The 72,089-nt window shown below is 36.1% G+C and overlaps 1 protein-coding gene across 4 annotated transcripts; it reads left to right on the top strand.

Moving 5' to 3' along the window:
* The first annotated feature begins 22,321 nt into the window (after positions 1-22,321).
* Positions 22,322-28,122, top strand: LOC113061606 (lysM and putative peptidoglycan-binding domain-containing protein 4). Of its 4 annotated transcripts, none has more exons than XM_026230877.1 (3): positions 22,322-22,498; positions 24,895-25,178; positions 26,781-28,122. In XM_026230877.1, the coding sequence occupies exons 2-3, from the start codon at positions 24,915-24,917 to the stop codon at positions 27,297-27,299; spliced, it is 783 nt and encodes a 260-aa protein (XP_026086662.1). In that variant the 5' UTR covers positions 22,322-22,498; positions 24,895-24,914; the 3' UTR covers positions 27,300-28,122. The 4 variants fall into 4 exon arrangements, with proteins under 4 accessions (XP_026086662.1, XP_026086661.1, XP_026086660.1 ...); XM_026230876.1 differs by having other exon boundaries at positions 22,333-22,565; XM_026230875.1 differs by having other exon boundaries at positions 22,339-22,631.
* The last annotated feature ends 43,967 nt before the right edge of the window (positions 28,123-72,089 follow it).

The following is a 72,089-nucleotide window of genomic DNA, read 5'->3' on the forward strand; positions in this document are numbered from 1 at the left end:
CACAGCCGACTCTTCCTCCAGAAAACCAATTATTTCCTCATCCTGAGATTACCCCTCGTCATGGCTGCCATCTCAGATCCAGAGGCAGGGGTCCTGTTGACCCCAATTGAAAGTGTCTTTTTTCAGCACTGCCAAACTGCAGAGATGTTCATCCCACCCTAGACAGGGGGCAGAGAGAACAGCACTTTTCAGCACCAACTGCACAGATTTACGTGCAGCTCCCTGTCCTTATACACACACCCTCACATTTGTGAAGGTGGGGTGGCATTGAGAAGGGCGGTCATGTGCTTGAGTGTTAGGAGCCTCTCAACAGCAGTCCAGAAATCGAAGTCACAGCACTACAGCGGACCAAGTGGAACAGATTGTTGCAGAACCTTTAGTCTTTTGCAGACACGTGTTGATCCCGGTACAGTGTGCCCTGCTTTTTTAGTCCACACACTTCCCGTCTCCTCAGTCAATTCCCTTAGCTCCGGCTTTATAGAATATGTGGAAAATCTAAACTCTTCAACCGTGGCAGTGCCCCTTAAATATCTGGTCTACAAGCACTCAAAATTGCCCTCCCTGGAGGCCACAAGAAGGATCTGCCATGCCAGCTCTTAGTCTACATCATCAGTCTTATATGTTACCTTTTAAAACACTTGCTCCATTAATGTCTGTGATGCTCAAAGCTTGCTGAAAGCTAAAGATGCTACTCATCCCTATGAGACAGAATGTATATGGTATACAAGGCACACTTGAACACTTGAGGTAATATAGTTTTTTTTTCTCTATATACTTGCAAAAGTATGCAGACCTGCAGCAAACCCGATAATGTTTTATTTCATAATCCTTCATTAATATTGAATTTTCTGTGACATTTTTCTGATAATTTATTATTCACAGTGAAGACAAATGTTAAGCAGGACTAAGAGTAAAAATGCCACCACAAATGAGATAAATTTCCCCACAATGCAGGGCCCAAAATTACATTTTAAGTTTATTAAAAAGTTAAACAGCTAGTTTAAATTGTAAAATTTCAATATTATTGTTTTTTTTTTTTTTTTTTTTTTTTATTCAAATAAATGCAGCCTTGGTAAGAATAAAATAATACTTTCAAAAACAAGCATCAAAAAAAAAAAAAAAAACTTACAGTGCAGTACATTTAAAATATCAAACCCTAGTAATATTTATTCATACAAACTATTTTGGTTTGTTATATGGAAATATTTATAAAATGACCCAAAGGAACACAAGAACTGAAAAACATGAAAAATTGTCACAATGTATTTAATTTATTTTTCCAGTATTTCAGTTCTTGGCATGCGTGACTTTCCTGCTCCTAATCAATCCACATTTTCTGGAATAAGCTACATCAGCACAGCTGTCACTTTGGCTCGGGTCAGGGCTTTGTCAAAGCCATAGGTTTCAAAAGTGTTTGTCTCACTAGATCATTGTCAGTAAAACCTCTTTAAATAGATATTAAAGTCATATCTACATAAGTCCCATCTGTCACGTTCGTAGCTGTACAGTAGATCGGCGATGTTTAGAGGCACAATTGATCTTTTAATAATGTCATGACCATCTCATGACCTGCCGAAGAGGCTATATTTGTCATCACAGAGAAAAGAGGACCTTCAGGTCTTGTGAAAATGTGGCACGCGGTCAGGTGAAGCAAGATGGACACAAGTTCTACTCTTTCTTCTATTATTTACCTTTAAAAAGGTTATTAGATGTGATATCACTTGTGGCATTTTGTCATTATTGTCATTTTGCATGAGTGCCATAGTGGTGAGTTGTGAATGCTGTGACAGCAGATTGACCCAGGTTGCTGTTCACTTGATTGATATCTGTGCAGACAATGATCGTTCGGAGCTTTTTTATTCCCCCTTTGTGCTGTGCTAGTTGGTCGGAGAGGGAATTGTGGGTAGGGGGAGGGCAGATGTGGGGGAAAATGTCACACCAGGAAAGTCAGCGAGGCGTAAACTCCTGCATAGGCAAGTGGGGGTCAGTGGCTTCTTTTTGCCCTTTCTGTGCCCTAGGTAAAATGATCTAAGTGATTCTGGAGCTCTGCCACTGAGAAGCTGAGCGAGAGACATGCATCTTGAGGCCAAACTCATGGAGAGAGAGAGACAGAGATTAGCATGAATAACAAACAATTACCTTTAAATATTCAGCGTTCAATACAAGTTAAGCTCGAACCACAGCACTTGTGGTGTGATGTTGATTGCCACAAAAAAATAAAAATAAAAATAAATAAAAAATCTGTGTTACAGTGAGGCAATTAAAATTAAAGTATCACGCTAGGAAACAGAAAGACAGAAATGTATTGAGCCAATCTGTATACATTAAATATGCCATGCAATAAAACAGTGTTAATTTTAACAGCAAATTTTGATTTAGTATTAGTCATAGACTTTTGACCAAAATACCATTTAGTTTTAGTCATATTTTAGTCATCTGAGTTGTTTTGGTCCAGTTTTAGTCCACTAAATATCATAAGATTTTAGTCTACTAAATCTACAGTTAATTTAGTTGGCTAAAATCTGATGGGTTTAGTTACAGTGCATTTATTAAGCATTTCTCAAAAAAAAAAAAAATTATTATTATATTGGTTTGATATTACAGTTTTATCATGATAGATAAAACTGTTATCCCTAACATTTTCGTCACATTTTTATTCGTTGACGAAAATGTCAATAGATTTACATCATAATTTTTTTCATTCAAAAAAAGTTTTAGTTTGCTATCGTCTCCGTCATCAGTGAAAAAATATGTTGACAAAAAACGAAAATTATTCAATTATTCATGACCAATATATTTTTTGTAAATGCATGTTATAGATCTTTTCTTTGAACGATTCATCCATGTAAGTTCTTTTTTTTTTTATTGATCAGCGTGCACATTTTGAGAAATATTAATTTTCACTGATTTCCACAATCTGATTTGCATCAGCTGTTTCCAGTGCTGTCTACCTGTTTTCTCTTCCGTGATCACTGTATTGATCCATTACCATTCTGTGTTCTTCTGTTCTATAAGAAGCCCAGAAAAATGTTTCTATGCATGAAACATGAAGCTAATGAGCACACGATTTCAATAGTATACGATTTATATGAGATTTCAGACTCTTTTTTTTATAATACATGGTGTTTACATGAGAAATGATAAGCAGGTGTGGCAATTAGTTTGATATAAATGGCTACAAATAACATATTTCGTAAATTATAATTGAACTGTCAAATATTTATATTTATTACTATAAAGTATTTTACAAGAGGATGGTCTGCATAGGTTTAGAATAGAATGTTTTAACAGAAAAATAATGTAAGTGCTCTTAAAAAAATGATCTTCAAAGGATCTCTTATCTTCACATTTCATAATTCCAATGAATTCTAAATTCCAATAGCAACAGTTTAAATGCTCAATCCATACGGAAATGCATTCAAACATAGCTTTCAGGATGATTAACATTTAGCTCACACAACACGGCACGCACAATTGGGATTCATTCTGATGAAGAGGATCCTTTTTAACAGAACCATTCGGCTTTCATGGTGTCTCCTCTGCCGTAAAAGACACAGGTGTGTTACTTCATTTCCAGTGAAATTACTTTAAGTCCCTGATGATGAGGCAGGGGGAAAGGTTAAAATTACATTGTTCTGGTAAATTACACTCTGAGAAATGGCTGCAAGGCAAGAGATATATCAGAGTATGGAGCCAAATGCAGATGGAGGTCCTGCATGTTATGGAGGTTTAGCCTGGCTGCTGGATGCGTTTGAGCTGCATGTGTTTGATGATTGAGATTGGCGATAGTTAAATGTGCTAATATTGCCCTTACTCTGTGTTTGTCTCCCCTCATTTAGAGCAACAGGGTTTGAAAAATGCTTTTCTTTGCAGTCTTACCTTCCACTCCTTGTTCTATCTGCTCGGTGAGGCTTCTTAAACAATTCAATAAATCTACTTTTTTTGTTTGTTTGTTTTATTTTACAAGAACCAGAAGCAGAGAGTATAGTCTACTACACGGATGATTTTATATAACCACTGCTGCTCATTGGATGTAATGAAGGTAAAATTCAATTAATGTAGACCAAAAACTTCCAAGGCACTCACGTGTTAAGATAAAAGGCCTTTAATGAACTGGGATTAAATCATTACAACTGGTTAAAAGTAGATCTACACGTTCCATCAAAACTGAAGGGCGGAGTCCTGAAGAAAGCTGTTTTGCCAGAATGCATAGATCTACTGTATGACACTATGGCTGCCGTCGCATCATCCAGGTGGATGCTGCACACTGGTGGTGGTTGAGGAGATACCCCCTGTCTATGTAAAGCGCTTTGAGTGCTAGAAAAGCGCTATATAAATGTAAGGAATTATTATTATTATTATTATTATTACCAGTTATAATGATTTAAGCCCAGTTCATTAATGGCTTTTTATCTTACCATTTGAGCACATTGGTTATTATAAGTATTTTATCTACATTAAATGTAAATTCTTTGTTTGACATTTTAATTATTATTTTTATTGTTGGATGTGATCTTGAGGTGGAGAGATGGAGAAAAACAACCTAAAAGAGAGAGAGGGAGGGTGTGTGTGTGTGAGAGAGATAGCAAGTTCTGTGGCAAGCTCGTCACAGTGCAGGGTAATAAGGTCAATGCGAAAAACAACCCAGGGGCACATTTCCCAGTAAATGTGTGGAGCAGAAGCACATACACACAAACACACACACACACACACACATACACAAAACATCATACCAGCCTTATGCTGCAGAATCCAAACCCATTGAGTCAATTGCCAGAAAACATGACATGACCTTTCAGATTCACTGAGCATCAAGTGTGAGCGGGACTGGCGTGCTTTCCATCTCACTGCACCCCATGCCTTCTCCACCCACCCTGCAACCCCCAGGGCCCTCGACTCACCACAAATAATTACTCTACTTCCAGTTCACTCTCTGCAAGGCATGGACAAAAAAACTTGACTCAACATTTGACCCATCCATTTGTGCATATACTATAGACAAATTAGAACATATTCAGTATGTATTTATAACTCTTGTAGAACATAACCTTAGGACATTTAAAGAAGAATCTTGTAAAAGTCCATAGCGATATTCTGCAATTGAAATGCAATTGCAATACAAATTACTTTACTTTACTTTTAATTTTTAATTATTTTTAATTAATTATTGTGATGGTTTTAGTCTTTATATTGTTGTGCAAATGTAACCCCACAATATTTTTTTTACTATCATATATATATATATATATATATATAACAAAATGATAAATGCAACACTTTTGTTTTTTGCCCCCATTTTTCATTAGCTAAACTAAAAGTTCTAAGGCTTTTTCTATGTACACAAAAGGCCTATTTATCTTAAATATCGTTCACAAATCTGTCTAAATCTATGCTAGTGAGAACTTCTCACGAAGATAATCTATCCACCTCACAGTTGTGGCATATCAAGATGCTGATTAGACAGCATGATTATTGCACAGGTGTGCCTTAGGCTGGCCACAATAAATGTCCACTCTAAAATGTGCAGTTTTATCACACAGCACAATGCCACAGATGTTGCAAGTTTTTAGGGAGCGTGCAATTAGCATGCTGACGGCAGGAATGTCCACCAGAGCAGTTGGCCATGATTTTAATGCTCATTTCTCTACCATAAGCCATCTCCAAAGGTGTTTCAGAGAATTTGGCAGTACATCCAACCAGCCTCACAACCACAGATCACGTGTAACCTCACCAGCCCAGGACCTCCACATCCAACATCTTCACCTTCAAGATCGTCTGAGACCAGCCACCTGGACAGCTGCTGCAACAATCGGTTTGCATAACCAAATAATTTCTGCACAAACTGTTAGAAACTATCTCAGGGAAACTCATCTGAATGCTCGTCATCCTCATCAGGGTCTCCACCTGAGTGAAGTTCATCATTGTAACTGACTTGAGTGGGCAAATGCTCACATTCAAAGGCATCTGGAACTTTGGAGAGGCGTTCTCTTCACAGATGAATCCCGGTATTCACTGTACAGGGAAGATGGCAGACAGCATGTATGGGGTTGTGTGGGTGAGCAGTTTGCTGATGTCAATGTTGTGGATTGAGTGGCCCATGGTGGCGGTGGGGTTATGGTATGGGCAGGCGTATGTTATGGACCAATGAACACTTGTATTTTATTGATGGCATTTTAAATGCACAGAGATACCGTGATGAGATCCTGAGGCCCATTGTTGTGTCATTCATCCACGACCATCACCTCATGTTGCAGCATGATAATGCACGGCCCTATGTTGCAAGGATCTGAAAACAATTCCTGGAAGCTGAAATCATCCCAGTTTTTGCATGACCAGCATACTCACCGGACATGTCAATGGTTGAGCATGTTTGGGATGCTCTGGATCGGCGTATATGACAGTGTGTTCCAGTTCCTGGCAATATCCAGCAACTTTGCACAGCCATTGAAGAGGAGTGGGCCAACATTCCACAGGCCACAATCAACAACCTGATCAACTCTATGCGAAGGAGATGTGTTGCACTGGTGTGAGGCAAATGGTGTTCACACCAGATACTGACTGGTTTCTGGACCCCCCAATACAGTAAAACTACACATTTTAGAGTGGCCTTTTATTGTAGCCTGCCTAAGGCATACCTGTGCAATAATCATGCTGCTTAATCAGCATCTTGATATGCCACACCTGTGAGGTGGATGGATTATCTCGGCAAAGAAGAAGTGCTCACTAACACAGATTTAGACAGATTTGTGAACAATATTTGAGAGAACCAGGCTTTTTGTGTACATAGAAAAAAACTTAGATCTTTGTATATATATCATGTTTAGATATATTTAGTTTATATATTTTAAAATAATACATCTTTTTTTTTTTTTACTTAATTTATAGTGCAAGTATACAATTACCACATTTTATTTGTGTATACAACTTAAATTATTCATAAAATTAATGATATTGTTCATATACTTTTTAGGGACTTTTAGTGTTATTTATGCAGGGAGTTTGTTGACCTTTAAGTCTCTGAGTCATGACAAACCTCATGTGCTGATGTAATGCTACCACCTATTGGTGAAAAAAACTATTCCCCAATGTTACTGTGCCCATTTCATTAAAGGTGCATCTTGGTAGGGGCTCATTTTGCTTTAATTACTGCCTCAATTTGTCGTGGCATGGAGGTGATCAGTTTGCAGTAGTGCTGAGGTGGTATGGAAGCCCATGTTTCTTTGACAGTGGCCTTCAGCTCATCTGCATTTTTTTTTTTCCTCTTGACAATACCCAATAGATTTTCTATGGGGTTCAGATCTGGTGATCTGGTAAGTCAAGCACACCAACACCGTGGTCATTTAACCAACTTTTGGTGCCTTAGGCAGTGTGGGGAGGTGCCAAATCCTGCTGAAAAATGAAATCAACATCTTCAAAAAAGCTGGTCAGCAGAAGGAAGCATGAAGTGCTCCAAAATGTCCTGGTAAATGGGTGCGTTTTGGTTTTCAAAAAACACAATGGACCAACACCAGCAGATGACATTGCACCAAAAATCAATCACAGACTGTGGAAACTTAACACTGGACTTCAAGCAACTTGGGCTATGATCTTCTCCATCCTTCCTCCAGACTCTAGGACCTTGGTTTCCAAAAAAAAATAACTCTCATCTGAAAAGAGGACTTTGGACCACTGGGCAACAGGTCCAGTGTCTTTAGATTAAAGTGACATGACATACAGCCAAGTATGTTGACCTATACTCGGAATTTGTGCTCTGCGTTAAACCCATCCAAAGTGCACACACACCCGGAGCAGTGGATTTTATATGTAAAAAGGTTGTTATAAAGTCAAAAGCTTTTTCGATCTGCAGCAGTGCTTTTAGTGTAATTTTCTATAACATACAGTCCAAAAGCAGACATTAAGCTCTTTAGAGGACTGACCAATGTTATCAATCTAATGAGGGAGGGGAGCTCGGTCAAGCAGCTTTTCACAAGGCTACACTTGCAAAGCCTGAAAACATGGATCACTGACTCTGCTTGTATGAGAGTTTACCTCTGTCCACTGTTGTAGACAAAGTCAGGTTTGCCTTGGGGATTTTGAAACGTGGACCAATGACTCGCAAAGTAACAAGTGCTTCTGCTGTAGCCTGCTTATGGGAAGCTTCTGGAAGCAGGGATCACTGAAAGACGTGTGTTTTGTTGTTAGAGGTCCTGATAAGAGGTCTTATCACACTGATGTATGTGCAAGTGCTTGTTTTTCTCATTGTAGTTTGATTGCAGTGTGTCATTTGATACTAAAAAATGGGGTGTGGTGTCATGATTGTGTGTTTGCAATTGAGTATATGGGAGTTTGTGTGGGACCTTGATATTGCAGGTCCAGCTCATGATCACTACTGTGAAGACACTGGCTCCAAATAACATCAATACATGATGACAAGTGGCCATTTGTGGGATATTTTGGCTTCCTTTTTACAGAGGAAATTGAGATGCGTCTTCCGTCTTTTTTTACAGTCTGTCCTCCAGACTCAGGAGATGAACTTGTCATTGTTTCCAAAAACACAGAAATCACGAAAACTGGAGAGGGTTCTGCCATCTACTTAGGCTTAGTATAATTTTGTAAAACAGACAGTTTCTGTTTATAGTACAGAACAGAAGGATGTTGGGCAATGTGAATGTGTGGCCAGATGAACAAATCACTCTCTAATGCAGCTTGTTATTCTCGAGTCATATAAATGATTCCTTTAAAAAAAGAAAGAATCATTCACGAACAGTCTGTTTGAGTTTATTTAATCTGAGGAACACAAAAGAATATTGGTTACATATTGGATTGTATGGCCAAACCCCAGAAAATTTAACAAAATATCTTCTTTTACGTTCCAAAGAGTGTAAATAATGGCAGAATGTTTATTTTTGTTTGAAATATCAATTTAACATAGCCACATGCAGTCAATGCAGTCATCAAAATGTCTAGACGTGCATGTGTATTTCTGATAAACGTTTCTTTTGATGACATTCTTGCATACTGTATTGTTTTTATAATCTTCTATTGATGTACTCACTTTTGATCCCTTTCTGATGGAATGACCTCTGCTAAGCACATGTTTTATATGACCAAACAAACCATGTGAAGCACATTTATTCCTCTATTCATCCTGCTTGCTCCATCCTAACATTCATCCACCACCCCCAAATCCTAAAACCGAGTGCAACATATTGTTTTGAATATACTCTTTGGTACTCAGTGGGAGGGATTCGACAAGTTTCTTTTTATTTAGCAAAATAATTGATTGGATCTTGTGGGTGTAAGCTGCAGACCATGGCAAACCTATTTTATAGGAAATTTCCCCTTTTTCCCCATCCTCCTGTAAATCTGATTTGAAGTCATAGCTAGATCACTCTCTTTGAGTCTGTGTCGGAACAACTTACCACCTGGGGAGGAGGGTAGGTTTGGGGTTGTCTGTTTTTAATTGGGGGGCTCACTTGGTACCTCGACGCCACATCCTTTGGGCACTATGTCTGTCTTTGTGCTGGGCTCCATCCACAGGAAATCCCTCACCTCATTAAGGAAGAAGAAAGATTAATTGACCAGTTCACTAACTTCCAGCCCCAGGACTTGATCAGCTTTGTAAAGGAACTTACCAATTAGACCTTAGCTCAGCGTGATGCCTTCCTTAGGCCAGGAGTAATCCTTTTTATTATCATTATTGTGGCCAATCATCTAAGGGGCTAAATATTTGTTCTCCCTTCTTTGCAGATACTACAGAGACCTTGAATTACAGCCAAGTTTTATATTTCTTTTTAATAATGTCAAAGAAAATGAAATATATACACTGGGGAAACCAATCACATTAGCAAGAAAAAGTTGATGCAATAAATTCAAAATAGGAAGCAATACGGACCACCAACCTCTTTGATGGCCACTGTCCAAAACTCTTTTTCTCAAAGACTTTTATTTTGACCTGGAAACATGTGAACTACTGTGTTCAAATCTTCATGTGAAGAAACTGAAGGGCAAGATGTGCCAGCAACTTCATACAGGAGAGTTGTTATTGCACCCCAGGTGGCCTGAAATATGAATTTAATACAAGTTGTGAAGGTGGCTGGGTCCTGTCTACACCACAGACAGTTATACATCAGACCAGACCAGGTCAGCAACACAGTAAGTCCATTACAAATTTAACAACCCAGTGTCTATGGAAAAACCCCATGTGGTGATCTCCGCCATTTCTCAACAAAAGGCCAGGCCAATTTCCTCTGGTAAACTACTAGATTGATGTGACACTTTTGGCTCCAATTAACCTTAAAAGTGAACGTTCTTCTCTAGCCTCCATTGCTTAAGAAATTTGCTTTATTTATTTATTTACTTCTCAAGGCATACTCCATTCACAGGATAACAAAAAAGTATAGAGAAAGCATTTTTCTTACATACCTAACAATTTTTTTTTTTTTTTGAATCCCAGCCGACCTAAAACACCAGCATGAAAAACATTGATTACAGTATAGCAATAACAATAAATTATAGTGTTACTGCTGTTGACACTATAATGCTTTCTATGGTTAAGCAAAGAGATTCCAGATATCTACAGCCAGTATAATATACTGTATACTTTCATAGAGCATGTTTTGTGCAGCTTATCCGTGAACAACAGCTTTGTGTAGTTAATTATTATTTTTTATATTTTTTTTGTGTAGACTGTTTATCGCAAATGGTATTTTATGTCGTTGTTTATATAGTTTTATAAAATGAATAAGACACTTATCACATGACAGTGATTTTATCACGGTAAATGGAGCATTAATAAAAAAATCAAGCATAATAACGAAATCATGCATAACATGCTAAAATAACCAAAAGTTTTTTTACAAAAATGTGTTTACTACCACAATTTTTCCTCATCTTCCTCAGCCATATGTGCTGTGGTAAAGAGGCGTCAGTCATCCAGCAATGTGCGATGGCTTTTAAACTTGAGGCAATGGAGATGTCACATGCAGCAAGGTGCCAGGAATATGGTGCTGCCAACACCTGTCGTTTCTGAAGAAGGTAATGTCACTAATAGCAGCTCTGCTTCTAATAGACTGCATCTGCAGCACACGCAAACGTGTGTATGTGCTTGACACAAGAACACACACACACACACCGTGTGCCTATAAGGGAACAGAAGACTGCATATGTCGACCTCACTTACTTCCAGAGTTCATTAAACTGCTCTTAGGTAGGCCGCTGTATTTTGCCTCTTTCTCTTATAATTTTGGAAGGTCCATATGGGTCAACTAGCACAACTGGTAGATATTTCTGGTTGCAATTAACCTTCAAATTGTCTTCCAGAGAGTATTTTGGATTGTTATTTTAAGGTTAAAGTAACTTTGTATGTATTATTTAAAACAGCTACATGCAGGCCATTCGCAAATTCAGTTTTACAAATGGAAAAAAAAAATAGGCTGAAAGACATGTTGGATTGTCATACCAATCTAGATCAGATCGCAACTACTCAAAGATCAGTTTTCATCAGCAGTGTTGCAATTTATTTATTGTATATATATGGTATATATATATAAGGTCCACAATTTCAAAAGTCCAAAATATGGCCACCCTAATACAGATCTTTGAAAAATTGCGATCTGATCTAATCTCATCTGATCTGATCGTGATGACAATCTGACAGCTTCAGTAGAAAAGTTCTTGCAGACATACTATAGAAGCAGAGTGTTAAAAAGTGAAATTACTACAAGAAAGTTAACTTGGAACAAAACTGAGATCTAATCTAGATATTTATGTTATGATATTTATTTATGTTAGTTATGATGAATCAACAAGCCCTTCAATTATAGTACTCTTGCAGGTACCTGGAAATAGATTTCATCGCTTTCTGACAATTTGCATAATGAACTGTGTTTGTTCTTCAGTCTTTGAGGAGTCTGTTGCACTAATGGATAAGCCCAACACCTCTTTCTAGCATTTGCATTGTTTGCCCAGGTACCAGCATATTCATTTAGGAAGTCCTGATGGAAATCAAGAATAACAAAGATATGCACACACAGTGGAGATCAAACTTAGAGAACAACCTACAATTTCCTAAAGGTCACTGATTTGTCTTATTTGAACTTATCCTAACAGGAGTGGAAGGGCATTTTTAAGATTTTTTATTTCATGACTTAATTGTATTCTGAATCACAGTATAAAAACTTATTGGAAAAAGAACTCTGGTCACAATAAGAGAACACTTCCAGATACCTCCAAGTTATTGGTGTTAATTTTGCATCTGGTGCCCCAAAAATGCTGGTCATCCTTGGAAGACAAATGCACAAGAAGACAGGATAATGCGGAGACTTTCAATGGGGAATCGGTTCAACACTGCAGCTGGAATTGCTCCCCGGTTCAGTGATGAACAGTGTAAGGATCTGCCTCGGCACATTTGAAATATGAAACAAAGAAATACATTCTCCTCTAATTTGGATGTCCTCTCCATATTTTATATACTCCATACTTTGCCATCTATGCTCATGGATCCTCAGTTCTGCAGTAGCTGTTTATTGCTAAAACTAAATACAGTGTGACTGTGTAAGAATCTTCTGTGAATGTTTTTTTTTTTGTTTTGTTTTTTATTCTACGAAAGCGCCACATGTATTGTTATCATTCACCGCAGTAGTTGAGATTATTTGACTTCTTATACATTGTTTTTTTCAATCCATTTTATTCACGTAATCATGAGATGATTTACCTTGCCGTTGAGCTTTTTGTCAGTTTAATCAACAGACTTAATGTGAGAATTAAAGATGTTTCATGGTGGATTACAAGTATTGCAATCATCTATTCCAAAGCAACATCCTCCTGTTTCATCGCTCCCTCCCGTTTTCCACTGGTTCATTCAAAGGGCACCCGTGCCAAGTGTCTTCATGCAAGAATTTTCCTCATTTCAACTGATTCTGACAATCCAGGGCTCTGGGCACTTTCCCTTTCTCTCTCTCACTCTATTATGTCCCTCCCCCCACATCCCTGACCATTATTTTATCCTTTCCTGGACAGTGTGAAAGGTCTTCTATCCATTACCTGCACTTTCATTTGAGGCTGTGCTAAAAGTGGAATGACAGATGTTTAGGGTAGAGGTTTATTTAGGGAAAAGCAGAGGTGGCTAAAATTAGTGAAAATATTTTGCCTGCCTTCTGCCAGAAAAATGCTGGCTAAACATGAAGAATGATGCCACAAGTTCAGGGTTTATTTTTAAGCTGATTATATTTGTGTCAACGAATTAAACCAAGATTACAAAAAAAGAGCCTTCAATAAAGGCAAATGCTTTGGGAAGCTATTATCTTATGACCCGTTACAATACACAAAATTACCTTGAAGTGAATTTTTTAGATAAAAAGATTGGAGACACAGGCCAAATGTCCTTGTATTGTAAGGTTACAGCTCAACATGGATTATAGCTGTGTGTCTGAACATAATTATACATTATCTGTTTTGTATGGTTAGCAATTCACAGATGGAATGACACAGAATGTGAAACATGACCAAAGAGGTTGTTTGTTAGTTTAGAAGTTGGCTGATGTTGTGGTAAAGAAGTGACCGAAAAAGGACCCCGGTACAGACAAGATGAATATTTTAAGGTATATGTTTTTCTTTGGTCTGAACTATAATGTACAGTTAGAAGTGCTGAGGTTATCTAGTGGTTAAACTGAGACGGAAGCCTTCACTGTGGGATCGGTATACATTATTAAATTCCCCAGGTCAGAGCAAACTCTCATCCTGTCATATGAAGGAAGACAGTGAGGCCTGTGGCTCTGGTTTGAACTCTCACAGAGGGAACAAACCATCACAGGTTCAAACGTCATGTTGTATGTTACAAGCAACCTTTAAACTGCAACTCTTGAGTTGGCCTGAACTCTGTGTGAATTAGTGCATTCAGAATGAAGGAGAGAACTCACCTCATCATGCATAATTCTCTCTGTTTCATTATTAATCGCCTTAACACAGAGGGTTAAAACTGAGCACATTACTCCACTCTTAGGAGTTTGTATGTCTTATTCATAAATGCAATCTGATTTAAACCTTACCACTGATGGCATCTAATGCCTAAATGCATATATGTGACACGTAAGGCTGTGATGAAGTTAACAAGTGCAACAAAGAGTCTATCAAAGGTGAAACCATTCAAAAGATTGGTATTGGGGTTTCTAAATGAAGTCTCTTATGTAATGTTCAACAAGGCTACATTTATTTGCTCAAAAATACAGTTAAAAAAGAAAAAAATATTTTGAGATATTCTCAAAAGTTTTCTATTTGAATTATTTTAAAATGCTATTCAATCCTGTGACGGAAAAGCCATTAATCCAGTCTTCAGTGTCACATGATTCTTCTGACACCAAGACGAATTCCTTTTTTTTTTTTTTTTTGCCTGTAGAACATAAAATAAGAAATTTTCAAGAAAGTCTCAGCATTTCGGTCCATACAATGAGGTCCAGATAACGTTTTCCAAAGTTTATTTTTTTGTGTTCTTAAGAACACTTAAATTAGTGATTCTCATTCAAATGTGCAATACAATAAGTTGTTTGTGATGTCAGTAAAGCAATGCATTCTATACGCTTTTGCAAGCAATTTACATAAACAGCGGTATGAAATCTCATGGGCTATATGAGCTCCAGCCTCCCTTTTAATTATGTTTTACACTATAGTCTCATGACATCTAACCACATATAATCAATTTATTTAACAACAATATCAGCAAATTTAAGTAATGACAGTCTTTTTTGTTGCTCAGCAACATGCTGTAAATCATGTTTTATATATATACGTACATACATATACTAAAATGTCCTCTAGCTACAGTATGTCATGACATTCACTTAGACACAATAAAACACATGGTGTGTCAATCCTTTCTTTACACTTCTTAGCACACTGCCTGTCACTATACCTTTTGTACAAGCAAGATCAGTGTCACATCAGAGCTTTAAACCTATTGAGAGTCACTATTTTAATTAGAGTATTTACTTCAGGGCATGAACTTCACAGTCTACAGAAACACTGGCAGTGTGCTGTAAAAGCAGAAGGAATCCCCACAGGAAAGCGGAAAGAGGATGTACTGTAGCATATTAAAAGCATGCTCTTAGTGCACTGTCAGCCTGGTGCACCCAGCAGAGCACACAACATTAACTAGGGAAGTTAATGTTCATGATATCATTTTTGTATGCAGTGTGGGTCACTGCACATTTTAATGGCAGACAGACTTAGATATCATTGGAAATGACATTTTACCTCTCCCTACTGTCATCAATGTTTAATTCACCTCTGCCTTGTGTTACCAAGTCAACCCACTTGTTTAGATTTTATTTTCAAGTTTAGAATGGGACCATGGGAGGACTTGATTTGTGATCTTGTTAAAAATGTATCATATTCTTAAGTAATTCACCATTAATCAACTTCGTGTCATTTCAATCCCATATGCTTTTTTATATAGAACAAAAAATTTCACAAAAATACACCTTTTACATGCACTGTTTGTTGATTATGTTAGGTTAAACACAAAAAGGACAACAACAACAACAACAACAAAAATCTCCATAAAGTAGTCCCAGATGACTATTTTCCATGTTTTCTGAAGTCTGATAGCTTTGTCTGATGAACAGGCTAAAACAGAAATCAACAGGTCTCAAATCAAACATGGCCTTAGTGAGACAGGTTGGACATCAGTAACGTCAAACGTCACTGTTTGTCTTGTGTCGACCTACTTTTACACTATCATAAAAAAGTGAAGTATTATTACAACTTAAAATAACAGTCACATAAACAAAGCAAACTTAAAAAAAAAATAATAATAATAATAATCAGACAACAAAAATAATATGCTCATGTGATCTGATAATGTGCATGCCCAAAAAATCTACAAATCAAACTGGGCATATGTAATTCTTATAACATGACAGAAGCGCGCAGCCTTGTCTAGGAGTAGGACGCAGCTGAGGATGCCCTGCTTCCAAAGACCTCAGCCTGGTGAACAGTCAAGGCGAGGTTATATGGCGCCGCTAAACCCTCAGAGCCTGAGTGGCGGGTCAACGTCAGTCAGTCTAATATCAGCTGACACACTGGTGAGGGTGGTGACAGGGCAAGGTTATGTGTCACCCAGCGCTCTGAGCTACTGAACAGTCCAGAGTGGCCCGAGAACCTACCCCTAGGGTAAAGAGACCGTCCAACTGGGGCTCCATGGGTGCTGTGAGGCCAAATACGACTTTGTGATCCCTTGTGGCACATCCTCTGGGTTGCTGGAGTCAGTGGATAACTTGCCACAACCCTGAGGACACCCATGCTGCTGACAGCTCTGCTCCACATGTTCAACAGCGACCAAATGCAGAGAGTTTAATTTGACAAAGAGAGCATGATCTTCAGAGCTCTCATTCTAGCCCTTGACCCGTTGAACAGTTTAGATGTCAACACCATTAACCTTGGGCCTTGAAGTATACTTGTCAATCAAATTTGCTTATGATGGTGCGCACCCCCCTTGGGAGGCTGTCTGTGGGATTACGGTTTCTGACATTAACCCTCATGTTGTGTTGGGGTCAGTTTGGCCTTGAAACACTTGATTCTGAGCAAACTGCTTGAAATACTGGTTAACATGTTTATTTCTTCATGCAATTTTGTGAATATTTGTGATTTGCGGTCATGCAAAGGTTCAACTCAAAAGATTACTTTTTGAAAGGTTGTACAAACATCCATTGTTTTTTTTATGCAATTTGCCAGAAGCCAACACTTTGAAAAACACTAGAGTCAGGTAAAAACAGAAAACCTTTACTGTAGCTCGTCAAACACAAAAATATGAACTACAGGAGAACATAAGAAATTTAAGATTTAGAGTTTACTCACAACTGAAACTAGTCTTTTAAAATCATCCAAGGAAATGTAACTTTTCTTTATCCACTGTAGATGAGATTCACAGCCCAAAAATATTTCAATGTTTAATATTATTATTGTTTTTGTTTTTTTGGGATCTCAATTACTTTACAGTTATTGCATTGAAAAAAAAATGAGAAACCCATTTTTAAACCTTACAAGGGTTTGAGAAGTACAAATACCAATAAGTGCAAGTTCATGTACAAATAACATTAGATACTTTTTATACTTGTAGTTATTTGCACTTCAGTGTGCAAATAGTCACTACAAGTAGTCGTGACACACAAAAAAAAAAAAAAAAAGGAAAATTTTAAACACAAAAAAATATATCTCAAATCAACCCCTAACACAACAGAAAATAACAATAAACTTGATGGGAATTATTACATTTCTAACATATTTTATTTATTTATTTTATAGTTTCTGACAAGCTACAACAGAGTTCTTGTTTTCCGTGAATCTTTAGGGTTTATCATGGTGTACATTTTTGGCAAATTGCATGGAAACCAATGTGGTTTTACCAACACAAGACTTGTACCTAGTTTTTGAACACAACAGGAGGTTTAAAGACTTGAGATTGAAGTCTGAAACAGACGGATGGACAAAAGAATGAACGGACGAATGGCAGAACCTTCATCCCTCCTGAAAGTCTGTTTTTTTAAGTCTGTCATACGGTCTTTGTTCTTCCTTTGGATATCATGTGACCATGCACTGGGGCCTCCTCAGAGTTACGAATCACATTCACCTGGGTATCTGACATTTAATCAATAAGCTCCTGACCTGTTGCCATAACCTAGAGCCACGCGGATTAATTTTGTTTCCCCGACACTGCCTTCACTGACCCCCGCAGATATAATGACTGGCCTCACGCTGATCGGCAAATCACCTGTGCCAGAAACATGGACATGGACATGCAGCGAGCATAAACAAACAACAACCGTTTCCCCCTCTTAAATACATCAGGTTTAGAAAAGTGTTTCTTTAATCAGCTGAAGTCTCTATTTGGTGTTTTAAAATTAGGTTAATGAAGCTTTACGCTCAGTAGAAATAAGGCTGGGTACAGACATTAATATTTGCAATATGTATTACACGAAAAAATTGATTATTATTATTTTTTTTTTTATCTTTAAACTTTTTGTTTATACTGTAGTATGCTGGAAAGATGTCTGACAACGTCTAGTCTACAATAGCTTTAAAATACAAAGGACTATGCTGCCATCTAGAGGTGGATTCAGATCAGATGAACATTTAAAAACAGACACTTAAATACATCTTACATTGAATAATAAGATGAGGATATCATTCAAATTGTTGTAGTCTGTCGTGTATTTTAACCTTGCTCTGGGATAAAAATTAATGGGAATTCATAATGGTATATTTACAATTACAATTATTATATTATATTATATTATATTATATTATATTATATTATATTATATTATATTATATTATATTATATTATATTATATTATATTATATGTATTTTCTTAATTGCCTTAAACTGGATAATTGTATCAAATTAAATCAATTTAAAAATCAATGTTTATACATAACAAGCTACCTAACCTATTATTATTTATAATAATACTTAAATGACAATGACACTTAAATTACAATTAAATTAATTTCGTCATTTAAGTGTAATTGTCATTTAGGTTTTGTAATTATGATCATAATGAATGTTTATTATTTTAATATTATTAATACATTATTATTAATAATAATATATGTGTGTGCCTATGTAGTTAGATAAATAGACACAATTTGTATATAACATGATTGCAATTATGCTGCTCTTCTGTTGAACTTTCCGCAAATGATACATTGCATCTGACCTCTCTCTCTCTCTGCGTCTCTCTCCATCTTTTTGTTCTCTCTCTGTCAGTTTGACATGCTGCTCAGTGGCCCAGAAACACAGCATGTTATGCCACTCTGTTGCACCGTGTTCAGAGTTGCACCCTGCATCTGAATGTGATGTAAATGATATGATGTGCTGCTTCCTGCTAATTTTTGTTTTGTCACATTTGCTCCTGCTCCCCCTTCAGGGAGGTTTTTGCATTGGATGGTGTTGTCAGCTGCTATCTGTTGCTTTGAATCAGTGACAATTCAAAAATAAATAGAAATACAAATGCAAAGCATCTACTAAGCAACACACTAGTATGTAAGCAAATGTTTATTTTTGTTGTTGTTTGTTTTTTTTTTTTCAGGTCAGAAGGAAGTGTTGAAATTCTCACTGCGCATTTATGTAAAAATAGGTCAGCTATAGTTAAGTGCTGTGCTTACAGTTTATTTGAGGTACTACATTGGGTCAGCTGAAGGGTCAGTTGATTGCCCTTTTCAGAAAGGCATTTGGTCTTAAGTGTGCATGGATGGTAAAATGTTAAATACATCTGGCATACTGTCTATAAAAATAATTTGTCTTATTTTTAAAAGCTAAAGTGGTTTACAAGAGCTACATATAAATCATGGGGTCAGTTAAATGTCAACAGTTCATAAGAGTGGAAAGCACTTAAATATGCAACACTTCAATTTGCTCAGGTCCCACTCTCCATTAGCATGCTACACACTTCAAATCACTTGCTAAACACACATGCTAACTTAACAAAAAAGGCAAAGACAAATTGGTGACAGATTGCTTTTGCCAAGAAACGAAAGTCAGTATACACCATGTAGAGGAACAATATTGTACAGATACGATGGATGTTTCAGGGCGGGAAATTGTAGACTAGCGCTGACCCAGATAATCGCTTGTATGCTCATCAGATCGTGTCATCTGTGTAATCTGCCACTGAGAATGCACATATGCCCAGTTCTTGGAAGGATTGTACTGGGAAGGTTCACTGTACTGTCATGCATGAATGGCATATTCGCCTTTCATTGACTTTCAGCAGTGAGCAATTAGATATTCACTAAAAGACCTGGAGATATTTAAATAGTTTCTTTGGCATAGTTTAATTTTTGCAGATAGAATCAAAAGGATGTGAAGTATACGTGTGCTCCCAGGAGCCTCTCACATAAAATTAATGCTTTCAGTGACTGAGCCATTATCTACTGTAATGTAAATGTGTAATGCAAAAATAAATAAATAATAGGAATAATTAAACCAAAAATGCTAAATTGCTAGAAATGTATTAGCAAGGCAATCCAAGATGTAAATAAATTTGTTTCTTCAATAAGACAAGTTTGCAGAATTTAGTATAAGACTGTGTCTATTGCTCACCAGTGGATTCTCTACAGTGAAAGGTTGCTGTTACAATGTCCAAAACAGCTGGTAAAAACACAATACACATAAACAATGATAAAAAATAAATAAAATAAAAAACACAATTCCCAATAATCCCCAAGTAATCTACACGACTCCAGTCTATATTGTGAAGCAAAAAGTTGCTATGAGTCCTCTATCCATAGTATTGCTTTCTCAGTGAAAAAGTAACTTGGTCTGAATCAGGAGAGAAATATGTACAGATCAAGCCTTGTTCACAAGTGAAACAGTTCTAATAAATATTTTGATAGATTTTGATATGAGATGCTAATTGCTAAAGTTTTTCAAATCTTTTCCATTGTATAAACAAACTCATCTACTCATCTTTGACAGGGATGAGTACATTTTCTGCAAAATTTTTGTTTTAGGTGAAACTATTCCTTTAAACCAAAGCATTGCTGTCCTCTGAGACTGTTAATCAGATTGCATGATTTATTAATTTTATTTTATTAAAGTTAAAACTTTATTAATTTTATTATATCTCATTAAATAATACATTTCCTGGCACTTTTTATGCTTACTTCTGATTATCTGATAGTTTTGTAATGACTGTAATACTTTGTAATACACTGCTGCTGCTCTTTGACCTTTCATGACCTGCATATTTACAAAAATGTCATGTGCATTATTACCCACATGAATGCAAACAACAACAACAACAACAAAAATAATAATAATACCAGGAAAAGAAAGAAAGAAAAGTCACATATGTGCACTTGCCAGTTGTGTAATAAATGGAATTGCAAATGACAAGATTATCAGATTTACTTGACTACAATGCATTCCTGTTTTCTCAGCTGAAGCTTCTTTTCAAAATCAATTACATTAGTTATTCCACAGTTTTCTGTTGCTTCATTGATTCATTATCATTTTGTCTGGTATGCACAGTGTGCATTGAACGGTGACAAGCATTTGCTCATAATGTGTGATGTTAATTAACACAACATTTTAAAAATAAATTCAGATTTCACAGTTGTATGGCCATGCACTAGATCCTGAACCATATATGACCATGGCCCAAATTGGATTCGAAAAGATCACACTTTTTCCACACAACTACTGTGACATGTAGGCAAAACTTGTGTGTGTCTTGCTGTTATATTTGACCAGAGGGCATACACTGTCATGCTTAAACAAAGCCTGCTAGTCAAGCTTAGAGGACTGACACATGTCCCAGGGCTCCCAAAATCGATGTCCAAATGTGGATCGACTATGGCAGGCGCGTGTCCTCCATCATGAACTGTTGAGCCTGAGTGCTGACCTGTGCTTAAGCAGGAATGTATAAGGCGACCTGAAGTACCTCAATTGCACTGTGTGCTCTGACGCAGCCCTGCCATGTTAATTGACTCCTGACTGGACAAGTTTCTCTATTGCTGACAAAGAATATTCTGACAAAGGAGGTGAATGAAGGAGATGGACCAAACAGAGGTTTAAAACACTTTACTGCAAACCTTCTTGAGTAAATTTGGTTGAAACTACTGCAGATATATGGCGACATCTTGAGGTCAAACTGACAAGTCCTGGTAAGCGGACTGACTGAAAAGATACACTGCCAGATTTATCCCATAGTAATCTGTATTTATATTATGCATATATATTGTTCTTATTTAGCCTATTAAAATGACAGGCCTATTCAAATAATATATTCTGCCATTATTTAGTCACCCTCATATCATTCCAAGCCTGTATGACCCTTTTCGAAATAATTCAGATTTTTTTAAAACCACGCGTTCATCTCCTGCCACAATGCCTTACCCGTGTAATATATATATATATATATATATATATATATATATATATATATATATATATATATATATATATATATATATATATATATATATATATATATATATATATATATTCCAGATTAAAAACTGAAATCTTTGTAGTCTACATCCAAAAATTCCTGTGACTATATAGTAACAATTGTTGATAAAATGAAAAAATAGGCACACCTACACATAAATTATAATAGGCACGAGTGTTTCAAATATATGAGACCTTCCAAATGGAACGCAGGGAATGGATAGACTACACCTACAGGTCTCACCTTCTGAGAATTATTACATCATGTCTTGACACGTAAGACGAGCCCGTGTTCTCAACCATACTTAGGCTAAGAGAGTGAAACACTTTGGAAAACATAAACCACGGGTAAACCACCATGGCACCATTCTAATTGAACGCCTGACACCATTTTTTTTTTTTTTTTTTTTTTCAAAGATTATTATTTACAATAAGTATCGCGCACATCTGTGACAGCACAATCTACAGCAGATCTACAGTAGAGGACTCGCCTTCTTCAACGAGCTGATTGGCTGGAGGACCTGTCAATCTACAGTGGCTTTCTCGCCAGCACTAGCAAACTCGGTTGCAGTAAGAAGTTTCTAAAAAGACACTTGGGATTAGTTTTGTTACGATGTAGCTGTTTCTCTCTAGAAATGTGAGTAGTATTCGGATTCAGACAGCTTGGAAAGTAATGAAAAATCGGATTTAAACTGAGCTGATAGTAAGTTAACGAATGTAGGCTAACTTTCTGTAACCTTTCTAAGTGTTTACTGTACACATACTCCATTTTTATTCTTAACAAATCTAAAGTAACTATATTTTGTTGAGTTTTGCCTTTTGCAGTTTGGGGGGAGTAATTTCTGTTCACCTAACGGTGTTCTGGGCAGATCCGTTGTTTTTTTCAGTTAACATTACAGACAATAATCACTTTCCAGCTCTACTACTATGTCCTACAGTTGTGTCACAATCCAGTAACGTTAGATGTATACATGAACAATGATGCATGGACGGTTGCGTGTTGTTTACATTCTGCAGTATGTTTCTTGCTGTAGTTACAAACTCTTTATTACAATAAGGTTGATATCTACCTGCTATAACACTGACAATAATGCTGATTTCCTAATTCAAGCAATGTTCTGGAGTTTGGTTTTTCAACTATGGGCACCTTTGGTCCTGTAAAAAACTAATTATTTTAAAAGACAAGTTTCACACCCTAAATCAGTTATTTTGGTCAATATCAATTTATATTAAAGTAATTTTAATATAAATTGATATTAATGTATATTAATATCAATGTATACATTAATATACAGTATACATTAATGTATTAATGAATATACATTAATATACAGTGTATATTAATGTATATACACTATATATATATATATATATATATATATATATATATATATATATATATATATATATATATAGTGTATATTAATGTAATATATTATATGTATATTAATTAGGGCCGGGACTTTAACGCGTTAATTGAGATTAATTAATTACACAAAAATAACGCGTTAACTAAGATTAATTAATTACAGGAAAAAAATTCCCGCATTTTTAATAACTTATTTTTGCACCGCGGAACGTTTGTCACTGGATGAGTTTCGGCGGACCGATTATACTGAAACACCAACTAGCGTTCGCATATCACCACAGCACATGATAGAACCTCAAGTATCACCTCAACGCAAAACACATAGCAGCTAGCGTGGACTTTACACTTTATGTTGAACTATGTATTATTTTGTTGGTGCAACAGTTTATGTTGAACTCTTTATTGTTTTGGCCAAGGTTATTGAGAATTGGACTTAGTATATTATGCCCTCTGAAGCAACAGAGAGATGTTTTCTAATAGTCAGTGTTTCCAATGTTCTGAATGTAATTGACAGTATTGTGTTTTACTTAAAAAAAACACTTTACAGAAGGTTCCAGCACCTATAAGCTTCCTGAATTTCTGAAATGTACTATTTCTAAATTGTTTCTAAATATGCTATTGCTACACTTCATGGCAAAAATTGCACTGGTCTGCTAGACTTGGTTGAACAAAAATAAACAATATTTTGTTGCTTAAGCTTATGTATTCAGTCATTATTCAATGGTATACTATAAATCCATGTGAAAAAAAATACTTCTCACTGTTCTCAGGTCAAATATTTATCTGCGATTAAAATGCGATTAATTTCGATTAATTAATTACAAAGCCTCTAATTAATTAGATTAATTTTTTTAATCGAGTCCCGGCCCTAATATTAATGTATATTAATGTAATTTTCTATAAATCATAAATTGTGTTACAGCATTTTTATTGGAAATAATAACACATTTTAAACATTGATAAGATGCAGCTCCTTCTCATCTTTATAAGGCATTTCTTTTCCCGCTAGCATTTTATGTATCATAAATATACAGAATTAAGTTATATTTTTATACCGATACCGATTTGTTTTAAAGCAAACTGGACGATTCCGATACCGATTTCCGATTTTTTTTTTTTTTTTACCTCTAAGCAACAAACAAGAAAGAAGGAAAGTGTGCATAAACAAGATGTTTATTTGGTATTTAATAGGCCAAACTGGCTTTTGGCTATTGAAAACAATAACCATAACCATCTGAAATTAACAGCAGTAACTGCACAGTAAGTAGCCTACATTCAATACAAATCTGGTGGTTAACCGTGTCAAAAGCAGCGGACAGATCAAGCATGATAAGTTTTGAAGATTTGGATTCCGCTCTTGCCAGTCTTAGGGCTTCAACAACTGACAGCAAGGCAGTCTCAGTTGAATGTCCACTTCTGAAGCCAGATTGGTTGCTGTAAACAAGGTTGTTCTGTGATTTCTGTCACATTTGAATTTTTCTTCTCTGAGTAAATGTTTTAATTTATTTAAATGCAAAAATAAAAGAAAATGCTGACCCCCATACTTTTGAACATACTTTCAGCTGAACTGAACTGGCCTTATTAATTATTCTTCTAGATATTGGTCAAGTTGCAGTGATGAGACGAGGGGATCCTCTCCCTCGAGCCTTTCAGGCTCCTGTGGATGTACATGCCAGTGCGGATGGCCAAGTGTACATGTTCGGATACAGACGAGAAGAAGAGTCATCTGAGGATGAGGAACTCAATGTCATGGAGCTACGGCCGCGGAGCAGAGAGTTGTACTCACAGGAGAGAGAAAGAGTGGAGGAAATACTCTTGTTGGAACGGGACATCTCACATGAGGACAATCTCAACAAACTGGCCCTGCAATACGGATGCAAGGTATCTTGTTTGATTGCGTATATATCATTCTCATTTAGGCACTTAAATAAATAGATGACCCAAAAATGAAAGTTTTATGCAAATGTATTCACCCTCGGGCCATCCAAGATATAGATGAGTTTGTTTTCTTCATCAGAACAGATTTGGAGAAATTTCGTATAACATAATTTGCTTACCAACAGTGTTGGGAAGGTTACTTTGGAAATGTAATAGGTTACAGATTACAAGTTACCTTATTCAAAATGTAATAAGTAGTGTAACTATTTTAATTACTTTATTAAAGTAAAGTAACTGATCACATTTGATTACTTTTTAAAATTTCAAAAAAAAATGTTTTTATATGTTAATCATTTTGAAACATTTAAAGCAGGCAGGTTTTACATTACAGTTGGACTCTACACTGATTACTGTCAGACTTTCAGAATCCTTCATCACTTGAATTAAGATTATAATAATTTAATTTTAAAGCACAGCCACCACAAAAGCACCTCTTTTTACTTTGAGGTTAAATACAGATTTAAAATCATAACAAGATATAGTTTAATGGCTATGATTCTGTTTTTGAAATCAAATCTTTGCATAGCTATGACAGGAAACTCTGGCATCTAACAGTTAATCTTAAAAAAAATAATAATAATATTCATATCTCATAGTTTAGAGCAGTCAATGTAATTTGGGGAAGACATCAATGAAATCTGTAAGTGGATGTGTGTATGAAAATATTCAGGTGTAACCCCCTTTGTATTACCCTATGTAGTCTTTAACATTTTCAAGTAACTGTAATTTAATTACACATTTTTTTCTCAGTAACTGTAAATGATTACAGTTATTTTTATTTTGTAATTAAATTACGTAGCTCTGATAAATGTAACTAGTTACTCCCCAACACTGATTACCAATGTATCTTTTGCAGATAATGGATGCCCTTAGAAAGAGTCCAAACAGTTGATAAAAACATCAGTAATCCACAAGTAATTGACACTGACTCAAGTCCATCAGTTAATGTCTTCTGAAGTGAAAAGCCATCATTAAGGTGTTTTTAACTTCAAACCACTTCTTCTGGCTAACATACGAGTCCTCTATCCATAATACTGGAAAAAAATTAAACTCATCTACAGTCTTGGATGGCCTGAGTGAAGTGAAGTGAAGTGAAGTGAAGTGAAGTGAAGTGAAGTGACATTCAGCCAAGTATGGTGACCCATACTCAGAATTTGTGCTCTGCATTTAACCCATCCGAAATGCACACACACAGAGCAGTGAACACACACACACACACTGTGAGCACACACCCGGAGCAGTGGGCAGCCATTTATGCTGCGGCGCCCGGGGAGCAGTTGGGGGTTCGATGCCTTGCTCAAGGGCACCTAAGTCATGGTATTGAAGGTGGAGAGAGAGCTTTTTCATGCACTCCCCCCACCCACAATTCCGTCTGGCCCGAGACTAGAACTCACAACCCTTCGATTGGGAGTCCAACCCTCTAACCATTAGGCCACGACTTCCCTTAAAGGGAAAGTCGTGAGTACACTTGCTGCAATTCATTTGCAATTTCATTTTTGGGGTGAACTTTTCCTATAAAAAATAATCCTTTTCTATGGCTTCCAGGTGGCTGACATAAAAAGGGTAAACAACCTTTTTCAAGAGCAGGACATGTATGCACTGAAGTCAATCAGAATCCCTGTAAAGAAGCATGGCTTGCTAACCAAGGCCATCTCTGAGCTCAAGAACCCCCAGCAAAGAACCTGCAATGACGTAGCGTCATCAAACAGTGCCGAAGCAAACATCTCGGGAACACCTCAGGTGCAGGAGTACACCAATTACCTTAAAGAGGTGGACAGTGACATTGAGCGTCTGATCCAAAGCACAGTCCCCTCAGAAGACGTCCTTTCCAGTGATTCCTGGATATCCAGGCAACAGGGGTGGAAAAGCCGGTATTTGGGCAGCTATGGTGCAGACTGGGGGATCCAGTGGTGGAATGCTGTAATTGCAATGTTACTCATTGGCATTGTCCTGCCAATATTCTATGTGGTATATTTTAAAACTCAACATAATAGTGTATCAGTAGTGTACAATATAGTAGGCAACATCACGGGTAACTTCAATACCTCAAAGAGTAAGGGGTGAGCGTCAGCACAGTAATATAAAAAAGTAAGTATAACATTTGAAAATTTGAAATTTGGTTTCATGCCTACATTTTTCTTTGCTAATTGGCAGAAAAAAACTTTGTATTACAAGTTCACATTATTATGGTACAATCATTTAAGTGAACAGATCACCCAAAATAAAAAAGGTAACATTTGGGTTTCAAATATAACAGCACGTTATTCAAAATATATGTACCATAGAAAAAAAAAACATTATTTAAAGACATAAATATGGAGAGACATGAGGGGTAAATGATGACATAACTGTCACTGTAAATTTTATTTGCGTATAGTGAAGGTACATAATGAAACAATTTGACAAATGAGATTATGAGTTTGCATTGCACAAAACTGAGTGTTGCATCTGCTTACACTTTACACTCAGACTGCTGGAACTGTTGTTAATGGTTTCATGGGTGCTATTTAGCTGAATTATGAAATGGTTATAAAAAAATTTCTTTGTGAAGAAAAAAAGTAATTATGAAACACTGCCTTTCTCATCAAATTGATCATATGTGTTGTGGTCCTGTCTTTGTATATCAATGCTTGATGAAATTCATGCAAAAAAAAAGGTTTGATGTTTTGCAACTTTATACCTGTTTGTCGGAATGGTATTTTGTGCTAGCTCACAATTGTATTAATTTCTTTGTTTTGATTTTACCAGAAAACTACTGCCAAACAGTTTCAATGTGCTAACAGTGCCAAATAATTAACTTGTATTAAATAACTGTTTGTTCAGTTTGAAGTGCAATAAAAAATCATGTGCAGATGGACACATTCTGACCTTTGGATATTAAAAGATATCTTTTGAGTTGTAGAAGTTTTTTTTTCTCTCTCTATCTCTCCCTCTCTTACACTTGTATTGCACTGGGATGGCCAGTGAGTGAATACATTAAAACTCCTTTTCACACAAAAATAATAGGAAGAGGTGTCTGGTATTGGGTTCTAATGGCCTGAGAGCTTCAGATAATGTATTGATGTTACGGTGTTGAATAGTGTAAAAAAAAAAAAAATCAAAATAGCATCTTGTAAATCAACAGTGCAGCTTTTCAGTAACTGACCAATAAGAAAACAATTTAAAATGTTTTCTGATTAAGGTCCTATGTAGTTGCTCAGGATCAGGGTTGTAAATAGAGGAAAAGCTGGACCCATGTTGATTTCTAATCGTTATTATCTATAGTAAGATGACATATTTAGGAACTGTGTAATAAAAGCAGCATTTAATATTTCATGTAAAATATCTGATGAATGTTTAAAGTCTATTTAATAGTCAACTCTACAAACTCAATATACCCTTTGTTTAAACTTATCAGTTATTTCTTATAATTGACAACATCTGGCAAAAAGCACTTATGATGGTGAATTTAGGAAAAGCAGTACAAACGGCTTGTGCAAGTACCTTTATTTGGAGGGGTACATATTTACAGTTTATACTGAGGATAATAATGTTGTAGTGAAACAAGAAGTTTTATGAGAAGAATCACAGGTAGTTTTGTGACAGGTTGGATTCATTTTACACATTAATTTCTATGGTATTCGTAAATAGTGATGGACTGTAGAAAAACTCAGCATGATCAGCCATTCAAATACTGGACGTTAATATAGGAATGCACAATACAAACACCAACTAGTGCAATATTTGTTTTTTAGTATTTATATACTATTATTATTATTATTATTATTACATTTTTACTTATTTTAGAGGAAGTAGCTTTCAAAAACTTTTTGAAATGCCATGAAATTGTTTCTGCCCATTAACTTGCAGTCTATACCATGCATTTGCAAACTTTTATTTGCAATCTTCAGTTTTAGTAACAGTGTTGTAGGTATTTTAGTACTTCAAGTGAACTAAATGACAAAAGAGAAATGTTGCTTTGGCAACTAGCTGAAATACAATACATTTCCAGTTAGCAACAGCTTTATTATTAAGTAACACATTTTTTTATATATTTTTTTTAATGATTTTAATTGTAGTTAAGTAATAACCATTTGTTTGTTTTTGGTCTAGATCAACGTCTTGCTCAAATTTGCTTAGTTGAATGGTATGGCAGAGTAATAGGTTATGGATAAAACAAAAGCATTTTATTCATATAAAAAGAAGACTTCAGGCAGGTAAAATATTATAATTAATAATAATAATAAAAAATGTTTTTGATATTTTAATTTGTTTAAATGTCCATATGTCCATAGTGAAAGTGTCAAGATGGGTTTGAATTTATTGAGTTAAAAAATCTTTTGAGTAGCCTACTTTAAAGAACTTAAAGTAGAGAGAGAGAGAGAGAGAGAGAGAGGTATTGTCAGTGTTTGTTCAACAGCTGCTTAGACTCCCAGTCCCATGTGATCTAGCAACCTGAAAGCTTCATCTCACAGACTCTGCTCACAGAAACAGGCGCTGCTGTGATCCTGCTCCAGGCCCCACAGCTTTGGCCCTGTGCCTTCCCTCCGTCTGTGTCTCAGTGAGAGGACCACCCCTTTCTTTGTCTGCAAACCCAAACTGCAGTTATTGAGCAAACCTTAACGCTCCCAGAGCAAGTTCTGATGTGATCTGTGTGATAATGCTTTCTGCTCTCTGCATGATCCAAGATTTAGGACCATCAGATTTGGAAAGTTGTTAAGGCAGTACACAGACAGAATTGTTAGCGCAGATTGGAAAGGCTGAGCACCTCCCTTAGTGTGTATTCAGAGGGTTTTGCAAACTATAAATCTATTAAAAACATGCACACACCTTTAAAATCGATGGTTCCAAGAAGAACCTTTAACATACTCGGAATCTCTCCAAATTCTTTAAAAAAAAGAGGTTCTTCATTGGCATTGATGGCTCCTTGAAGAACCTTTACCATCCATGGAAACCTTCCATTGCACAAAAGGGTATTTATAGTGGAAAAAGGTTCTTTAGATTCTTATAATGTTCTAGAAAAAAAAAAAAAAAAAAAACTGTACGCTGAATGGTTCTTTGTGAAATGTAAAATGGTTCTTCTATGGCATTGCTTTGATAACACCTTTTGAAACCAATTTTAAACGTTTATAATATATATTCACATCAATATGAGAGGAATCATGTTTTGTAGGGTCAGAAATGGGAGCAAGTAGCCATTTGTGTGTTTGTAGAGAAGTGCTTTGTTTTCTTAGGCTTAAGCTTGTGTACTTGTGGGACAAATCTGTCAATCTGAAGCATCTGTGCTTAGTTAAAAAACTAAGGATATTCGGGCAATGTGACTTTCCTCACTTGTGTGGTTGGCAGAATGCCATGTGGCCACAAAACAGCTCTAATCCTTTTTCCAAGGAGCTTTCAACACTCATCTTCCTAGCAGTTTTGCCCCATTCATCTCATTCATCTGTATACGTAACCCGGTTTGATGGTTTTATGAACAAAATCCATTAGAGGGCAGTCTTATCCTAAAGTTGCAGAAAAAAAGAAAAGAAAAATGAAAGTATTCCATGTAGAAGATTGTTATTTACAGTAGGCCTTACAGGTTGCTTTCAGTTGTCCCTTGAAACTTTCTTGCACATAGCAATTGCAGGCTTGGTTTATGGGAATATATATATATATATATATATATATATATATATATATATATATATATATATATATATATATATATATATATATATATATATATATATATATATGTTTTATAAACATATACAAAAATAAATATGTATAGCACCCAAAGCTCAAAGTTCATGTACAGTTGCTTTAATCCAGGTGCTGATGTATTGTTAAAGGGTTAGTTCACCCAATAATCAAAATTATGTCATTAATAACTCAACCTTATGTCGTTCCAAACCCGTAAGACCTCCGTTTATCTTTGGAACACAGTTTAAGATATTTTAGATTTAGTCCGAGAGCTCTCAGTCTCTCCATTGAAGGGGTACACTGTGTGTACGGTATACTGTCCATGTCCAGAAAGGTAAGAAAAACATAATCAAAGTAGTCCATGTGACATCAGAGGGTCAGTTAAAAAAAAATTGTAGAATCGAAAATACATTTCAGTCCAAAAAATAGCAAAAATCGAAGATAAACGGAGGTCTCACTGGTTTGGAACGACATGAGGGTGAGTTATTAATTACATAATTTTGATTATTGGGTGAACTAAGCCTTTAATATGTGTGTTTGATGAGCAGTTACTGTGGGCTCTGGAGAGAATATGGGTTTTTCTTCTCCCAGGGGGATTGAGCAGACACAGGGTAATTTGTAGTGAAATTTCCAGCAGGGTTCATTTTGCAGGTGGCTGAATGAAGAATTAGGTGAAGAATGAGAGAAGCAATTTGCTGTCTGAAGGCTGTGAATATGAGCATTGTTGCATCGCAGCAGGTTAGGTCATGAGGTGATGGGCTTCAAGATCAGGGCCAGTTTGATAGCAAGAAAGGTGGCGGGGTGAGAGAGACAAAACAAGAGGGTGATGCTTTGAGGTATGATGTAAGTTTGAGGTAAGATGTGCAAATACTAATAAAAATGATTGAAATAGTTTTGAAATGATGTGTGACTGAACATGGAAATTATATTATGAATTATATGATAAATTCTGAAATGATATTATGTTTGAGATTCTTTGTTTATGTGATGTTCTTATAGGGAGATTTGAGACTGCATTAAATACTGACATACTGTTAGAAAATAACAAGACATTCCACTTGTATTTTGAGCATCTTTTAAAAATGCTTAAAGAATAGACAGTTTAATCGAAGTGCAGATTTCGTTTATTTACATTTTGAATTCATTTTTATTAAATTTATGATGATTTTTAATTGTAATACTTAACCTAAAAATAAAACATGTCGTCTTTTACTCACTCCAAACTGATTTAAAGCATGTACATGTAATCTGGATTATGTAATCAGATTCCAAGATTTGATAAAATGTTAAAATAATCATATTCAGACTACAGTTACTTTTTTATTTATTACATGATTACATTTTATTCACACAATAGCAATAAATTAATAGTAATTTACTCCCTAATTCTTCTTTTTCATCTTTTAAATGTTTGTTTCTAAAATAGCCTACCACTTATATATGGTACACTCAGAAAGTCCTCCAGTTTTGTGGACCTTTCACTAGTCAGGGGGCTAAAAAGCATTTGACCACATGGATTTAGAAAAATCATTTCAACATTGCATAAAAAACAATATTATTTTTTTATTTGAATTATCACACAGATCATGTATTACTTTGTCTTTGGCAGGTAATCTGTCTTTCAAACACATAAAAATGCACAAGGGCATGTTACTTCTTATTTACACATAATGCAGAGACTCGTCAGCTGAACATCTTACACCTAATATATTTACTTTACGTACCCCTGAGATTTTAAAATAAATATTTTTATAATTAAGTGTCACATTTGCATGTTCACGGTTCTCTGGTGTTGGTTAATGGTCACATGACATGCAGGCACACACAGGTAATATTTCTATATTAGCCTATATTATATTTTTTATATATGTGGTTTATTTTGATTCATGATATTCTAAAATAGTTTATTTTAATTTGCCATTTTTATGATTTTATTAATTATTAGCTTTTCATTCTCCTAAACACCTGCAGTTCCTTTTATCAACCCCAGTTTGGGAAACCTTGACATAATGTTTAATGCACTTCATGATGTTAAATACAATCAATTAAATCTATTTTCTTATTTTTTTTGTATTTTTCATCAATATGGTGCATAAACAGGTTATATGTGATACATATGTGATAAATGAGTTTGGTCAAAAGTAATCATAAAGAAGTCTGACTACAAAACCTAAAATGTGTAATGTAATGGATTACATTACTAACTACAATTTTTGTCATGTGATTTGGAATCAGTAAAGCACTACAAGTAATTTACCCAGCTCTGCCTATAGGATTTTTCCCCCAGTGAAACACAAAGGGATTTACAGTATATATCCAAATGTCGAAGCTGCAATCTTCCACACAAGAAATGGTGATCATAACTGTAAATGCAAGATTTTCTGTTAATAGTCTTAAAGTTCTTTTAAGACTTTTATGGACACAAATTTATTCCATGACTTTAAAATCGTTACAAGCTGTATGGATTATTTTTATGGTGCCCATATTCATTTATTTATTGTGTGGTTGATAGATTGATTAAGCACCAAGCAGTCATAAATGCAACAGAAATTACAAAAATAGCTTCTATGCAGGGGCCTTATAGACATATAGTGTTGAACATGGGCACCACATGGACTTCAAGTCAAAAAGGTTGAGAACCACTAATTTAAATCCAAATCAGCTTTTTCTGTAGAAATATGTGCACACGCTCACACACAATAAATCCACAACACACAATTTGTTTTGGGGCTTTGTACGAAGGTCATATCATCAGACACACAAGCGTGCAGTTGGCAGTTTTATTCCAAGTGGAATTATGGTAATCTCTGAGGCTTTGGTGTTGATTTAAATAACAGTTCAACTTTTTAAATCCCCTGCCAAAAGTCTCCTATGGCTTAGGTCATAGTAGAGGAAGGAGAACTGTGAGAAATACATAGGGATCAATGAGTAATAGGGTGGTTTGATTTCTTTAGCGAATATGCATTCTTGGATTCTTCTTACTGCCAGTAATAGAATGGTGCATTGCAATATGTCTGAAGAAAAAGACCTGGATAAGCTTTAAAGTGCAATAAGTAAGGTGTGAAGTAAAGAAAACCACAGCAAAGCTTGCAGTCGCGTGTGTGGTCAGACGTGTTATTCTTTTGCTGTGATGGTGAGCCTCTTCTTCCCTGTGTCTCTTGGGATTTTTGTTTTAATGGAAAATCTGCAGAAGACAGATGGCAGAAGAATGTGATGTGTTGTCAGTCATGTCCTGCCTCCCATGTGGGTGGGAGTTTTTCTTAGTCCACTGTGGGGGGAACCAATGGCATGGCACCTGTGTTACATTCCATCAAGAGGCCTTGGGTTCTGGAAAGCTGGGGCTGATTCCAGCAAAAGCTGCTCAGGCATGGCATATGGAATAAAGTGGTCATTCTGTGCAGCAAATTTCTTTGCAATCTTGTCTCCTGTGTATTCTTTGAGACAAATGCAGACAATGCTCTGGTTAATTAAACAATATATATTCTGTATATATATATATACACCTTCTTCTGCTGGAATTTCTCTTTTGGTGCGAGGACGCACTGTTCCGGGAGGGGGCAGCTGTTACGTTCATGGAGTTTCTGTTTCACTATTTTGGTCATGTCCCGTTTCTTGTTTGGTTAATTGATTAATCCCCACCTGTTCTCCATTCCCCAGATTACCTCCCTTGTGTTTAAAACCCTGTCTGTTTGGTTCCTTCTTGTGCCCTATTGTCTGTGTTACTTCTGATTATGTTGTTGATGTTAATTAAACTCCTCTTTTGATTTACATATTCCTCATTCGCTTGATCTCCATGCCAGCATACACACCATTTGTAACACTATTATTATTATTATCATTTTATTAAACTCACACAAATTTTACAACTGACTAATTTTAGCCTATGAAAATAGCATTTGATTTAATGAAATTGAATCAAAACTAAATGAAATATTTGTATTATTACTACTACTATTGTTATTCAAATATTATTGAAACACAAAAAAATATATATTTATTATAATGAGTACACTAAGGCCACATAGACACTGCAAGTTTCAGGACTGACAACTACATTTAAAATCTGGAGTTAGTTCTCGTAAATTATCATTCCATGTGTGTACGGAACATGGTAACCATAGCAACATTGTGGCATATCGGAGAGAATGGAGGCTGCTGTTGACAAAACAAATATTAGACTGCGAAGACATGCAAAAATCTGCAAAACTTTAAATATGAAATTACTGTCAGGAGAGGCGACATGATCTAGTTTTGTTCTTTAAAATGTTGTTATTGAACAGCCTACACTCTCTTGACCACAATGTCTGGGTTGCTCAACACAAATGCTGGGTGGCTGCTGGGGTTTTCCCGCAGAATCCTATCCATATCCTCAAAAAACCTGAAAGTTTTCCTCTCCCTCCCAGAATGATTGTTATGATCAATCATTTTTTTTTATATACTCTGTCTTCGGTGCCTTCAATTTAGCCCTGTTTAGCACTTCTATATACTGTACACCATTCACTGACATTTTTTGGGGCTATTTCTTCAAAACACAATATCCTGACCAGCCAATGGTTGTAAAAATCACCGGGATTTAAATTCCCAAAGAATTACATTTCAGAGGTGAGAGTGGGTTGGTTTGTGTTTTTGAATGTATTAACTCAATATTACAAGTTTGAAAACATTGGTAATTTATGTTACTGTTATGGAGAATGACGTCAAGTTGACCCTTCAAATATGGCAGACGGATTATGCATAGCAGCGCATAGAAAGAGTCGCTAATGAGGCCTCTACGTATACATATCTATGGACGTGCTTCTTGTGACATCATTAACAACTAGTTGTTTAGTTTGGTTCTGTGCACACTACATAGAATTTCTGTAAATGGGGTTGTCACTACCTGTATTTTTGGGGAGCTAATGCAGTTGCCAGTCCTGTATTTTATTGATTTATGTATGTACATGTGGGATTACAAATGTATAAAATGTTAAATCTAGGTTCTAATGTAATAGAATATGAACCGAAAACGTTTTGATATACATTTTGAGGTAAATCAGGAATATCAAGTGTCTGAGATAATGTCCTTTTGTCTTTGTGCTCTTCCTTGCCATTTGGGTTTTTAAGCTCAAGGCACAGCTGTGCCTTTTGTCTCTATGATAATGTGAAGGTACCAGCGATACTGTCAGGCACCTCTGTATTTAAATGACACTGTTATGCTGATGAGATCAAGGTTGGGAAGATGCCAGTGTCTGGCACTTTCCTGATTACATTTGGATGCTTGTTTAAATTGTCTCCACCTCTACTTTATGGATCCCTCCCATTTGAATGTATATAATCTACAATGTCTTAAGGACAAGTTAGACTTAGAGGGAAGAGATTTTTTTTTAATGTTGTCAGACAGCAGATGTTGTTGTTGGGGCAGGGGAAGTTCATGTTTTTGATTAAAGATTACCGGTGCACATGAATTATAAACAAACAATGATGTGCACTGTTAAATCATATAAAATAAACACTGCGATACTCATTTAAAAAAGAAGGTACATTTATAACGCATTGATAATGACTTTTATGCTGACCCACCCAACATGTTTACTTTATTAGGAGCCATTTAAGACATTTGAGCAGAGGTGATGCTCACAGAGTCAATCCACAGGTGTAGAGACAGACATCAGACACTCCCGCTGTAAGAAGAGGATTTAAACTGCGAGAGTATTTTTCTACAACAGGCTAATTTTGAGACTTAGATTTAAATGAACTCAGCTTACTTGCAAATCCTCCCCAATGGCACTACACAACTTTGCATTGTTGTAGAAGTAGGTCTTTAATTATTGCTAAAATGATGACCGTAACATGTGCATGGTTGTCTCATCCAAACAAATTGTGTTGAGCTCATATGTTGTGTACACAGGCCCATTCAAGGAATAAAACTCCTGGTGGCTTTTACATACTGTAATTTTAAGTAGTATATACTGTAACGTCATTATAGTACAATCCCTTAAGAACATACAGAATGGAAAACAAAGTATAATCATGACCAGAGAACTAGTAAAAGCTGTTTAGCTGGTTTGTATGAAGCCAGAATGGGATAATTTGTTTTATTTTCTAACATAGAACTTACATGACAAATTGCATTAGTGGAGTTCAGCTATTTCACTCATGCTTCATGGGTTTTGTGCTGAAACTTTTAATTTGTAATTTATTCAGTTTTGGTATATTTTCTTTTACCATAACGGGCCCCATTTTGTAATGTGCTCACATCCTCAAAGCTCTGCAGCTGTGTGCAAGACCGTCAGGATGTAACTAAGCCAGGATTGGAAATATTACAAGCTGCTCATGGAATGTCTGACACTGGAAGAGCTCCATCTGCATGTGAGGCGGTAGCCGTCTTTCTGCTCTGCAGGAAAAACCTCCACAAAACCTTACTTTCCCATGTAAAGCCTGACGTATGAAATATTAAAAAAAAAAAAAAAAAAAAATATATATATATATATATATATATATATATATTTTTTTTTTTTTTTTTTTTTTTTTTTTTTTTTTTTTCTGAGAAAATGTATAAAACCTTCTAATTAATCTAATAATAAAAAAATCAATATAAATTGGATTTTATCTTTTTTTTTTTTTTTTTTTTTTGAGTATATTATAAGATACATCAGGCTTTTATGGCTCATATATGATATATGAGAATATGGGCTTATCCTTGAAGGGGAAATATTAACATGGCCGAAAAGAATGATGAAATTCCTCTGGCTTGTAATCTTAACCAATTAGATCTTTATAACAGTATAGCACTACTTCTTCCAGAAATATGTCTCAGAAAGATGATATTCAAATGCTTAGTTTTATATTCAAAGCACAGTACTATTTATTGTGGCGGCAAAATATGCAATGAAATTGAAATCAATGATGACTGACAGATGTACAAATCAATCCTCAAAAGCATGTTGTATCATATTTGATAATTTTTTGATTCTTTGATTATATTTGATGTTTTAACATTCTTCTATAAAAATGATGCCTAATTAAGTAAATCTTGCTTCAGTGTTCATTCTGAAATCTCACTAACAATATAAAAGTTATTCTTATATTATATTTTTAATCTGTAAATGTTTTCACATCAATCAATCAATCAATAATGTACCATAACATGAAAAAGGAAGAATAAGAATTATACTAAACAACCTTTTACTTTCTAAAACATATGAACTATTCAATATAGATCTATCTTCTTCCCCTTTTGATTCTAACAGACTCACATGTATTTGCTCTCAAGAGCTTTTTTCAGGGTGATGAACAATTTGATGTCCATTGATCCTTGTGCTATGTGCAAAACAGCTGTGTCTGGCCAGGTGTAGTCAGTTCTTTTCTTCTGTCTAAGGAACAATTTATATCATAATTCCTGCTGGACAAATCTTAGTTCTCGGCTGCCAAGGAAAACCAGATGAAAGCTGTTAATGCAGGGTGGCTTTGGAAACAAAAACGCCTCTCCATAAAGGTGTGGATTTCTTTCTCTGGATTTTTTCCCCCTCAGTTTTAGTTCTCTTTCATGCTTATTTTCCTCACAGCTGGACAGATGCTTTAAGTCACATCTCACGCTTCAGACACAGAAAATACATATTCTCTGTAATATTTTCCAGATTTCACTTTTGAAGAACAATAATTACACTGAAAGGTAAGCAGAGAAAATAATATTCAATTTCAAAGACAGCTAAGATTTAAGTTAAAGAATTCACAAGGAGAAAACTGAATTTTTTGAATCCATATTTTTTCATCTTAATCAGTTTTATTATAAGTAATAAAGACTAGGCTAACACTACAACTATAAAGTAATATTTGGACTTGAAGTAAAATTATTTTTTATTGAAATAATGTATATTAGATAGGGTTTTAATTGCATTGTTAGTTTATGATATGCAATGAATATAAAATAAATAAATGCATTAAAACAAAAATGACAAAATGTTTATTTTAACTTTCCAAGAACATTTCTGTAACAGTTTAGATTGGCATGCACATAAAAGTGTTCCCATAGTACAGACAAATAAACAATCATGTAGAAGGTGAAATAAACTTTCAGAAACAGTTTAACCTTTTCAAATTCAGCCAAAACTGAGCACGATATGGGGTAAATAACATAATAAGTCCCCATAAGCACAGCCCCAGCTGTGAGAGCAACACTGCAATTTGTTAAAAAGATGATGACATAGTTAATGAGAACCACTTGCTGCTGGACTCCATAAATTCTGGAGGGGGGGAGGAGGTTTGTAGTTTAGCTCATCCTCTGAAGTGCTTGGAAAACATTCATTGCACGTCACACTGACAGGCACTGAATTTCCTGCCATCGCAGATGTGCCCACACAGCTGGGAAGCAAATGTTACCCAGAGCCTGTTGTCTTAGTGGCAGCTTGAGAAAAAGATCTGTGTGTGTGTTAAAGAAATGTGCGTATTGTCCAGAATTTGTTTGGGGAAATGTTTATTTGTGTATCATGTTGCATGTAGAAGCTTTGTGTTTGTGAAGAGACACATCTTTGGCTCGCTGGCCATGATGGAAAAGGCACAAAAGGCATCTGTCAAATATCAGCAAACTCAATCTTAATCAGTGTGGTTAACAAAAGCTTTCATACACACTGTAATTTCTCTGTTTCACTCACTTTTCTATGTCTTATTATGTCTTTTCTGTTTACGTGTAAGACAGCCACATACTGAATACACAGACATGCAGCTCTGCATCTCATACACAGGTTTTCCCACTCAGCACAGCACCACACTTTTCCCACAGTGGACATCAAGGCAGATGCACACATGGGAATCAGATCTTTTAAACAGAACAGTTTTAAACAGTTGCACAAACAGATCTTTTTAACTTTTAAAACACACGTGTCAAGTTCTTAGAAATCTACTCTTTGTATTAATTTTGCACATTTTTCAAAAAGGCGGGTTTTAAATATATTTATAAGTCATTACATATTTATATTTTTATTGTTATCTGATATTTTAAGATATTGACCTTGACATGCAGTGTTTTTCAAGAATTTCATTAATTTATTTAGTTTTTTTTTTCTTCATTATGATAAAATTGATCTTATTGTATTATTATTTATGCACTTTTATATTATCTATTGTTATTTTTTATCAACGTTATGTATATATATATATATATATATATATATATATATATATATATATATATATATATATATATATATATATATATTTATGTTAATTTTTAATTATTTATTTATTTGAAAACAACACCGGATAACAGAACAGCTAGCACCATGATTTTATGGCCACATCCATTTTATGCCCCAAAAAATATTATTATTATACAAAAATTTATAACATGCTCATCCTTGGAGAGGTGTATTCTAGTCATTGTACAGTATGTGTGCTTTTTTATGTTTTTGAACAGAAAAAATTGATAGTACAAAATGTGAACATCATGCTGGTTATACTCTAGGATATCTTGGAAAATGCTGACTTTAGCCTGATAGCACTAAAAGCATACATCGCACCTTCCCTGCAAATCGCCATCCAAAGCCACGCCTCCTGAACAAATGAACCAGACAACCACAGTTAGTAACAGTACTACAATACCAAAGAAGGAAGAAAGGTCAGGTTGTTGTTGTTTGCCTGCCATTCTCACTCTGTCTGCACAGCGTACGTGTACGTGTCAATGACGTATTCTCTCGGTGCGAACAGGGGTATGCAAATACATACGTTGACAGGCAGGAATAGGAAACTAGTTAGACTAAACTACAAATTATTGGTCCTACATCTTCCACAGAATAAATAAATACATTTATACCACTTAACTTAATGATTGCCATTGGGATGTGAAGAGACTTCCAATCAGCACAACAAAAAATGTTTCTGAAGACAATCACCTATTGCACCTTTAATACTCTCTGATCCCACACAATCCAATATTACAGTGCAGATAAGTGTACAAAGAGATGAGACATGAGAGAACAAACATGGAGGAGGTTATCAGCGCTGGACATGATAGATGGATTAGCCACTCTGAGGATGGACGCAGGATCCAGGTACATGTCTCTCATCATTGCTGCAGAGATGCTCCACAGTCAGGCCTGTTTAGGGCCTCTTAACTGAAATCAGATAAACACTCTGCTGATGGGGACTTTACCAGCTTTGCTGAAAACCAACTGGAGGTTTTCTTGTGTGAGTGTGTGTTTGCACAGCCATGCTCAGCAGACATAGCCTGTCATGTCGTGCTAAGTGGTGAATGGGGGCTCTGTTTCATGCAGTTTGTACATTCACTCAGTCTTTGCTGGCCCTCTGGCAGTAGTGGAACTGGCTTGAGCCCCCAGACTACCATTTACTGTTATTTGTCTTAAACATTCCTCTTACAACATTGGCACACACTAAAGCTCTGTTCCAAAACATAGTATGCTGTCTCCAGACTACATAGACAGCTTACTCACTGTCATTAAACCTCATAAATGACTGATGTGGAACATTCTACAAAAGGAGAAATTCTATGTGAGAGGAACATTGCAGTATTCTTATATAGGGGTCTTCTGTGGCAAATTCCAATGTCGCAGGTTACTACCTGTAAAATAAAACCTATAAGTAAAAATTAATTATATATAGAAAAAAAAATTATATCATCAACCATATCTAACAATTAAAAGCAAATATACTGTTAAACGATAAATAGAAATGTAATGTACACTACTGTTCAAAAGTTTGGGGTAAGAGTATCATATTTTTTAAGCAAAAATAGGCTACTTCTTTTCAGCAAGGATACAATAAATTGATCAAGAGTGAAATTAAAAATGTTAATAATGTTAAAAGATTTATATTTAAATTAATGCTGTTCTTTTGAATTTTCCATTCATCAAAGAATCCAGAATTGTTTTTGTGAAATATTAAGCAGCAACACCGTTTTATTGTTTTTGTGGTACTGTGTTAGGATTGGAGAGATCATCGGCGATGGATGATGGCATTGTCTATCAGCCCAACCTTATACTGTGGTGAGCATAAGAGACTTTTTAAAAACAAATACTAACCAACCCAAACTTTTAAACAGTGTAGTGTAAATGAATGCATATGATTCTGTACATAAACAATGATTAATTAAATTGTATGTCTTTTTTTATCTAATCATCTTCACTTTATTTAATCACACACTTTAGGTCAATCTCATGTTAATCTTGAGTACCTAAAGAGTAGTATCGCATCCTTCCTATCTCCAAGGAGTCTTTAGTTTTATCAAATTCATAAAATAAATATACAGCTTTACTCAACAACACAGGTTTGTGCAGCCCACTTCAAAAAAATTAACTGATATTGTTGGGTTAATAACTTAGTACTCAGAAGCTAGACTGTTAACTGTATTTATTGAATGAACTAGGACTGTGCGATATGAAAAAAAAAAAAAAAACTATCGCAATTTCTTTGATCAATTTTGCGATTGTGACACACACCGATATGCTTTTACAGTCATAAATTCATTCAGGATTAATTTGAAACATATTTCCAAAAGAAAACCAATTAGAGCTTTATCAAAAAATTGTAACGTCTCTAGAACAGACATAAGTCAAAATTATCACTATATTAAAGATGTAACAAAATGTATAGACTTAAGGCAAAAAAAAAACAAAAAAAAATTCACATGGACTTTTTTTTTCTTTTTTGCCATGCATTGTTCATAGAGCTCATTAATTGTAGCGGTGCCTCAGGTGTTTGCAGTGTGTATACAGTATGTTTATGCGATCAGCAGCGAGAGCGCATAAATATAACGCGAAAGCACATTAAAATAATGCACGAGTGCGAATCTCTCTGTTCGCACGCAGATTTCCTTTGCTCTGTCACAAAACCAGACGTGCTTGCTCAGATACACGCTGCTCTGCGCGGAGAGAGTGTGCGCACTTAAAACGTGTCTCCTCTCTCTTAAACTGCGTCCTGTGCACTCACAATTCTCTCTATGCTCATGTGTTAGATATTAATTATTTTCAAACGTTTTTATTTCTAGCCTTTTACCGCGTGCAGTGTGAACGCTCTGATCCGTTAACATGGGCTCGGAAAAAAGGCGCATCACAGACAGTGTGTGAACTTGGAGTTAGGCATATGCCCAGTCTGTTCTCACACTAGGTGCAATGGATTCTGATTGGATCGTAAAGCATACTACGGGAGGTTAGGGCCACGGAAAATCGTGTTATAAAGAGATTTAGAAATCGCGCATGTTCAAATCGTGATTTTATGGCGATTTCTTTAAATCGCACAGCCCTAGAGCGGACCACAGGTTGAAAACCACTGCTTTACAAAAATAGCAGAATTCCTGGAGGAGTGCTGTGGGCGGAGCTAAAGAGTTGCTTTACATTATATGCAGATTATATTTAGTTGTTTACATTATATGCACATTTAAGCACCAAACACAACACAACAATTTAATGCAGGTGAGGTTCCGACACATGACCGGGACGTTTTTATCGCTGGGAATGCTCAGTTTGTGCTGAAACACTACTGTCAATCAAACTATCGTGGGAGGGGCCTGTCTGTGTGACATCACAAAGACAGGCATCTGAGATCGGCTTGTTCTGAGAAAGGTGTAAAGACTTTAGTAGATAAAAAAAAAAAAATCTACTGTGTGGATTTTTATCATAATATGGTGGTTGTGGACACACACTGCCAACACACATTTCAGTTCAAACTACTTGTAAAAGTAAATGTAACATCCAATAACCCCTTTAACACTAGGTTCTGTGGGAAGCTGAACAAGGTTATCTTTCCCTCACAACCAAAACACACTTCTTTGAAGATATTCTTTTCAAACAAGTCCTGTGCAGCACTTGCGATGACTTCCATAACCCAAATGAAGCACGTTAACTGGCTGCTCAGGCTCTGGTTGCTGTGTGCACGCGCTCTTCCGGGAGAAGTGCCCATATAAGGAATTCCGCCCTTCATGGGCCATACTCTGAAAAAAAGGTCAGAAACTCATAACATTGAAAGATTGTATTTGGCATCGAAATACTCCAACAGTTTTTATTGATTTATTTTTATTTTACTTTTGCCATGTTTAGAATGACAATCCAACTCTTTAAAAGTTGGACTGTTTAACTTAAAGGTGGGGGTAAACTGCCCACTGCCAGTTTACCCAATTGTATTTTGTTTGTTGTTGATTCATAATTATTCTATTGTATTATTTGTTTTAACTTCCCCTAGCAGTATAACAAACCTGCAACCCTGATTCAAACACTCTCACTATCTTTGCAAAATCTTAAGAAAATAAATAAGGGTTTTAAATATGGCAAATAAACTGAAGCCTAAATTCCAATGAGGGGGCTGCGGTTTCAAGCTTTCGTGGCAAATTTTTCTCACGTCATGTCTCGGCTAATTTCTGGCTGATGAAAGCCTGAAGTGCTTCGTTCACAGCTCTGGAGAAGAGAAGAGATGATGGGAGAGGGAGGGAGATGGCCAGATGCCCGCCATGGCACCCATGGCTTCCTTATAACAGCCTTCCACATGTCCTCCAGGGCCTGTGGTGAGCCGGGTCCCTCACAGTGACTGAGGTCTTGCCTGTGTGTGGAAGCCCCTCTCAGCACTGCAATGAGTGAGTGAGAACAGGCTGCAAAAGATAAGGACACAAGTCGAGAGGAACCAATATGATAACGACAATGTGTTTAACTTGCACTCACTCTATCTGTTTTCACCTTGTTATCTTTAGCCTGCTAACTTGTTTTTTCATTTCTTTTTCATGCATATGTCTGTGTATGCTTTCACCTGTCTGTGTTTCTCTGGGCATGTGCATGTGTGTGTATGTGTGTGTGTGTGTGTGTGTGTGTGTGTGTGTGTGTGCGCATATGACTTTATGTGCAAGGTGATGAGTGAGAAGCAGGCCCACGGGAGATCACGTCACCTCAGAGATAGCCACTATTGCTTAGCAACAGGCCCCTTAAGCCCAGAGAAGGAACTGAGAAGGGAAAGTCGATCCGCTATTTAAAAATTATAATAATGGATCTTTTCAAATAGGGAGACAAATGGATTAACCCTCATAATGCTAAACCCCATGTCAGCCTGCTTTAATTAGCATGCATGAATGTTAACAAACTGAGTTTGGAAATCAGCCAAATGACATTTTAAATACGCAAATTAACCAAATGCATGTGGGTCAGTGACATGATGCTCATTTTGTTTTGCCTGGGTCGTATTTATTTATTCAGAAATGCATTAAAAATGGCTTTCAATCAGACACTGTCTTCAGTTCATCTTTTATAATCAGCACTTTATACACTTTTGTACTGAATACAATGTTTCTGAATTAATTTAACAAGATCTGAAACTCTTTTATAATGAGCATTCTGATCATGTATTATGCAAACATTTTAATGTTAATGAAAGATAATATATGAAAACATAATTGTTTTTTTCATTTGCAGTTACTTTAGAAATATTATACATGATAAAACATTTATATTATTATTATTATTATTATATACAATTATGTAATATAATTATTTATATAAATATATTTATTGTACATTTTAAATATGTAAATATGTTAATGTTTAATGTACATACATTATTGTAATCAAGATAAATATCCAACAAAGGAGAATATGTAACTTTTATTGAAAATTATATAAAAGTTTTTAAAAACTGCATGAAGACCTAAGACCTTGGTGTGTTTTAAACTAGATTTTACCTTCTCTTTATAGTCAACTTTTTTTTTATCCGTCTCCACATCAGCCATTATTCAAATCCTTCCTCAAATCTCACTTATCCTTAATAGTTCCTTTGCAGTGGTCTCTCAGAATTTGTATGCAACAGTATTGTTTGCATTTATGCATAAGGAACAGACTTGCGTCAGATTTGCTTCAAAATATTTTCTGGTATTTCTAAACTGTGGTATGTCTTTGTGCTGTATGGAATACAATGTTTTTGGAGCAAATGAACAGCATTTAATAGTTCAGTTATGGTGTGCACTGTTTTGCACACTTTTTCACCATCTGCACAACATATTTTCTTTACGCCAATTATCTGTCCAAACAAACACACATTGCAAGCAAGATAGATCCTGAGCTCATTTCAGCTGTGCAACAAGACAAATGATTGTCTTCCTGCTAGCCATTGCAGAGGACATTTGCGGACACAGCAGGTGCAGCTGCGCCTGAAATTGCTTTGTTTAAATTTGTCAGGTCAAGATGGAGATTTTAGAAAGTTTGTATTCTGGGGCAAGTGCAAGTGGGCTCCATGGAAGTGCTGCGGACAGACTGTACATGCAGGGTTTCTGTGTGTGAGTGTGTGTGTGTGAGAGAGAGAGAGAGAGAGAGAGAGAGAGAGCGAGTGTGTGTGTGTGTGTGTGTGTGTGTGCGTGTGTGTGTGTGCGTGTGTGTGTGTGTGTGTGTGTGTGTGTGTGTGTGTGTGTGTGTGTGTGAAATCAGAGCTGGTGTGTTTGACCTGAGCCTAGGATGAAAATAGCACTGTGACACAACAGTCTAATCAACTGAGCTTTTAATAATTTAGTGTGTTATCTTCATACGCCATGAGCTCTGGTGTAGAACGCTGAGTTGTTTGTTTATCCATGTCCTTGCCTCCTTGGCTGTTAGAAAGAGGTCTGAAAGAAACACTTTTGCTCAGAACGTTTTGCGTTGCGTTTCTGTGGTAAACAACTTCAATGATTTATAACTAGAGTCGTGTAAATTATCGTAATTAATTGCAGGCTTATTTCATTACAACACCCGTCTCTTTCTTTCAAACTCAGGCTAAATCAAAACAACCCAGTCATCGACTTCATGCAAATTTGAAAATATGTCATATCTGCAAATGGAGAGGCAATAATTTATCACTTTAAAGCATATATAGAGTATGTATGCATATATACTGTGATAAATGCTTGACTGGCCTGAGGTAGTTGCACATGGATGCTTGAAAACATTAAGATTTCTGAAACATATAATTTACATAAAGTTCTTATTTAATCTATTGTTTCTTTAATGTCATTATTGATAAATGTATATATCACAGCTATCTCTGGCCAAAATTGTTTGGCTCATGTATGTCAAGGCTTCAAATACCCTGCTTTAAACTGTAAATGTGACAAACGGGAAACGTCTCCTTGAGTCATCTGTGAATGTTCATAAGCCGCAGTCAGAATGCTGGAGTTTTTCTCCCATGGGAATTCAAATGAAATAATTATTGTTGAAAGATTTTGGCATGAAAGCAAAAGGCAAAGATTTGCATGGAGCCATCTTAACCCTTTGAAGTGCAATTATTATTATTATTATTATTTTCATATTGTCCTGCTGGTTTTCAGAGAATTAAGCTTATTTGTCTTGCCCCATTTGGTAAATACAGTTTGTTTGTTTAAAAAACTATTATTTTTATGTGACACATGCACTACTTTGGCATGGACAACCAAAACCAGCACGCCCAAATAACCTTGTAATGTTCAGAAATACTGAAAGTTAAGTTTCCAAGTACATATTTCTGTGCAATATAGGAAAAGCAAATGAGGGATCATGTGCCTCATTCTCACAGCAGTGAATAAGAATAAGAGCTAGTGGAGGTATTCAGCCTGGGGCTGTTTTTTACTCTGTTATAAAGTTGCTATTGTGAGTTTTTTGGACTGATATGCCTGATAGAGGATGAGCACAATACAACCTCTCTCTCTATCTCTCTTCTTGGGAATCTTTGTACATTTTCCAAAAGGTTTAGTGTTGCAATAAATTGGTTCACTCAGACAACACAATCAAGTTAGATAGACCGCATAATTTGCTTTCTATGCTGTTTAATTACCTGTCTTTATTGTGAAAGGTTATCTGTGTGACTAACCAAGAATGTGGTCCATAAATGGATCTATTTCACTGGCTTCTATAAGAACAGTGTCGTTTCCCCCATAATAATATTTGATATTGTCATTTAGCAAGTGCTTAGCAAATCTAAACCGTTTTTGCGAGGTTGGTTTCTCTCTTTCTTAGCTGTTTTAGGCACAGTGGTCATTAAATAGGTATTAAGAATGTCTGTTTCTTTGAATGTGTATGTGTAACAAGCTGTGCCTAGACGTGTTGTTTAGTTTAACTCAAACAAATGGTTGGTTCCTTGTGTTTTGACACAAGCCATTACCCACAGGATTTTATTTGTGTACAGGTTGCTGCTATCTCGGCCTAAAGTTGACTTAAACGCCAATGCAGGAATAAGACTTGAATTCTGTTTCCAAGCTGCAACTCTCATATTCCTTGAGAAATGAGAGTGTTTTAAAAAAGAGCAATATTACAGGTGTGGGTTTGATTGATGTGTTGTGATTGGGGTGGACAGCAGTAATGTGAACAGTCTGAGTTGTGCTTATGAGATCAGTACAGTGAATCAGTAAGCAGAGCAGAGAACTCCTAGGAGAGCGCAGAGCCATCCAAGCCACAAAATTACAGTATCTTAGCTTGTGGCCACGGGAATGTGCACAATGGTTTTCTAATGAGGACTTTAGACATGTCGTCCCAGACCGCAGACGAGTGCTGCAGCGACCAGCAGAGGGCAATATGTGTCCTGAAGCTATCTGACCATCATGCAATCTGATCCATAATGCACACACACACACACACACACACACATAAATATATATGAATGCACTGCTTGAACAGTTACCACATATCAAATGCATTTATTTATGTGCAGTTTAAGAATGTTAATGGTTTCTGGACAAAGTAATGGTGTGGCCATGTGCATAAGCTGTTAGTTTTCTAAACCAAATAAAATGGATCTTCGCTTAGATGTTTTATTCCCATGAAGTTAGGCTGAACTAATGAGGAATGGGATGGTGGGTCCAGTGGGGTTATGAATTCAGTTCCGCCCCAGTGTTCTGGCAGATATGGCTATAGCTGTAGATTCTGAATCTGTAATCAAAGAGACATTTAAAAATGTGCGTTTTAAACCTTGCAGTGCACCAGGAAAAGAAAAGCACAGAATACGTAATGAGTGATATTATCTAGTGCTGTGAAGGTTGATCTAACTGCCTCTTATTTACAGCACTTATTTGTATACATTAAGATTAATTTATTTGTGTATTATTTACTTACTTCGATATTTACCCATGACACTACAAAGGATAAGCAGTTTGGATAATGATGGATTGACTGATTCAACTGATTGATTGATTGATCGATCAATTTTCTTCACAATTATTTATTTACATAGATTGGGAATTAAGAAAATACTTGTTTATTTATATATGTATTTATTTACTAATTTACTTCTTGTTTGTTTAAATCTGTGTTATTATTGTTATTCCTCAAAAAAAAAAAACAGATTAAATTTTTTATGTTGGAAAAAAAAAACATTTGAGGGCATATTTTGAATATGTGACACAAGTTAATTTTAAATTGTAAAATTCATATGTTTATTTTGTCTCTTTATGCCACTGTATGTGTATTGTTGTAAGCATGCACAGAGGTTAAAGTATTATGAGCAATGTGTGTTAGTTTCTGTCTGCACACATTTATCTAAGAGCTGGCATATTCACTAATCATGTGTTAAATGCAAATATAATAAGCCATGCAGCAGATATCAGATATCTTGTGGTTGTTGTGGTAGTGTGTGAGTGTGCCAGTGCATGCTGAGTTAAAACAGCTGCTTCTACAGACCTGCTTCCAGCTGCTTCCAAATTGGTCTGCCATTAAGTTATTATCTGTTTATGGCTCTATCACAGGCCGCCTCTGGCAGTAATATCCTCCATACAGTGGAATGGTTAGAGATGGGTTTTCGGGTCTGGTGTGATAATTGTGCATGTCATACTCATAAAGGCTGGATACCATAAAGACTTGGACTAGTTTTGTGTACAATCACTGTGGAGACTCTGGACTGCTTGTGTTTTTGAGTTTGCCTTATCATGTTTCTTGTATACACTCATACAAATACATATATCAAATTATAAACTTTGTATTAACAAAGTGATGAAAATGAAATGTTCATGAGGTAGACTGTTGCAGACGTGTCTGATTTTAGAAATAATTGACTACTTTTCCAGACTGTCTACTGATTCAGTACACTTTTGATCTTTATTATTTGTGTGTGATGCATATGTTGTGTTGCATATGCTGTAAACACAACAAAAATAATCATGACACTGTAAATGTGGCCTTTTCCTGAAGCTACTCAGTAGTTTCCTATGCTGGTTAGGTAATAATTTGTTAAGTACAAATAACTGGGTATGCACTTTAATTCATTACAGCTGAATAAGAAACACCAAGGCATTCATTTACAATAATTACTTTGCATAAATCACAATGTAATGTTCTGTAATCGAGATCTTGCAGCAACAGTACTATTATTTATTTTTTATTTTTTACTTGTGCATGAAATCACCACATACCAACAGTGTCGATTCATGACAATATAACACAGGCGCCAAAGCAGTTGAGGATCCACTCACATGAATCCCTCTATAGTTGGCAGATTAGCAAAAAATTACCATTGTTTGCCAAAAAATGTACTGACAGTTACATACAGTACGTATCCCAACATTTTGTTATTTAAGATTTATGTTACACCTTAAATCACAATGGAAATAATTGTAATGTTAATATTTAACCAGTATGCAGTGCATTAACAGCTTATATGGACTGAATGGCCTTGATATATATAGTCAGTTATTTTGTGTCTATATTTGATTGGTAATTGATTAATTATAGCACATTACTTTTAATTGCTACCAAGTGAACAAACATTTAAACCACTTCAATTTTTCTTTTGATACTGTGCCCTTACACCTAAACATAGCCAAAGGTGAAGCACTCACAGAACAGACTGCAATAACTGGATGCAGTTTGACTTCAGTGACAGTTGTGTGTAAGTGGCGGTTTGTGTGCTGGCTCCATACTACAAAAACACAACCACAATGGTGTGCAAACATATAGCTGTAATTTATCAGAGACTTTACAATGAAAGACAAGACAGGAAATGAACTCAGCTCAAAACCTACAAATTTATGACCATTTCATTCACTGGCAAATTGCATTTTGGAGATACTCCTCCCCCCTTTTTAGCCCTGGCTTGCAATATTTACCTGTCTTTCATCTGAGTCAGACACTTACTCTGGAATTCATGTAAGTGGCACATTTTATATAAATTTTATCTGCTATATATATATATAAACTAAATCTAAAATAATTCCAAAATGTACTTTCACCCCTCCGTAAAGAGCTGGATTGAATAATCTGTAGATAAACAAATAGCTTGATGTTGCCTGACCTCGATTTCATGCCTTTCCAATTCCTACAGATAGGAATATTGTGATGTGCGTTTTAGTTGCACAGCTTTGGCAGCACACAAAGGAGAGCAATCTGCCTGCTGTCACTACAGCGTAAGGTGAACATTCATAAGGCAAGTCATTTTCAGAAACAGCCTTCCAAACCTCACAGCAGTGTGACAGACAGGCCATTTAAGATACAGACAGACATGAGTAAACTCGCTGGAAACCCTCTGGTGAACTGTCTTATCACGGCATGCAGCTGGCAGATTAATTCACTAATGGAATCCTAATTAAATGATTTATGAAATGTCTACCTTGTGTATGACATGTCTTGGGTGTCCCAGGGTAAACTGTAATCAGTAGCAACCACGTAGAGATTTAATAAAACTCTTGGTGAATGGGAGAATGAAGATTGCTGCTCAAACAATGTGTGGCAATTAAGTGCATGAAGAATATATTTCTGCTTTTTTTTTCAAGTGCCGTTCTGTATTGTGTGTTGTAATTAGAATCTCTCTCTTATACCTAGTCATGCATCACTATTATGAAGCATGTTTCAAGGTCCAAGGTTCACAGTGCTGCTTTCATTTCAATTAAATTTCATAAAGAACCATGGAAACACATCACCTGTCAATTAGTGCAAATCCGTATCGCACCAAGCCCGCAATTTGCTCAGTGAAAAATGTTCATTTTGTCCTCTGAACTGAGCTGTAACAGTCCATGGGGAAGCTTTGCAGCACTAAGACAGATTGGGGGTAATCATTCCCGTACCACCACGGAGAACCCCATTCTGTACCACATTTTCTAAGCTGCTGGCATTTCTTATCTGCCATCTGTTTTTTTTGAATATTCAAAACTGTTGAGGTTTAAATGAAGATTTTCAAGTATGGAATACTTTCAAAACCAGAATATGATCGGAATATGATCTGGTTGAGTGAAAACTACAGTATGCATGCTGAAATTGGTAGATTAGCCTTTAGCAAGAAGCATTCCTTTCTCACAGTAAAAAGAAAAGTGTTCAAATGCAAATTATTTATTAGATTAGATTTTTTTTTTTTCAAGTATGGAGACTTTTGGCCCTGTGGACTTGTGGTAAGGGTTATCATTACAGTATATAATGACCCAAGAAAGCTTGCAGAGATTTGTTACCAATACTATATAACACAAATGCCATATTAAAGTGAAACATTTTTTTAGATGATTATATTTAATAAATTGAGAGAAGCAGAAATCATGATCATGATTAAAATGTGATTTGAACAGAATTTGAACAGAAACAACTTTAAACTGACTTGAGCTAAATAATGACACTATTAGCCTTTAATAATAGTGTTTATAATATAATATTATACAATATAATAATGTAATTCCTGTCACATCTTATATATTGTAAGTGTTTAATTGAATTCTGTGATGGAAATTACAGTACTTTTTTATTTTTTGGAATAAAAAAATGAAAACTCTTTTCATAGCTAACATTTTACATATTGCGTAGCATTTTATAAAATTTCCTAAATATAATTATTTAACTTTCATGTAAGAAATAACTTTTTGTATAATATATAGAAATATATTTCCCATATTTAATTTAAAGTTTAGTATTCTAATCCTGTTACACTAACTATTACTGGTGCAAAATTGCTTTTTATAGTGGAAACAAAAGTTACATACTGTTTATTTTATTAAAAATCAGTAAAAAAAATAAAAATAAATAATAATAATTCAACTCAAAGTTTTGTGAATAGCTTCTTCTCCAAAAGAAGCTTGCAGGTAAAAACTAATATTCTGTGGTTTCGTCTAACAGAAGTAATTAAGCAAAGATTGCTTGATGAAGCCTGTAGAGTTTGATGTCAACCTTATTTGTTTTACTAGCACATTCCATGCATGCAATGACATGTTTGAATTGTGAGAGTAGCACACCTGACCAAACCCCTGTTCCGATGGGACAAATGGGACATGCTGGAGTAATTTGCTTGCAAATTTACCCTTTTTTTTTTAAACAATGGTTTGGAAAACCAGAGTCAGTACTGTACTTCCTGCCAAGTAGCCTGCCACAACAAATCACCAGGCCTCCAGTGGTGGAGCTGTCTTTGTGAGAAAGCTATTTTACTGCAGAGAGTAATTGCCACTCAAATGAAAATGCACCTGTAATGCATGCTGCTAAATGTATTGCCTTTCTGTTGGCAGCATTTCCACAGCATCTATATCAGAGCTGAAATTGCTCAGCATCATCAACTTTCATAGTGCTTTCATAGTGCTCCAGTGGAAGTGCACTGGATGAAAACAGTAACTCAGGGGAAGTACCTGCCTGCTGTGTTAACAGTCAGCCAGCCGCACATTTATCTTTACTGTGAACTGCATGGCAGACAAAGAGGAGTTGACATCTCTTGGTTGGACGGTGGCGGTCTGAGATTTATTTCATACAGATTGTATATTATATTCAAGAGAGGCTCTGACTTCAGTGCAGAACATCTTGGTGAAAGTGTGAGGCATCAAATTGAGCATAAAGAGAAAGCAGCCACCTCGTCAGTTGGGAAATATGTCTTTCAGATACAGTATATATATCAGACACACATGCCAGATGATTTTGTTGCCATGTCATGATAGCTTGTTGTTCTGAAATATATATATATATATATATATATATATATATATATATATTATTGTTGGTATCTTTATTTTTGTAATTGTATTGCCTTTTTTCAATTAAATAAGTATTTTATTTCATTCTGTTTATTCATGTATTTGTTTGTTTTTTATTTGGCATGCGAAAGTTTGGGAAACCCTTGCACAATCTGTGAAAATTATTGAATGAAAATATTTTTATCAAAATAAGAGAGATCATACTAAATGCATGACATTTTTTTATTTAGTACTGTCCTGAGTAAGATATTGAAAAAAAAAAAAAAAAAAAAAAAGATGTTTACATTTAGTCCACAACACAAAAAAAAAATCGCTAAAATTATTAAAATAACCCCATTCAAAAGTTTGGGAACCCTTGGTTCTTAATACTGTTTGCTGTTACCTGATGATCCACAACTGAATTTCTGTTTAGTGATGGTTGTGCATGAGTCCCTTGTTTGTTCTGAACAGTTAAACTGAGAACTGTTCTTCAGAAAAATCTTTAACGTCCTGCAGATTCTTCAGTTTCCCAGCATCTTTGCATATTTGAACCCTTTCCAGCAGTGACTGTATGATTTTGAGTTTTTGATTTTTTTTTACACTGAGGACAGTTGAGGGACTCAAACACAACTATTAAAAAAGGTTCAAACATTCACTGATGTTCCAGAAGGAAACAAGATGCATTAAGGTGAAAACTTTTGGAATTTGAAGATCAAGGTAAATTGTACTTGATTTGTGTTCCGGGAAACATACAGTATCTTCTGTTGCTTACGAAGGGCAGAACTAAATGAAAATAACAATAATAATAATAATGTTTCAACAAAGTAAGAAATTTTTGACATCTTCATCGTGTTCAAAGGTTTTCACCCCCCAACTCTTAATGCATCTCGTTTCCTTCTGGAGCATCAGTGAACATTTGAACCTTTTTTTAGTAGTTGTGTTTGAGTGTCTCAGTTGTCCTCAGTATGAAAAGATGAATCTTAAAATCATACAGTCACTGCTGGAAAGGGTTCAAATATGCAAAGATGCTGAACCAACGTTTTTTTTAATATACTAATGTTTTTTGGCATAAAAGTAAAACCATTAATTTTTACCCATACAATGTATTTTCGGCTTTTGCTACAAACGTACCCCAGCAACTTAAGACTGTTTTTTTTGGTCCAGGGTCACATATATAAATAATAGGCATAAATAAAATAAATAACAAAACTATGTTTGTTTAATTCTTTTCTGTCTTAACTCTTAGCAATGAAATGAATCCATTCCATGCTCAACGTTTGGCCTGCAAAATAATCTAAAGACTTGCTAACAATCATATCTCTTCGGCGCCAACAGATAAATAGAGTACAATGTACAGTTTTCTTTCAAAGCCCAAAAGCTTTTTTCTGCGCTTATCTGAACCATGTTTTTATTTAAAGGCTACATTTCCACCTTTTCAGAGATATCTACTCCAAACACTTCCTCTGTGAAACATTACTCCTCACACTCATTGTTTTCATGGGCCTCATGAGAGGAGATCAATGAGGTTTGGGTTTGTATTTAATACTGCCTCTGTAGGAACGGCTGGATGGACTTTGATAGGTAATAGATCAGACCGTATTGAATGACCTAAGACACAAATTATCTCATTGGCAGTCGGAGATCGATTATGTGTGTTCACATGAGTGTATATGTGTGTGGGACAGCTTACAAAAGCTCTGCAAACCCTAAAAATTATATTTTAGTATATTTACAAATTAAATTGCATTGAATTTATTTAAACTTTCCGTGGCTTAAAGGGATAGTTCACCAAAAAAGGATTACTCTGTCATTACTTACTGACCCTCATGTCGTTCTAAAGCCTTAAGACCCTTGTTCATCTTCAGAACACAAATTAAGATATTTTTGATGAAATCCAAGAGCTTTCTGACCCTGCATATACAGCAATGCAACTGAAACGTTTCCAGGCCCAAAAAGGTATAAGTACATTCTTAAAATGTGACATCCGTGGTTCAACCATAATTTTATGAAGATATACTTTTTGTTCATAAAAAAGAAAGACTTCATTCAAAAACAACTTCTCTTCTGTGTCAGTCTTTGCAGCGCTTTTAGTAGAGTGCCACGACGCATACACCTCATTTAACGATTGTCATTTATATGTCATTTAACAATTTCTGTATACCTTTCTGGGCCCTTGAAATGTTTCAGTTGTATTGCTGTCTATGCAGGATCAGAAAGCTCTCGGATTTCACCAAAAACATTGTAATGTGTGTTCCGAAGATGAATGAAGGTCTTCCAGCTTTTGGCATGTGGGTCAATAATTAATGACAAAAATGTTTATTTTTACAGACATTCAGATGTTTTAAGATAACAATAAGCTTCCAAAAATGCTAAAGGGATATTTCACCCCAAAATACAATTCTGTAATTATTTTCTTGTCCATTTCAAAACATATATGAGTTTCTTTCTTTGAGGGTGAGTAAATGACAGAATGTTCATTTTTGGTTGATCAGTCCCTTTAATTCATCACACAAGGGTATCAATACCACAAGTTAGCTCAAAATAGATGTGAATAACTGATCCCATATTAAACATAACTTATTTTGGATCCATCTGAATTTACAAACAGGGATGAATAAATACTGCAAATGAATGAAAACTAATTTTTGCTTAGCAGGAACATGTGAACCAACCAACTCAAGTATGAGAAACCAAAACCGTGTCTTGGCATGTTACTGCATATCAACACTATGACGAAGAAACCCTTTATTAAGATATTGTTTGATCAAGTTGTTTCCCCCTTTTACCCAATGGAGATTGTTTTCTTCACCCCTTTCACTTGTGTATATGTGTGTGGTCTCAAAATATTTTGTATTAACATCTTAGAATACATTACCTGGACAAGGACTAATGGAAAAACTGTTTTATTGAATTTTTTTATTTATTTATTTATTTCTGAAACATGTTTAAACATTGTTTTCTCCTTCTTTTAATGCCATAACAATCCTTCAGCACCTTGAATGGATACTAATCACAAAGACTCGACATCAGGGCTATAAAACAACACAGATATCTCACTTCCCCAATGTTGATATGGTGAGACTTGAGAGGTTTATAATTCATGCCAGATATCGAGCTCAAATTCCAATATGTCATTTATGCCAACCCTCGATCTGTCAACATAGTTTTTCATTCCTTTTATTTTTCCATCAAAAGAGGTTTCCTAGATCTACTCCAGATCTACTGTTTTTTTCATGCCACTATTTATTTTTGTTCAGGTTCAGGCCATTGGGACAGGGACTACAGTCATGCAAGGCAAATTGTCAAGTTAAATCTGCTCAGCTGGTGGTGGAGCTCTGGATGACGCCCCAGAACCACATGCCACAGGGATTTCAAGGCTTCGAAGAATGCACACATGCTGTTTTGGGGTGCAGTTGTAGTGACAACCCTTCAATGGAGCAGTCCTTTCTGTGTGCCAAATAACAAAGGATTTATACCTCTGTAACTCATCACCAACCAGACAGAGCACGCCAGACACACAGTCTCAGGGATTCAGAGTTCACTGGGCAGGGATGAGACAGCAGCCTGCATTCATTTACAAGATTTGCACATGCACAGTTGTAAAGACCCCTCAGATGAGCGAGAACAGTGTCCTGAGGCTAATCGTTGAGGAACTGTAATTAGATCACAAGTACTCCATGCCTTTTTGCTATATTTGGAATGGCAGAACCAAAAAGGCATGTTGTTTTGTGAGCCCCATATCATCTAATAAGGGATTGATAGGCAGCGCAACTGGCTGGCAGACAAAAGTGTCTGGAGTAGACCTGTCAGATGTGATTTTAAATACAATAAATAAAAATACATACATAAATACATACTTTCAGTTATAATATATACATTTTTACTTTTTTTTTCCACACCTTACAAATCTATACTTTTGGATCTATGCTAAAAATGATTTGGATATTTTCTAGTGCATAGAATTTATCCATTATTATTGTGATGAAGTGCATTTTTTTGTGAACTAATCTTGTGAGAAAAGATGGTTGCATATTTTGTTATTGCATATGCAGTGGTACAACATATTTTTAAGTGTGTTTGACTTGTCCAAATGTGTCCAAATACTTTCTGTGGCCACTGTAAATATTAACAGCAGCACAAAATAAAGGTCTTGGTTGTGAAAATAAAATGTTTTACCTACATTCAGAAACATTTTCAGCCTGTCTTTTCAACCCAGTCTCTTTCCAAGCAGAGAGTTTTGTGCATTCTCAACACAAGAGACTGGGAGAGAAATGTGTTTAATTACATCACCCTTATCGATGTGATTTATGCCCTTTTAATTATCTCCTCGTTAGGCCTCCTCCAGCATGAGAGAGAAAGCTGTATTTATTTTAGGAGCATTTCGTGCTTTCGTTCAGCTTTGTATTCTCTTTCTCATGCTAGTACAGGGAGATGATGACTGTTTGTAAGTTAATCGCTGATAGCCTGGGTGAAATATTTCCTTACTAACTAGACAAGAACAGAGAAAAACAGCCATATTTTGAGCCTCAGAATAATTATCATGGCTATGGCTACATAAGATCAGAATGGGATCAATACAGTATATGAAGGTAGAGGTAAAGATAAAGCACCGACTTATAGCAAATAAACCTCAATCTAACTATCTACCGTCTCTCTTTCAGATCATTTTTACTTGTACAGTACAGCAGCAATTTGAAGTAAAGTGAAGCCTATGGAAAAGCAATACATTATGGTCTTTAGACCCACCTCTGCCAGAATCTCGAAGAACATGAGAGTGTATACTTGCTAGGCTGAACACACATCAAGGGAAAAGCCATTTTTGAACATAATGTTCTTTGTCACCCATGTTCCAGCTTTGAGCTTTGGTTGAAAATTCCTGCTGTCTGCAACTTGGAGCGAATGCATATTTTATCAAGGCTTCACACCATGTGTGTTGTATTTACGACTCCTTGCAGGCTAGACAGTCCTCAGCGCTTTTGTGCATTATTTAGAACTCTGACAAAGTTTGTTTTCAAGTTTGTCCAAGGATGGCTCTCTATTCCCGCATGGTGTCTCTGTTAATGTGGAGCTGCTTGCCAGAGTGTGGCTTGCTGGAGTTGTGCGTGCGTTCACCACGTTCTGCTTTTTGAAATATAGCTTTAATAAAACACTGTGTGATGGGAGGATTCTGAGGTCGACCTCTGTGTGTGGCCACCTCTGATCTCTGCTGAGACTCATTGGGCTGGGATTCATAATCTTCTGAGTTGTGGGTGATGGGTTTGGAGCAAGCGCATACCAGACTCAACTACTGCTTTCTTGGCCTGTGCATGCATGTGAACTCAATAATGTAGGCCATAAAATGGAAGTATTGAGCTTCAGATCTTGGTATTAATGGTGTCAATGTGCGTGTATGACTTGTTTGCGAGGCAAGCACTGTATTTAAAATGATTTTGCAACCTTTTTCACATAATTTTACAATGTTTTTCCAGTCTATAAATGCCACAGGCACTGTAGAGACACTTGATTGGTTTTGTACATTTTATATTGCAGATTATAAAACAGATGTGATTCTTGCAATTGATTGGTTTATACATTCTTGCTGCTCTCAATACACAATATAATGCTTAAACAATGTTAATTATTAGGGATGCACAATATATTGGTACCACATCTTAATATATTAGAGTTACAGCTATAAGATACATTTATTTTTACATTTATAACAACGTGCAATAATGATAATAATAATTGTTACTTTCTAATACTTTGTAATTATTTGTGAAATTTACTTTTTTTCTACACCAGTTTATATAATTGTGCATGCATAATTTTTCTACTTATACATTTAGCTTCCCTTGGAGTAATTTAACATTTATTTTAATCTATAGTAATTATCTTAAAACACTGTGGAATTTAATCTTGAGCAAATATATATATATATATATATATATATATATATATATATATATATATATATATATATATATATATATATATATATATACTGTAAAAAATTTCTTGTTGTTTTTACAAAAACTTTTTGGCAGCTGTGGTTGCCAGAATAATTTTGTAAAAATACAGAAAACTGTAAACACATTTACGTCAAAAACTGTTAATTTTACAATATAAAGCTGTAATTTACAAACAAGAAAATGTGAATATAAACCAGTAAATTCAACAACACACAAAATTAAATCTGTTTTGTACCTTGAAAATACTGACAACCACCATAATAATAAAGATGGTACTGTATAAGAGAAAGCCACATGAAGTATCAAAGCTCATCACAAGTAGCTTCACCACAAGCAGAAGTATATATTAACATATAGAAGGTGCACATTTATGGAAACACAAAACACCATCATGGTAACACACGTGATACTTAAATAATGCAAAAAGCTTTCATTAAGCAACAGAAGATGTAACATAAAGCTCAAATGTACATAACTGATAACAAGAACTATTTAAAAACATGATTATTTAAACAAAATACTTTCAAACGTGGAGTGTCACGCAGGGAATTCTGGGAATATCAGTTTACAGTTTTAGACTGTAAATTATACATTGATTTGTTCTTTTTTTACTTCTAAAAGCTGTATAATTAACAGAATTTTACTGTAAATTTACATTAAATGCTTTGTTAGATCTTTTACAGTTTTTCCCTGTATATAGTACGGGAACTTACTGTTAACCTATTATCAGTTTTTTTCCGTAGCGTTTTTACAAAATTTTACAGTTAAAATTACACTTATTTTTTACAGTGTATATATATATATATATATATATATATATATATATATATATATATATATATATATATATATATATATATATATATATATATATATATATATATTATATTTCATATTCACCGAGACTTTGTTTTCTAAATGTTTTAGTTATATAGTGAAAATGTAAATTTCTTGAAGCATTTTCTAATGGATTCATGAGGAAACACAGCTGGAAATAGAGGGCTTGTTAAAAACCAATTTGGCTTATATTAGCCTGTGCCCTTCCTCATGTAATGAAAAGTATGCTAAGCGCTCTGGCAGAATAATGTATCATGTCTAGAGTCAAATCATTTGAAGCATATGTTACCAATTTAAAGGAAACATTCTAAAATCATCCATGGCCTTAAATACAAAATGTTTCTCTTGCACAAAATACGTTGCTTGGTGAATTATGTGTGTTAATGTGAATGTGGTGGCAATTGATATGCTACACTTGCAGTAGTAGATCCTCGTTATTGTGAGAAAGGTGCATAAAACAAGTTATTGATTTTATAGGAACGTTGTTTGGGGAATTTGTTGATAACTGTTTGTAATGTGTAATATCTTGTTACTCAGTCACTCATTATTATGCAGCTGGGATACTGCCAATATTAGTAGTCCAATGTCATGGTTTCTTTGGGACCTCAAAAATGAACTCGACCAATGTGTGCAGAATTCGAATTTCTTACGGTTAAAGGTTAAAAACATTTATCCTAGGAACATTCTCTCAGTTCTTTGAAACTCGTTTTAAGATGACATTTTAATAAGACATTGTCTTCTCTGATGTACACAACAGAATATCAAAGATTCGATGGATTTAAAGATGTGACACTGTGAAAGCTGCAAGTGTTTTTAAATGTGTTGCTCCAGTGAAGCAGGGAAGAGAAGTCTCTATTTGCTAAAATAATTGATAGGGAGCCAATTTATTTTTATGGCTAATAAAAGGAAATAAATTTCAGTGCTACAGCCCCATAGTGAGTTAAACTTCCCTTTTTGCTTGTTTTGGTTTCATTAAGGGTCAAGTGTCAAATCCATGCAATATATTTATCCCATAATGTGGTTCCCATTCAAAAGCTTTAATTTAGGCCTGGAGATACACAAAAACATGGACAATGGACAAAAACTCAGTCTACTATAAATACTGACAATTTAACATGATTGCCTTTGCACTAGCTAAACCACCCGGCTAATAAATAACAGTTCAAATCTGCAGCAAATTTTGTAAAAGGGATTCATTGATAACGATTTATTTAATAAACTACACTAGGTTACCAAACTTCTTCCATATAATGCATATAGTCACACATGTTCAAAATATACAATGCTATCATTTTCAGGCCAAGGTTATTTAGAAGGTACTGTAATAATAATAATTTAAAAATGCCTTATCCAGACATTTGTTTCCAGTCATTGTGAAAAAGTAGACAACCTTGGCACAAGGGCAGGCACGGCACTCTGAGAAGTGAACACTTTTGTCTCCTGTTTCTCTGGAGATTCAGGCAGTCCATCACTTCCATAAGCTCATTATTGATTAGAGAGGCTTCTGTGTGATGTGCTCTCCCCTCAGTGTTACAGTGCTACACTGTGTCTTTATCAAGTAGCGGAAGTTTATCAAGCAGGTCACTGATAAATGTAATCCTTGGAATGTAATTAAAAAGGGACAGTATTTTACCCTTTAGCTGCATCAATGGCTTTGCCTTGCTAATGCATTAGTTTACATGAACTAACAATGAACATTTTTTGTTTAAAGCATATGTGTATACCATTGTTCACTATATGTTCATGATAGTTCACATTGCAATAGGTAATATTAATAGATAAGAATATATTATGTTTAAATTAACAGTAACAAATATTATAAAGATAAAAAAAAATGTTCCTTGTTGGTTAATGTTAGCTAATGTAGTTAATAAATTAAACCTTTTGGACAGTGTTACCATCATTTTCCTTATTTTGGTCTAGAGGAAAATGTTTGCTAATTTTTAGAGAACATGCACAGTTAAAATAACAAAGAAATTTAGTTTACAGTGGGAAATTCATGAACCATATCAGTGCTCACTATTATCAAAAAAAATTTTTTTTTACTTTACACTTGCAAATTGCTTACAAAAAATAAAATAAAATATACATTATTACAATATACAATTGTATATTTTAGTTAACTGTTCATTTTAACTATATGTAGTCAACAAATGGAAACTTTTTGTAAAGTGTTATTATATTTCTTATTTTGTTATTGTTTTTCCTTTGTTTATTATGTTAGTTTATGTCCTATATACAGTATGTGCCGCCCCTTTCCCCTGATTTTTCTTAATGTTTGTTTTCTCATTACAAAAAAAAGTTATTTTATGAAGTAACTGACATCTACGTAGTTGTAGTTGTAGGATGTGTTGGTGTCGGCAAACAGTAAGTGCCCGGACAGGAGTCAGGATTGCTTTTTCATCCTAACCCTTTAAAAACAACCTCAAGCTTTGTACAAACAGCAGCAGGAAATTGCTGCAAATTGTGCACACCAGTGTGGGCATTATCCACCGTTTCCCACTGCCACAGAAAGCAACTTTCTCCTCCTTCCATCCCCTATAAAATCTGCTCGTGTTTGCTGGGAACTCCCCCTGCTATCCTCCAACTTTTAGCATTCCCTCCCAAACATCACAACAAAAGTCTGTTTATTTAGTCTACATCTCTAGAGGCATATAGCCCCCTGCAACCCCAGAAAGCCCTGCTGTTCCTTCTCTGAACAAACCTTGAGGCATGTTTGTTTTTCTCTGATAGACTTGTTGTGCCATAATTATCACTAAGTGCTTTAGCTGCAATTAAAACCCACTGTACCAGTTTTCTCATTTGTTTTCTCATTTTAGCAGAACATTTAGTGCCGCAGAGAAGAAACATAAAGAAATTAAATTTACAGTGGGGAATTTGTGAATCACATCGAATGTTTAAAAGTTTTACCATTTTACAGAATGTTTTACAATATACAAACACAATTTAGTCTTATACTGCATACTGTATACATTTTACCTTGAGATTAAATGTGTTAGCATTACTTTACTATATTAATTAACAATGAAAATTAATGTTTCTTTCAACATCTACTTATATATTTCTAAAATCAAATGTTGTTTCTCTTCATATTATTTAATGGACCTAAGCTTGTTACGGAATACCAGGACAGGAGGCTGTAAGTAACAGAAACACAGTTTATTGAGGCACAAGCAGAGGAGCGGGTAGTGCTGGGTGAAGAGATGGTGCTGGAGGCAGTGAAGAATGGATCCGTAGATGAGGGGTTTTGACACTGAAGGAAGAGGGTGTACCACACACACGCACGATGAAGCCGAAAAAACGCTTCTCAATATTATTAACTCATCGTTATCTTTAGGTCACATCCCAAAACCATTCAAGCTGGTGGTTATTAAGCCTCTTATTAAGAAACCAAAACTAGATCCTAGTGAACTGGCAAATTATAGGCCTATTTTAAATCTTCCATTTATGTCTACAATTTTTGAAAAAGTTGTGTCTGCTCAATTGAGCACATTTCTGCACAAAAATGATCTGTATGAAGAATTTCAGTCAGGTTTCAGGCCCCACCATAGCACAGAAACTGCACTTGTTGAAATTACAAATGACCTGCTTCTTGCGTCAGATCAAGGCTGCATCTCATTTCTAGTTTTACTTGATCTCAGTGCTGCGTTCGACACCATAGATCATGACATACTCATAGATCGTTTACAAAACTATACTGGTATTCAAGGGCAGGCTCTAAAATGGTTTAGATCCTGTCCGATCGCTACCATTTTGTTTACTTAAAAGGGGAGTCATCTCATTTATCATCAGTAAAATATGGAGTGCCACAAGGATCCGTCCTAGGTCCCCTTCTATTTTTAATATACATGTTGCCCCTTGGTAATATTATTAGAAAATACGGAATTAGCTTCCACTGTTATGCTGATGATACTCAGCTATATATCTCAACGAGACCAGATGAAACCTCTAAATTATCTGAGCTAACAGAGTGTGTTAAAAATGTAAAAGATTGGATGACCAATCATTTTCTCCAATTAAATTCGTATAAGACAGAGATATTAATTATTGGACCAAAAAACACTACACAGAATCTTGTAGATTACAATCTGCAACTAGACGGATGTTCTGTTACTTCTTTTACAGTCAAAAATCTGGGTGTTATATTAGACAGCAACTTGTCTTTTGAAAATCATATTTCCCATGTTACAAAAACTGCATTCTTCCATTTTAGAAACATTGCCAAGCTACGAAACATGTTATCTGTTTCTGATGCAGAAAAGCTAGTTCATGCATTCATGACCACTAGACTGGACTATTGAAATGCACTTCTAGGTAGTCCAAAATGCAGCAGCTAGAGTCCTTACCATATATGATCATATTACCCCAATTTTACAGTCTCTGCACTGGCTACCTATTAAGTTCCGTATCAGTTACAAATTATCATTACTTACCTATAAGGCCCTAAATGGTTTAGCTCCTGCATACCTAACTAGCCTTATACCACACTACAATCCATCACGCTCCCTAAGGTCACAAAACACTTGACTTTTGGTAGTTCCTATCTTAAATTGTGAGTGTAGTTGTATCTGATCAAATGTGCATTGTTATTCTTTAGCTTAGCTTAAATTTTACTTTGTTGGAACAACAGCTATGCTAATGATGTCTCTATTTTGTTTCTATGTTTCGCGGTAACTAGGATTTACACAAGCTCCAGTCTGTATCCAGAACACCTGAGAAGAGATGATGCTGACCATCAGAGGACCCTAGATGATGCTAACCCTGAATCAACAACAGAACCAACTAATATTGCTACAAGTGTGACTGCATCATATAATAATCATTAATAATATTAATAATGTTCATCATCTGGCGGACTCCGTCTTGTATAAATTTTTCTACAAATCCTGTCATACGTGCACAAACTGACAGTCACCACTTATAAGCTATTACTAAATATTGTAGAAACATAATTTTCTGTAAAGTTGCTTTGTAACGATTTGTATTGTAAAAAGCGCTATACAAATAAACTTGAATTGAATTGAATTGAATTGAGTGAGCGGCGGCCGCTGAGCTTGAAGGTGGGCTGGTTCTGGATCAGGGTCAGATACTCACCAGTCTGGGAGGTCCATGGAGAAATGGTAGCCCTGAGCTAAGACAGCAAGTTAAGAGTAGCACTGACCAATGCCATTGCCGCGACGAGCCCGCAGAACTTCCTAGCATACTCCACGAATGGTAGATGGTAGGGTTAGGCGGTGAAGCAAGTGGCGATTTCCATGATTGCGTAGGGGAAAAGGCAATAAAACAAAAGATTTACAAAAAAAAATTGAAAAAAAAATGGAGAGAACGGCACTGCTATCTTTTTGTTTTAGGTTCGGTTTTCTGTCATGGTGTGCCAACTGAGAAGGGGAGAGAAAACGAAGGAGAATCCAGAATAAAAACAGACTTTATTTCTCACATATATATGGGGAATCGACGTACAATACCGGACAGCAAACTCAAAACAGGAAACCATTAAATACAGGACTAGAGGAGGGACACAAAGAGGAACAACCTAAAAATCAATGACAAAATGAACATTGGAAACATCTGGCACAAATAAACCATATCAGGGAACAGAAATGTTGAGCTCCTCAATGTAAGGCAGTTATGAAAGGCAAAAAAACACAGAGAGATCAAAGAGCAACGAATGCTCACGCCCGCCAGATCCTCTCTGAATAGAGATGAGATGTTTCTGAAAAATGCATTGCCTTTGAAGGGTGTTGTTACCTGGGTTACCATTTTCTTTCTTTGTGTAGCATTTTGGAATTAAGTTTGTCATGGAAGTGAGAGGATTTGGCAATGAAATGAAATGAAAAGCATGAAGATGTACTGTGGCCTAGCTAGAGCTGTGAGGACAGCCTTCAAATACTCAGTATGAAAAAACTGCTATTGGTTAATCACAAAAATTTACATAAGCTGTACTGTTTCTGTAAGTGTGTCAGTTCTGGACAGTCAGAAAACACATCAAACTGATGGATGGGACTCATTCATGTACTTAAATCTTAAGTTTATTCCTACGTAAAATTGTCACATTCAATGCAACTGTTTACTTAAGAATAAACATATGAGTAGTTTACAGTAACACAGAAATGCATTCTTGTTTTATGAATGAGGACCTTTGGTTTCTTTTGCAAGGAGAAGTAAAAATGATAGTTGTGAGAAATTTACTTTTTAACATTTGACAATAATAAAAAATAAAAAATACAATTGGGAATATTGAATTATATGTCTCGACTGGCCGGTTTTTGCTTAATATACGCGATTTTTGGTCTTTTTTTAAATCTGTGTGCAGGAGGTCATGGGCAGCCGGTCAGCAATGGAAGTGCAGAGCTACATGCCTGAGGTACAGATAGCAGGAAGCAAACAGCCGAATGCACAAAATAAGAGCCCCTTTCCTGTGCTCACTGAAGCTGCGCAAGTGTATCTGTCTCTGTCCAAACAAATCACAAGCAGCAGTGAAGGGATGTTCAGCTCAATTTGTAGCATGTTGGATGAAAAACGAAACGGACTAAACTGTGACAAAACTGAAATGTTTTGTTGCTGTTGTTGTTGTTGTAAAGTAGAACTTGCATACACGTTTGAAAAGCCAGAGGTAAACATTAGTTCTGTATAGGATGATTATTTTTATTTTACCTTAAAATTACATCGACTTAATATTATTTAAAAATCACCTGCTGTAGCACACTGAAAAAAGTGTTTAATTCATCCAATTAAACATTTTTAGGGTAATGATGGACATCTATATTTTTTTAACTTGAGACAATAGTTATTTATTTTTCATTGGCTCAAGTAAAAAAAAAAACAAAAAAAAAAATTATATATATATATATATGTGTGTGTGTGTGTGTGTGTGTGTGTGTGTGTGTGTGTGTGTGTGTGTGTGTGTGTGTGTGTGTGTGTGTGTGTGTGTGTGTGTGTGTGTCTGTGTGTGTGTGTGAATCATTACCCTAATTTTATTTATTTTATTTTTTAATTGAAAACGAAACTCGTGACATTTTGCCAAGTATAGTAACCCGTACTCGGAATTGGTGCTCTGCTTTTAACCCATCCAAGTGCACACACACAGCAGTGAGAAGTGATCACACGTTGTTCCGGAGCAGTGGGCAGCTACAGATCCAGCACCCGGGGAGCAACTGGGGGTTCAGTGCTTCGCTCAAGGGCACTTCAGCCATGGGTATTGAGGGTGGAAGAGAGCACTGTTCATTCACTCCCTCCCACCTACAACTCCTGTCGGCACCGAGACTCAAACCGGCAACCTTCAGATGAATGGATGAATGAAACACTTGGCATTTTTGTTTTATTTGCACCAACAATATTTGATTTTAACATTTTGGAATAATGCATTTGTATAGCATACTTTTAGTCTCACTGGTAAAGACCTTTTTTAAATTTTAAAACTAATTTTAAAACTAAAATACTGAATGCTGATTAAGAATCATCTTCTTGAATGTGTGTTGATTGTGGTTGGATTGTAGAACTATGCAGTTATTGCCTTTAATTTCACATCGTTACAGTTAATCTTTTAATTTAAGGCAATTTCTATGTAGTTTCAACCCAAATAAAATACAAAAGCTAAATGCTGATGTCTGTACCATCTATGTATTGAATGTAGGCTATTTACTATGCAGATACTGCCGTTAATTTCAGATGGTTGCGGTTATTGTTTTGAATAGCCAAAAGCCAGTTTGGCCTATTAAATACCAAATAAACAGCTTGTTTATGCACACCTTCCTTCTTTCTTGTTTGTTGTTTAAAGATATAAAACACACACACACGGTGATGCAGTCACCACATAACTAATGTCTGTATTGTCAGAAATGTACAACAGTCAAAGGCATTTTGTGACGATTCGCACACCAGAGAGAGACAGGAGAGAGTAAGAGATCCAATTGCTGGTGTTTATTCAAGGGGTAATCCAAATCATTGTCGAATACAAGCAGAGGTCAAAGCCAAAAACAGACAGTCCAAAAATAAACAAACAAATAAACAAGTAAGGAACAGGAAAGGGAACTCGGAAGACGAGAGGTTAGGGTCCATCTCGGGAGACGAGAAGATGAAGGGGAATCTCGGAAGACGAGAAGCTGGCAACATGAAGGGTAAGGACTCCATACAAACAACAGGTAAAGACTGGAATATATAGGGAGGCTAATGACAATAGATTTCCTGCACCTGGTGCAATTAACAGGAGTGCAATTACTGTGAAGACAGGACCAGACTAGAGGAATTCTAGTGCCTACGGTGAAGTGCCTAAAGGGAAGTGAGCTCACTAATGGACACCAAGGGAAACAGAGATTAGACAGTGTGACAGTACCCCCTCCTCCACGGAGCAGCTGCCAGATGCTCCACCCGAACCCAAGGGAAAACCAAAAACACAAAGAGACCAGGAGGGAGGTGGAGCGGCGGGGGATCAGGGGGAGGGATGGAGGGCCAGATAAAATGGTAAAACAGAGACAAGAGGACCAGGTAAAATGGGGAAACAGAGACAAGATGACCAGGTAAAATGGGGAAACAGAAACAAAAGAAGTGCAACACAAAACAAGGAGTCCTGGAGGGTGGTGGACCGGTGGAGGATCAGGGGGAGGGACGGAGGGCCAGGTCCTTAGAGGGAAACCGAACGAAAGACACAGACAAGAAACCCAGGAGGGAGGTGGACCAGCGGAGGATCAGGGGGAGGGACGGAGGGCCAGGTCCATAGGAGGAAACAGAAAGAAAGACACAGACTGAAGAATAACCAAAAACGAACACAAAAACACAAGTCCACGAAGGACATCACGTGACAGCCACCAGGGCGTAGCAGAAGACCACCACATCCGTGTGGTCGAGATCAGAGTCCCCAAGGGCGGAGCAGAAGACCACCACGTCCATGTGGTCGAGATCTGAGTCCCCCAGGCCGGAGCAAAAGACCACCACAACCGTGTGGTCAGGACAGACACCCCCAAGGGCGGAACAGAAGACCACCACATCCTTGTGGTCGAGGCAGAAAGCCCCCAGGGCGGAGCAGAAGACCACCACATCTGGGCAGCCGGACCAACGGGAGGACAAGTCTGGTTAGGCAAGTCTGAAACATAGAACATGAGCATGTTAAGAGTAGCCTCCGTGGCCACCACGGGAACACTCGGGTGCTCAGAGAGTTTGACTGAGACATGACGAGTCTCTGGAAGTTCCGCAGAGGTAAGGAGAGACTTTGGTAGTTCATCAGAGACGTGAAGAGGCTCTGGTAGTTCCATAGAGAAGTGACCAGACTCTGGTAATCCCATGGTGTTTATACTGGATTCCAGAAGATCGGTGCTGACTTGACTCTGCTCATGAAGATTATTGGTGACTTGCATTTGTTCATGAAGATCATTGGTGACTTGCTTTTGTTCATGAAGATTACTGGTGACTTGAATTCTCCCATGAAGAACCCCGGTGACTTGACTCGGTCCTTGAAGATCACCAGTGACTTGACTCTGTCCTTGAAGATCAACAGTGACTTGACTCTGTCCTTGAAGATCACCAGTGACTTGACATTGTCCTTGAAGATCACCAGTGACTTGACTCTGTCCTTGAAGATCACCAGTGACTTGACCTGACTCTGAAAGGTCAACGGCAGGGATGTAGTGGAGGCTAAATGCACGTAAACGCCGTTTACGCACCTCCCAAAATTCGGAAATAGTGTTTACCCACCTCCAAAGTGCGTTTATCCACCTCTAAATTGAGTTTATTCACCTCTAAATAGCCTACAGTTATTCATTTTAGTTTCATGTTGTTCATTATTAGTTTCATAGGTTGTTTGTTGTTAAAGACGAAGTTTTTCATATTGCGCTGCAACTTGTCAGTGTTGATCAATTGCTTGCGTTGTTGCCAGTATTGGGAAGTTCGGATCATTTTACTGACTCGGATCTTTGAATCTCGTTCAGCAAAATGAACTAATCTTTTCTCTTACCGTCTCTATGGGACTGACATGAAGAATAAAAGACTCGGACCTCACCTGTCGATTCAGAACCTATGTTGTGTAATGCGCATGTGCAGTCAACACAAAATGAACAAATCACTCGCTGAGACAACTCGGTAGTCCTGAGTCATATTAAAGATTCGTTCAAAATGAACGACACGCAACAGACTGCATCAATATTCAAAAATGGATATCCGGCAATTAATAATAATAATAACGTTCGTTATTTTGAATAGAAATCATCACTCATACAGCAGCCATTCATCTCATCTCCGGTTTATTTGTGTTCATATACATACAATATCCACGATCCGCCAGGGCTATAGTCCAATGGTGCGCACGTTTGAATAGATAATAATTTTGACATGTTTGTAGGATATTTAGTCATACAGAATAATATTTCTATTCATTTTACACTGATTTATGCGATCTGAAGAGTTAAAACAGCTAACAGAGCTAGCGATTACTCTCCTCGGATTTGCATCGGCTATGACATCAGTGCAATATCATTAGTTTGTAAAGCTGTCAATCATCTCACGTGAACCACGTTACCAAAAGGATGTCCTTCTGCAATGAAGCTGTCTGTGTCATTGCAGTCTGTGTCATTGATAAAATATATGAAAGACAAAAGTAAAAAAAATATTTGATTCCAGCTTGTTAAATGTGAATATGTTCTAGTGTCTTCTCTCCTCTGTGACAGTCAACTGAATATCTTTGAGTTGTGGACAAAACGAGACATTAAAGGATCATTCCTGGGCTTTTGGGGAAACACTGATCCACATTTTTCTGACATATTATAGACCAAACAACTAACCGATTAATTGACAAAATATTCAACAGATTAATCGACTATGAAAATAATCCCAAATCCCTAATCATTACGTACAAGTGCATTGCATTGGAACCCCTGGATAAAAGCCTCCCTCTCTATTCCTCTTTTTAAAAAAAATTGTTATCTCTGTTTTATCATTAAGTAAACTTTATAGATTTAAACCTTATTATTCCTTCTTGAATCTCTTTAACAAGAACTTAGATTAATGTATGAATTGAATAGTGATTGTGTGACCTATATGAGGGAACAACCAGTGATACCCTTGGTAGTAATATCAAATGATAGCCCATAGCGATGTCATCAGGATACACATACACCGGTAGGCAGTGGCCCACCTTACCGTGACCACGATGTGGTCACCCAGAATTTATAGTTTACCCACCTCTTTTATTTTACCACTACACCTCTGGTCAACGTTGACTAGCCCTGACTCTGGAAGGTCAACGGTGACTAACCCTGACTCTGGATGGTCCACGATCACCTGACTCGACTTTGGAAAATCAACGGACACCTGACTAGATTCTGGAAGGTCAACAGGAACTAGCCCTGACTCTGGAAGGTCAACGGTGACTAACACTGACTCTGGAAGGTCAACGGTGATTAACCCTGACTCTGAAGGGTCCACGAGCACCTGACTCGACTGTGGAGGGTCAACCGGAACCTGACTTGATTCTGGAGGATCAACTGGAACATGACTCGACTCTAGATGGTCAACAGGAGCCTGACTCGACTCTGGAAGATCAACAGGAACTAGCCCTGACTCTGGAAGGTCAACGGTGACTAACCCTGACTCTGGAAGGTCAATGGTGACTAA

This window comes from Carassius auratus, chromosome 43, assembly GCF_003368295.1.
Source record: "Carassius auratus strain Wakin chromosome 43, ASM336829v1, whole genome shotgun sequence".
Classification (NCBI taxonomy): domain Eukaryota; kingdom Metazoa; phylum Chordata; class Actinopteri; order Cypriniformes; family Cyprinidae; genus Carassius; species Carassius auratus.

Bases quoted from the DNA above. Each gene is read 5' to 3' on its own strand.
- LOC113061606 (XM_026230877.1), top strand. From the start codon at position 24,915: ATGAGACGAGGGGATCCTCTCCCTCGAGCCTTTCAGGCTCCTGTGGAT. The intron at 25,179-26,780 runs GTATCTTGTTTG...TATGGCTTCCAG, and splicing joins CCCTGCAATACGGATGCAAG to GTGGCTGACATAAAAAGGGT.